Source organism: Botryllus schlosseri, chromosome 3, assembly GCF_051294905.1.
Source record: "Botryllus schlosseri isolate E-star chromosome 3, Bs_hap1, whole genome shotgun sequence".
In the NCBI taxonomy this organism is placed as follows: domain Eukaryota; kingdom Metazoa; phylum Chordata; class Ascidiacea; order Stolidobranchia; family Styelidae; genus Botryllus; species Botryllus schlosseri.
In genome coordinates, this window is record NC_137238.1 from 7,349,931 (window position 1) to 7,422,019 (window position 72,089).

Genomic DNA, 72,089 nt, shown 5'->3' on the forward strand with positions numbered 1-72,089 from the left:
TTGATCGAAAGCTACTACCGCACTGATTCCGAAAATATGAATCAAAATATGGTCAGGACCCGTACTTGGATGAAAAATCACCCTCAACATCTAAAATCTGCATTGTTCAGAACAATCGCATGACAGCAAAACGATGACCATAACAATGAACCATTGCGGCTATTCGATTGTTCGGACAATGCCGATAATTCTGACTTGGAGGGCGAATTCTTAGTGGTTCAGTGCCTGATCATATTTTCTTTTGCATTTTTGGTGTCAGTGTGACAGTAGCTTTCGAACAAGACCAGATTCAGTTAATTCTGCGCTCTGGAAAGACGACTTTTGGATTGCCAGAAAACCTACAGGAGCTGCCGTAAAATAGGTCTGAGTAAAGCTTCAGCGAAGCAGCAAAATCGGTCGTTGCCATTCCACGTTTACATTCTATACTCACACATTCAGAATTATACATTTGGCAATTACAACGATGCACCACCAACCCTTACCCTAGCCCTCTAAAATCTTCACTTCGCATTGAGCTTACACCCATCCAAAACCCTGCGCCATAGCACCACCAACACCCTTACCCGCATTTGCAATACCAAAACTACCCCCTTCTCACTGGTCAACCATACCGATCAATCCCAGACTCTCCCGAATCTACACTTCCTAACTACTGGAGTAATGACAACCCCAACTTTACCATCTTCCTCCTTCCGATTCCACGAATTTAGCAAAGAAAACCTTCAGAAAACTATACTCCACTCTATACATACCGACCTACTTCAATTCCTCTTACTACTTTCTGGCCTCGTTGGTCACCCACCAACATAATTTCTTCGAAACCATCGAGCCCTCGCATTTTCATTCCATTACAACCCTTATTAATAATCTGAATTCGGCTCGTGTAAAACTTGATACCATAAAAAAAATAAAAAATATAAGAATCCCGAACTAACCAGCACCATTACTAAAATTATCAACCTATATTATCTAGACATACATGACCTCCCCATCACCACACGACATAATTTGATTAATAAAAATTCTAAATTCTGCAGACGAATTTATTAAGCCTAAAACCGCATTTCACAACACATACAGTGAATTCCACTATGTCAGATATTTCAGGTTTAGGCCCATCCTTTATACCCACCCAACAATTTCGATCCCCCAGTAAATTCAAAAACGAAGTCCACCTAGCTTACTTTTAAAAACTAACCCCCATAGAGAACAGATTAGAAAACCCAAACCCATTCCTGAAATCCACTCCGCTTCCACTTGAAAAAAATCAATTCGGTCATATCAAAAGCACATTCGCTGTATACTACAAGTCATATTAGGGATGTCATACTGAATACCTTTGATAACTTAAAAAAATTGAGGGAATATAAAATTAAACCCACATTTTCCAAATATCAACGAAACCAGAGGTCTCAAACTCAAATATGCTCATAGGCTCATTTCCTACTTTTGATGACGCCGCGGGCCGCAGCATCAATAATACGGCTATTCAATGTATGATTTCCAAGTATAGGCCTTATTTAACGGGATCTTGCAGACAGGCATTCCACAAACACCGTGTAAATGTAATTCACTATTGTACTATTCACGCTTGATACGGAAAAAGGTAGATCAACATTTTCAAATATTTGAAATTTTTTTTTTTTGCCGGCATAATTTGTTAAAATAATGAGTTACAGACATCATAAAACTGTCGGGTTATAATATTGCAGCTATTGGACCTTTGACGCGCCACGATTTTATGTCGAATATTTTTAAACCCTACTGAAGATTGATCTGATATCAGAATAAATTGGCCAAGATAACATTCCACAGCATATAGGCCTAATTCCACAATGCATCTCGTACCGCCTGGTGTGGTTCTTCGTACTCTGATGGAGTCTACGGACCCTGGTTAAGAACCCCTGGAACAGAAATGTCCAATCGCCAAAGAATGCATTGGTGTTACAACTGTGGAGCGTACTATTACCTTACTCGCCACAGATAATAACATAGATAAAGAGAACAAAAACACCCAGCATGTAACCAACTATGCGTCACGGGGGGTCACAGAATGCCAATGGTTGCCAGACTGGCTGTATCAGATTAGATGGCTATCTATACCCTACGCAACGCAAGCTACGACCTTTTGATGTACCGTATTACTACTATTCCCCACGACAGTTTCATAGATTGTTGTGTCCATAGGATTACCAAGTCCCCGTTAAGAGTCGCAAGCCTTTCTCTGGTTTTAATGCTTGACCCAACCCGACTCAACTCGAGTCGTTTTTATTTATTCACCCAGGCAATCCAAAATAGAGAATAACTTGACGAAAGGTCGCACCAAACTAAATCACAATTTTCAGTCAGGAATCATCAACGGGTAATGTTTTATCATCATGAACTAGAAATGTGACGTAATAGCTGATCTTCTACCGCATGGTAGCTTTTAAAAGTAATGTGATAGTGAAGTTTGTTGAGATTTCAGTGATTTTTATAGTAGTTTCAGGGTGAACTTCAGGTTCTTGTATCTAAAAAAGATATATAGTACTTGAATATTTTGATGAATACTTGAAATTTCAAAATGCCGTCGCGGGCTGAACAAAATGATCTCGCGGGCCACATGCGGCCCGCGTGTTTGAGACCTCGGAACTGAACCATATTAGAGAGATAACCAAGCCGTGTTATTTTGGCATTTCAGGAGCCAGATGCCAAAAATAAAAATTTGAAAATGCCAAAAATAAGCAATTTTGGCATATGCCAAAAATAACACGGCCTGCCATAGTTTATAGTGTTATGTAAACGGGACCGCGATACAAGCGAGAAGAGCGTGTCTGAAGGACAGGTTTCTTAATCTGGGTCCAGCCCACTCATTAGTGGTGAAAGCATGGTGTCCTAAATGATGTGGGCACAGCGAGATTGAACGGCTGACTGCATTTGGTTTACGTCATATTTTCCATTTGTCCAAAGGTAATTTTACGACCATTTTTGAGCCGCTAGTGTCTTGTTGCATGATTGCGTCAATGTTCCTAAACAAGCTAACCTTCCCAGGACTCTTCCATGTGAGTTGGTAATATTAATGCCACCGAAAGTGACAAAAGTCCTCCAAAAATATCTCGATAGACTGAAGGAGATGGGATGGTCGGGCTACAGAATAGAATGTGTTGAGAGACAACAGAGGAAACTCCTGGAAAAGTATTGGGAAGAAAATTCTTTCCGCGATGAGATCGATGGCACCAGCGAAGTGATTTCTTTTCATGATGCTTGGAAGCCGGTTAAGCTCTCCGAAATTTTTGAAGCTCTGAAAACCTTTTTGGAGGACTGGCTGTATTCTTTCCCTGAACGGCTACTGTTGAAGCCGATATTTCCCAGATTCGACCTGAGTTTGGAAGCACTGATACAGTACAAAAAATATAAGTCTATTCAAGAGCTATAGCAATCAGGTGTTGAGCGTGTTTGTTACGCTTCTCTTTCTTTTTGCCTATTGGCACCGATTCCGAGATGATACTGCAAATTTTGTGGTTTCGTTTGATATTGATAACCTATGAGATCGCTAGATTTTTTTCTTCTATTGTTTGTTGACACTGATTATAAGTGGATGCTGCACATTTTGTGGTTTCTTTTGATAAACTGACCCGAATAAAGCGTTTCTATGACTAATTCGTGTCTGAAACTATCTTTTAAGGGGACGATGCCAAAATTGCCAAAAATAAAAATTGAAAAATGCCAAAAATAAGCCATTTTGGCATGCCAAAAATAACACGGCCTGGAGATAACTAATAGTAAAGACTCAATTATTAACATTTCAGATAAAAAATTAGGTTTCTGCATGAATTCGACTTTTACTCACCCATTAACCTTAATTTGGAAACTATATTGGATAGGGCCCTCTGTGAAAGATATACTATCACTTAAAAACATGGCGAAGCCCTAGAACCGATAAACATCGCTTCATTAGAACTTGGGACTAAAGAAAACTGCCACATCCCTTTATTCAACTTGCTTCCAAAACCTCCCAGATTAGGACCTTTCAACGCTAACCATGAACCAAAACTTGAAGGCAGATATCATTTCGGCTCATTCTTGGATCACAGTAGAAACCCGGTAAACTTTTAGGCCACCGCTCTCGGCAATACTATTTTCACCAGTGCACCTTTCAACATCCAAATTATTACCTTTGATTTTGAATGTTTATATCCCAACATAAGAAATGAGGACGTCGTGTATGACTTCAACCAACTAAAACACCCTCACCATCTCGGAACCAATCTTTAACCTTGCTGTCGATGTCTTTGTCTTCTGTCAAAAACACTTCTATTTCTCCCCTGCTGATAATCTGTTTATTCAAAAATATGGATTAGCTATGGGTAGTTACAACTCCGCCCAATCTGCAGACCTTACCCTCGCCATATTTGAAGAAGATATGATATCCCAAATCTCCACGACCTGTTCCATCCAATTTTCCGTATGTACCTAGACGACGGACTCATTATTTCCAAACTCCATCTATCACACCTCCCCTACTTCATCCATTATATATCCCAAATTTACCCCAGTCATTTTAAGATCCCCTTCAATTGCAACCACATCCACAAACCTTTCCTTGAACTCGCCCTTCGTTTCGACCATAGGACCCTCACCAAGGGATTGATCGGTTACAATACCTTCTTCGAACATCCCCTTTGATTCCAATCATCCCTCCCACACCTAAACCAGAATTATAGCCACTGAACTCACCCGTTACCACAGAACCAATGCGACCCTCACCCCCCACAGAACCAATGCGACCCTCACCCCCCCCCCTATCTCCAAAACACATTCACCGATTCAAAAAAAGACTTACTAGATTAGGACCTTGATCAGTATGAGCTACTGTAGTCAGTTTTCAATTTTATGGTGGCTCAGAAGCTCAAAAGTATGTTTTTATTAAATCTGCGATTGATAAACTTCAGATCCTTAAAACTGAAACTTCAGATCCTTAATACTACCCGTGCCGGTTCAACTGTGAAGTCGCTCATGTACCGTTGAAAGCGTCGCAAGCTCACCTAAACATTTTGTAATTTTAACTAAACGTGTGTCCAGAAGTAGAGGCAAACTATTCAAGTACTTCAAAAAAGTAGAAGTACTTCGTTACTGACCACCTCTGAGAGTAACACGTTTCTATTTGTGGTGGTCAACACCAATATCAGAGAGAAATATCTCGTCGCATCAACTAGTCGGGAATATACCATAGAACTGTCAATTCAATTCTGTACCAGCATGAAAACGAGGTAAACACTGTTTCTTGCTGTACATTTATTATGGCTTCCATGCGCCATGAACCAGAGATGAGATAACAGATGAATCGGTCAAGCACGAGTAAGGCAGTCATGCACAGTAGGGCTGTTCAAAAATAACTTTTTTTCCTGAATCTTGCTGGTTACTTGATTAAATCGTTAGGTTGCCTTAAAAAACGACGCATACCAAATTTGAATTCATTCCGACAAATATTCGCGGGTTACGTAGAGTTTAAAAATTTTGGATTTGCTCAAAAACGCAAATTTTTTTTTTTTCAAATTTTTCTGCCAACCCCATGAAATTGTTGGGCTGTCTTCAAAAACTATGCAAAACAAATTTGACTCAATTCCAAGCCGTAGAAGCGGAGTTATTTCAGTTTTTATTCGATAATTCTGGGATTATCCTTGATTGGTGGATAATCCAACAATTATCACCGAAAAACTGGAATAACTCCGCTTCTACGGCTTGGAATTGAGTCAAATTTGTTTTGCATAGTTTTTGAAGACAGCCCAACAATTTCATGGGGTTGGCAAAAAATTTGAGAAAATTTTTTTTTTGCGTTTTCGGGCAAATCCAAAATTTTCAAACTCTACGTAAACCGCGAATATTTGTCGGAATGAATTCAAATTTGGTGTGCGTCGTTTTTTAAGGCAACCTAACGATTTAATCAAGTAACAAGCAAGATTCAGGAAAAAAAGTTATTTTTGAACAGCCCTAATGCACAGTTGGGTAAGGCATGACGTCATACCTTGTTACTTTACAGGGAAGCATCGTCATAATACATACAATAACCCACGTAACATCCCCTTCTCAAAACATCACAAAATAATAGAAAACGAAGCGAACCGAATTAGGATATAAATTACAGCAACGAATCAAGTTGTAACATAGTCTTGCAAGTATGCTGGTCGAATAACTGTACGGCTTGGTCTGCTGCTACTGGAACCAGATAACGACCCATTAGTGCCGCTGTTCACTACTGCTGGTCTGGCAATCGAAATGTCGTCAAAGTCAAATGCAACATGCGGGCGAGTTACAGTAGTTCGAATAAACTTTCTGTTGCGTCGGTAGATCGTTCCATCTGTCGCCTTAACAATGTACGATCGATCATTCAGTTGCTTAATCACCACCGCTTCGAGCCACAAGCCATTTTCTGTCCTTTTGAATCGAACCTGTTGACCAGGACTCAACAGGGCGAGGTCTTTTGCACCACGATTGTAATACTTTGCCTGTTTTCTTTTCCGATCCATAAGCGATGGAATGACATCAGAAACAATTTTCGGCTCAAGCAGTTTAGTTGCTATTGGCAACAAGGTCTTGGTGCGTCTTCCAAATAGCCTCTGTGCTGGAGAGCCAGGAACAGTCTCGCCTGGAGTGTTCCTCCAATCCAACAGTACAATATTTATGTCTTTTTTGTCAGTTGTCGCTTTACGAAGTAACGATTTGAAGATTTTGACAGCTGATTCCGCCTTTCCATTCGATTGGCTGTGTCCTGGAGAGCTGGTCACATGTTCAAACTCGTATTCCTTTGCAAATGCCTCGAAGTCATGAGCAGCATAGCATGGACCATTGTCAGTAATCAATTTCTCGCAGATTCCATGACGTGCCATATGTGATTTTAAGCGGAGAATAACTGCTGACTCAGAATAGTGCCTTTTATGGACGACGGTATGACAATACGATCACCATTCAGAACGATTTGATCCTGAAATGTCAACTCCTCTTTAAAACAGTAGAAATTTCGAATTGATTGGGGTACCAGCTTGGCTTCATTCGGCCACCCATGTTTTATAAAAGAAATTAACGTGTTCATGACAGAATCAGAGATTGTTGCTTGGCTGACCATGCCGAGCGTGGAGCTTGATACCGGTATAGTATTCAACATTACGATATGTTTAATCTGTTGAAAGATATCAAACACATCAGCAGTTTCTGCGTCTTTGGGTGACTTCGGAATGTACGCACGACTCAACGTATCCACCACAAATAATTGTGATCCAGGCTTGTATATCACCTCGAAGTCATACTTTTGGAGCTGAAGTAACATGCGCTGTAACCGTTTTGGTGCATTAACCAGACTTTTCTTTGTGATGACTTCCAGAGGTTTGTGATCGCTTTCTACTGTTACAAAGCTGCCATAGACATATAACTCAAATTTTTCCATGGCAAAGAGAATAGCAAGCAATTCTTTTTCGATTTGCGCATAGTTGCACTCCGTTGTTGTCAACGCCCGTGAAACATAGGCAACAGGGTGAGAGTTTTGCAACACACAGCATCCTAGCCTCTTTGAACTGGCATCACATTGCAGTACCATAGGTGCGTTTTTGTCAAAATATTGTAAAACTGGCGCGTTGATCAAGGTTTGTTTTATTTTCTCAAAGCATGTCCCATGTAGGATTGGATCCCATATGAACGCGTTGTCTTTTTTAAGGAGTTCGCGGATGGGAGCGGTTATATCTGAAAGCTTCGGGGCAAAACGCTGCAGAAAATTTGTCATCGCTAAAATTCTCTGGACGCCCTGCTTATCTGTTGGAGGGGGCATTTTTATGATGCCTTCAATTTTGCTCGATGAGGGTTTTAGACCATCTTTTGAGATGGTATGGCCTAAGTAGGGCACTTCAGTCTGCAGATAGCGTAGTTTCGCTTTATTCAGTTTAATACCAGTTTGTTGACAGCGTTTCAACAGTTCAAAGAACTTTTTCTTATAGTCCATAGTCGCCTCTTCAACAGTATCGCCCACACCGTAAATCAAGATGTCATCCGCGACAGGCGTGATTCCTTCCAGGCCGTCCAGCGCTATCTTCAGTCTTCTCATGAAGTCCTCCGGTGCTGGGCTGATTCCGAAAGCCAGTCGGAGCCATCTGTAACGACCATATGGAGTACCGAATGTAGTTAGATAACTACTAGTATCATCAAGTTCTACATGCCAAAATCCATTTTTTACATCACACAGTGTAAACACTTTGGCATTGTGCATATATGGTAACACATCATCAACTGTCGGCATTGGATAGTTGTTGCGTTTTAGGGCTTTGTTCAGCGCCAGTGGATCCAGGCACAAGCGGATATCTCCAGATTGCTTTTTTACAGTGACCAGATTAGATATCCAGGGAGTATGGCAATCCACGGGAGCTATTATGTCAGCATCAACCAAACTATCAATTTTCTCCTTCACTTGTGCTTCAAGTGCCAGGGGTATTTTGCGAACAGGCATTTGTACAGGATTGATAGTGTCATCAATTTCCAGATGAAGTTTACCCTCTAGCTTTCCCGTACCATTGAAAACATCCGAAAATTGTTCACATATTTGATCAAACTCCAGTGTAGCAAAATTGGCGAATTCAGGATCCTTCGCTGTAAGAGCTTGTACTGAAGGTTCCTCGATCATTATGTTTTCAAAATTGCTCGTAATTAGTTTCATCCTTTGAGCATCGGCGGAACCAATGATGGAAGTGTTCGGCTTCTCAACCACTACAAATTCTAGCAAGTATTTTTCACCATTCTTTTTATTGATGATTTCCAACGTTGTTATTCCGAGAGGCCTTATCACTTCCTTATTATATACAACCAGTTTCATAGAAGTAGGTTTCAAGTTGAGCATTTTTGTGTCACCAGTTACATTCAAGTAATCTCGCCATGAAAGAACCTTTACGGTTGCGCCACAATCAATTTGGAATTTTACATACATGTTAACCAGGTATAACAGAGCAAATATTTTCTTAACATAGGATTCCTCCGTAGCACTCACATGTTCAAACGAAAGAACTTCGTCATCCTCTTCTTCATCCGACTCAATGCGATCAGCTGATATCACCATCACAGTTGCCTGACATGCCACGGCAAAATGGTCTTTTCCGTTACAGCGTGAACAAGTTTTGCCGTTAGCCGGGCAATATCGCCGACCAAAAACATGCACCTTTCTACAAAACTTGCAGAGTTTGGGGAGCTCTTCCGATTGAAGTGTACTACCATCACATCCTCGATTCATTTTAGAGTCCCTTTCAGCAGCTGGCCATTTCCTTTGCTTGTACTTATTTTGTATCGCATGAATTGCAACGTCATCTGACGTTAGAGTCATTTTTTTCATTTGCAGAGCAGTTGACTCAAACAATCTGCAGCTCGAAATACAGGAGTTCAATGTAAGTCCTGCCTCTTGTAGGAGTTTTCTTCTCAGCACAACATTGGATATACCACACACAATTTTGTCTCTGAGAAGCTCATCCTCCAAGGTTTTAAAATCACAGGTTTTTATCAGCCTTCGCAGCTGTTCGTAGTATGTGTTGAAAGATTCATTTGAAGCTTGACTGCGACTGAAAAAACAGTACCTCTCGTATATTAGGCTTACCATATTTCGGAAATGAAAAAAGAGGACACTTTTTCAGAAATTTCAGACAAGCAAAACTGGAGAAGAATTCTCAAAAACCGGTAAATATTTTCCACTTCATGATCGGTAAAAGGTCATCACTTCCGCTCAAAGCTCAAAATCACGTTTTTCACTCTCCACATTGCCAGGTGGTTGACTAAAAAAAAAAAGGTCATCACTACCGCTCAGAGCTCAAAATCACGTTTTTCACTCTCCACATTGCCAGGTGGTGCCAGGTGGTTGACTAAAAAAATAAAAAAAAAAGGTCATCACTACCGCTCAGAGCTCAAAATCACGTTTTTCACTCCATATTGCGGTCTTCTTTTCGCTCAAACCTGAAATCACCACTTTTCCCTCCGAAATACCAGCCGGAGCTTCACTTCTGCGCTAATTTGCGGCATATCACTCGCAATTTCCGACATTCGAGTCTGACAGTCGTCGAGTGAGGACGTCTTGACAGCGCACGAACAGGAGACGGAGGATTATTACCTTGATTACTGTCTTGTTACGGTTAGTACTGTACAAGACAGTCGTATAGTAAAATGGAGCAAGGTCAGGAAGTCATGGACCTGCGCAAACAGTCGCAAAAAAGGAAAGGCGATGATAGTATTGATAAGGATGATCCGACTAGCAAGATACGGGTTACGGAAAAAGTCAGGAATCCTTCTCAGGAGCAGCCAAAACACTTTGTTATCATATCGGGCAAAGAACGACAGATGAAGAACTACCTTCCTACGGCTGTCAACAGATCCCTGTTCAAGTTGATAGGAGCGTATAAGGAAATCAGAATATTCAGATCGGGAGATCTACTATTGGAATGCTACAACAGAAAACAAACAGACATCATGCTGAACTGTGATGATCTAGGAGAAGAAAACAAACGAATCCCTATCACAGTCAAGAAATTCCTTCCGGACCCCACAAAATCCAGAGCAGTTATATCGGGAGTACCATTGGAAATTCCAGAATATGAGATCAAGCCCATGCTCACTTCGTACAACACTATATTCATCAAGAGGTTGAAGCGCAGATATAACGGGAAATATATTGATTGTCAATCAGTTCTTATAGGTTTCAGTACCATTGAATATCCCGAAGTTCTACATATGGAGTATTTACGGTTTCACACCAAACAGTACACACCTGCCCCAAGACGGTGCTACAAATGCAATCATTACGGTCATCGAGCCAAACACTGCAGAGGATCAGCAGTTTGCTCCTATTGCGGCAGTAAGGAACACTCGCGAGACAAATGTGATAGCGACATGTACTGTGTAAATTGCAAAGGTACTCATAGTGCAGCATACGGCGGCTGCGCAGTATATAAAGAGGAAAAGTCCATTGAGAAGGTTCGTAATACGGAACATTTATCTTACTGGGAGGCTAAGACCCAGGTCCGAAAGAAGAAAACAGATCGAACGACCACACCCAAGGCTTGGAGCAACCCACCTGGAATTACCAGACAAAATGCCGCCGAAGACCGCATACAAGCAGCAAAAGATATGCAGATCGATTGGGCGCGGGTGTCCAACATACCCACAGCGAAAAATCCTGTTGCCAGCAGTCAGCGAGAAGATAATGACAATGAAATTATGATAATGCAGAGCCAAATTCTGATTGAACGCTTACAAACCCTGGCAGCTTCTACTGTATCATAGCTGAGGTTGTGCAAAAAGTACTCGCAGCCGCTCTTAACCGCGAAGAGGCTGACATACTTAAAATTATGTCTACTTGTTTAAGCACAGGTGACGTCGAACCAGAAAGTTTAATTTAAACGACTCTGGCCTAGTCATATTGCAATGGAACTGTGGATCTATCTACCGAAAGTTACCAGAACTGAAACGATATATTTCGTCGCTTTCGCAAAAGCCAGATATAATTATGATACAGGAAGCACACCTTATACATAAATATCAGCCAAAAATGGATGGGTATTTACTTGAACGAAGAGACAGAAATATCCATGGGGGAGGGTTGGCAACTTTTATTCGCGAGGGTTTGGAACCCAAAGAGATGCAATCTCAGCAAGATGCCTCATTAGAAACACAGATCTTTAAGATAGGTGATTTCAAGCTAATTAACGTCTACGCTCCGCCCAGCGACCACGAAATATCATTTTCATTCCTAAAAGAATGCAAAGCGAAAACACTGGTTTTCGGAGACTTTAATGCTCATCATGAAACCTGGTCACACTTCTCGAACGAGCGGGGCAAATCCATCGACAGTGCTCTTAGCGAAAATAATTTAGTACTTTTGCATACAACAAGTCCAACAAGATTGAACTTGGCAATCAACGCAAGGCGCAGATGGAGTCTGTTAGATCTTTCGTTCGCATCTTCAGATATCGCTCACAGATGTACCACCTCTGTAACCGAACATTTCATGGGGAGTGATCATTGCGTCATATTGACATATTTAGACTGCAATATTGAACAATCAGGCAACGTAAAAATTCCTAGATGGAATTTTGAGAGGGCGGATTGGGTCAAGTTTGCGGAAATTGCCGATGAACTCACAGCCATGAATACTGCCGATGAACTCACAGCCATGAATACAAGTAATCTAACATTAAATGAAAGCGCCGAGCTCATCACACGCTGCCTGCTCCAGGCAGGATTGCAATCCATACCTTCAACCTCTGCAGCCAGTAGTCATGGCAAAATACCTGTACCTTGGTGGAATGAAGATTGTGCGAAAGCGCAGAGATTACGACGTGCCGCTTATCTCAAAATGAAACGAACATTCTCCCCGCAACATGTTATAGCATTTAAACAGCGAAGAGCTGCATGCATGCCGAAGAACAATCATGAGTGCGAAGAAACAGAGCTGGCAGAACTACTGTGAAACCCTTGGCAAACAAACCAGTTTATCAAAAGTGTGGGGCATGGCAAAAGCATTTACTGGGCGGCGCCAATCAGTATTTATTCCCGCACTTACCACGGTCAACTTGTTGCATCAAGTGACACAGAAAAGGCAAATTTGTTAGCAGACATGTACAGTCAAGTTAGTAGTGATAATAACTACTCCAGCACTTTTTCAAACAGAAAAGCTTACTTCGAGAAAAATACATTTGACTCGCTGCCACTGGAGCTGGAAAACGATGATGCGATAAACTTCCCATTCACTTTGGACGAATTGAAGCGAGCGATATCAAAGAAAAAGCCCACTGCAACTGGGCAAGATAAGGTCAGTTATGAAATGCTAAAACACTTGAGCGCAACCGCATTGGAACAATTATTACGTTTATATAATGACTCCTGGAGCGAGGGGACGGTGCCTAAGGCCTGGCTCCATTCCATCATAATACCGATACTTAAATCCGGGAAAACGAAGTCATCGGCAGCATCTTACCGTCCCATTGCTTTAACCAGTCATCTGTCTAAGATAATGGAGACAATGATAGCAAATCGATTAAAATGGTATCTGCAACAGCATGATATATTGAGCCCCGTTCAGTCTGGATATCGGACAGGCCGATGCACACTTGACCATATTCTAGCACTACATGATGATATCTATAAAACGATTTACAATCAACGCTCCGCAGTTGCAATATTTGTGGACTTCGAACGTGCGTACGACACGGTCTGGCGCAAGGGCCTCCTGGCAAAAATTTTTGCCATAGGTCTACGGGGTAAAATCATTAGGTGGTTGTCGTCATTCCTATCGAAGAGAACCGCTCAAGTTCGTGTGGGAAATGATCTGTCACAGACATTCGATATCGAGACAGGCATTGTACAGGGCAGCGTAATCAGTCCAATATTGTTTTTGATCATGATTAACGACCTTCCTGAATGTCTTTCCACCAAGAACGCTCTGTTTGCTGACGATCTTGTGTTTTGGGAGTCTGGACTGAACATTACCGAGGTATCCGACTCCTTACAGAATGACTTGGATTGTCTTAAACAGTGGTGCGATCGATGGGGAATGAAAGTCAATACAACAAAAACGGTGTCAGTTGTCTTTAGCAACAAAAGGAAAATACCAAATCTCCAATTTAAATACAGTGGTCAGAACATAGCGACAGCAGAATCGGCAAAGTACCTCGGAATTACCTTCGACAAGAGGTTATCATATAAACTACATGTTGAATCTGTTTTACATAAATGCACTGCTCGAATTAACTTTCTGCGGATGATTTCAGGAACCTCTTGGGGAGCTGCAAAAGAAACTATGCTAACCCTGTATCGTACTCTTATTCGATCTATAATTGAATATGGAATTGAGGCATTTCATTTTGGTCACCGACGATATCTAGAAAAAGTCGAGCGTCTACAAAACAACGCGCTGCGGCTTTGTTGCGGAGGGATGAGGAGCACCCCAATTATTTCTATACTGTCTGCGTGTGGGGAAATGCCACTGGACCTACGACACAGGTATTTATGTATGAAATTCAGATCCAAGGTGAATGCTGATTTGCAGCACCCGTGGCGAGAGCAGCTTCTCCAATTATCGTGGGAGGAACAATGGCCGAAAAGAAAGCAATTCGTTTGCTTCAATCAAATTACATATCGACCGAATTGCGACGAAAGTGGAAATGGTCTGTTGCGGTTGAGTAAAATAACCCATCCACCTTGGACGTTGCGTCGAGCACGTATAGATTTAACATTGACGAGTCTGCAGTTTAAAGAATGTTCCTCTTTGTTACCGCTAATCAATGAACATATCTGTAGACGATTCCCGGGATACTTGCAGATTTTCACTGACGGATCAAAAACTACGACGGGTGCTGCGGCGGCGTTTTATGTATCGCGAACTATCAACGGTGCAACCACTATCATAAAGGAATCGAGTTCCTTCACTGCAGAATTGGTGGGAATAAGCTTAGCTCTACAATGGGCTGTGGAAAACAGCAATACGAATATACTGATACTCGTGGACTGCTTGAGCGCAATTCAAGCGATTGACAATGTGTATGGGCGATCCCATCACCTCGTCGCACCAATTTTACAGACGATCCATCGGATATCGGAGGCAGGATACGAGATCGCTATTGTTTGGATACCTGGTCATTATCGAATTCCCGGGAATGAAAAGGCAGATGAATTGGCCAGACGAGCGAGTCAAGCCAGTGTGCAAACGACTGAATTCAAACCTTCCGTACGAGACATTGCTGCTTCGCGTCGGAAGGCGTGCATCGAGCTATGGAATAACCGCTATTTACAATCGGATAAGTCACAGCAATATAAGGAATGTTTTCCCACCGTATACCACAGAGCAGACGTGAATGGCCTACCGAAAAGGTATCAAGCGATTACGTTCCGACTACAATCCGGACATTGTGGACTAAAAGCACATCTATTCAAATTGGGAATAGCAGATTCAGCCAATTGCTCAACGTGCCGCCAAGAAGAGAGTGTCACCCATTATTTATTCACGTGTCGAAATTATAGACACCAGAGAAGAGTTCTCGAGGACACGTGTCGGAGGAAGAATATCGCTCCCACCGTAACAAACTTTTTGACTGACACGCATATTTTTCCATACGTTGTGGAGTTCGTTCTCGCAACGAAGCCATATATTTGAGTGTATATTTTGTAATGCAATACCCACCCCTTGATGATAAATGACTTTTTGGATATGGCGAACAAAACCACTTGCGTTATAATCGCCAATCAAATAATAATCAACAACAACAACTCGCAATTTCCTCTAAATCTGACCTAAATTTTAAAAAGAGGACAAAATCTCAAAAAAGAGGACAAAAGGGCGTCCTCCGAGGACACTTTCAAAAAAGTCAAAAAAGAGGACAAATCCTCTTAAAAGCGGACGTATGGTAAGCCTATCGTATATAATGTTGATCTTCCCAACACAGCGCTCCTCCATTTTCTTCAATACGACTGGGTAACTCTTGGCGTCATCTTCTGATAAAGTAATGCCATCATAGACATCACAACCAGCTGGTCCAAGAGCCGCTTTGAGAGCCGCAATACGAATGGAATGTTCCTCGTTATTGAGTTTTGTAGCCACTTCATAATTCTCATAATGGCGCTTCCAGTTCTTCCAGTTGGTGGCCAAATCACCAGAGACAGTTAAAGGACCCGGATGGGGTATCACATATCTTAGATCCATAGAGTTAGATAAGATGATAAATCTTTATGTCGAGCTAATGACAGATTTAGAGCTCGCGAGTTCAGTTATCTTCTGACACCATGTTTCTTGCTGTACATTTATTATGGCTTCCATGTGCCATCAACCAGAGATGAGATAAGAGATGAAGCGGTCAAGCACGAGTAAGGCAGTCATGCACAGTTGGGTAAGGCATGACGTCATACCTTGCTACTTTACAGGGAATCATCATCATAATACATACAATAACCCACGTAACAACTACTTCCATCCTAAAGAAATGGTGCTGAGACTATCTAAACTTAGTCATTTATTATTGGTTCAAAACACTGGAAGAGTAGGATTTGACGTGATAAGTACGTAAAAATGCCGGCCAGGTCCCGCTTTAGTACGAAGACCGGAATATCTAAGGGATGAGAAGTATAGGAAACATCATGCTGATCTCACAAATATACTTTTGATACTCCGTGACTCGATTAAAGGAGACAACATCAAAAGAGTCCTCGCAGCCAGTTACAGTATCGGTGATAAATCCACAGATTTCGTCACTTGTACAGTTGGAGCTACGGCGGAAAAGAAGGTGTTGAGAATTAAGATTCAGTCGTTTCCCAAATAACGTCATCGTTATAGCTGGGATGTCATTTGTTGTAGATTTCATACTCCATGAGTCTTCTCGTCGACTGCGAATTGGGTACTATTACAAACGGCGAATGTGCCTGTCCACTGTCCAGCTGGAATCGGCGATGGCTCTTGCAAGCAGTTAGCCGGTTTCGCCCACATGTTGATCCACCTCTTGCACTTGGTGGATTGATATGTAAAAAAATCCATACATCAAAACCAAGTGAGGTTATGGAAGCATCAAAGGAAGCGTCGATTAATCTCGTCAAATTGTGGTGCAATATTCAATGCAAATAAATGAAGAAATATGGAGAGCTTTATGGAAAAGCTGTTGAATCCGATCGGTAACTGATTATTTGTTTGCAGAAGTGATGCCATATTAAATAATACGTTAATATAATTTCTATATAATGATATGCATGTCATTTGGAAATGCAAAAGATTTATATCGTATTTAACAGAATTCCACACCGAGCCATACTGTTGTATGGTGGGACCATGAAACATGCCGCCATTGAAGCTCTTGATAATATCACTCGCCGATCGGTGGAACTGTGGGGACTCTTCATGAACAAACAATACGATTTCTCGGGGGCAACGCCTGACGGCACCACTGACAACGGGACCGCGTTAGTGGAAGATGAATACCCGTGGTCGTGCAGAGAATGCGGAATAATGCCGCGAAAATTGCCATATCTGGTCCGATATGACCAAGGCGGCATGATGCTAAAATCCTACACTCCTTCATACATCTCCTGTCGAACCCCTATATATGCATCCCCAAATACTATTAACTTACATTATGTCCTGCTCACAAATACATGGACCACTGATTCTACTGACACGCTTTGGCCTCTCGATTCAATTAGTCATAATTACGTAGCACAGTGGTTATTTATACACGCCTAACCCTTTATGATAGTGAAAAATTTCATATCCCCCGTGTCATCATATCACAAATTGGAACTAAAATGCTGGATCTCATATTGTAACCAGAATGCTGGCAATCCCAAGGCCTAGTTTGATGGCATGGAAGATTATGATAGTTGATGACAAAATTCTCAAATACGAAATTCGAACTATAGACAGAGCAATAACCGTGAAATGGAAGTAAATCGCGCATAGCGCGAAACAAAATCAGTTGATATCAGCTTCTCGCCCCTCTTCAGCTGCTCTCACGCCCCCATGGGGGGCGCGCCACCAGTTTGAGAAGGCCTGTGGATATACGCAGTTCAGGCGGCTCACGTAGGTATCAACGCAGGTATCACTCTTCCGCATTGTTCTGGTGCTCAGGTATCAAGTCTGGACTCTGGAGTGTTTTCGGGGTGTGTTCAAGTTTGTAGAGTAATCAAGTTTCGTGCAGGTAAACCTCAACCTCGGACGGACTCTACCCCGCACCCATTGGTGTTGAAGCCGCGGTTTCTAACACTGCGCTATCTCTCTATTTCGCATGCTAGGCGCAATGCCATAGATAGTGCTTCGTTTGCGTCCACTGAGTTTAGTAAATATGGCAGACTGTTTAGAGTCAAGTGTACCTGTTTGATGCTGGTGTGATCAGACTAGATGACAATGCAAGCATAATTTCTGTACCACCATCACTGCCGTTGTTATGTATTTTGGTTGGTTGAAAATAAAGACTCTCTCTCTCTCTCGTGTTGAATTGAATATGTTATGCTTGGCTGGTCGAGTTTGAGGCACATGGCTGCGAGCATCTAAGACAAGTCTTTCTTTGGTCGAGGTCGCCTGCGGAGCATCTAAAGACGCTGCCATTATGTAAGTAACCTTGTTGATTACACGATGAGGCAATTACTATTGATTTTATGTCAAGTTGGCGTAACATAACGGGGGACATGATATATGGCATTGGGTGGGAGTAAAGAATATCTGTGAAATTCTTATGTCTCATAATTTACAGGTGATGAACCAATAAAACGACAGCGGGCGAGGTCGGGTGTGTTCAACGTGGTATGGTCGTAAGCCATACACGTGGGGCGAGATCGACTCTAGCGCGTAGAGGAGTAGCGTCTTATTGGGTAAGTCAGATTATAGAGTATGACTGGAGTGACGACTCGATTGTTATCCCATTGTTAGCCGGCAGAATGGTCACGGTCAGATGGATGCACCCAAAACAGGATAGCTCAGTGCTTGTTTCAATGGCGTTCAAGGCGATTCGTCGTGTATTTCTTGAAGTTGCGTCGGAATTAGTTAGACTGTTCAACATTTAGGTAGCGGTGGCGAGTCGTTATGACTGGTGAATAATACTGTGTAGCCTATGTTACATTTCTCACGAGATTGATGTGATATTGTGGCTTTGATCCTTGGTAGAGTTTGCTACGTATATGAATATAATGACAGAAGGTATGGGATATCTGGTTCGTGTGCATTGGCTATTGTGAGATGAATTCATGGAAAGAACGACTGAAGAATACTACAAAGTGAACAAGTGGAAAGATCTTGAACTATACCTATATGCAATTCACAATATCGTTGATTGAAAATATGTCCTATATTAACTGCAGAAACTCGAGTATGAATATAACAAATAATATTGCAACTGTCTTGTCGTCTTATATAATGCCTGTCCGATAACCGCAGAAACTTGAGTATGAGTAACAGGACCGTAACTGCCACACCTCAAACCCCCCAATTGGGGGGGGGCGAGCTCAAAGAGGGCTCAAAATTATTGAGTATTTTTCAAAAATTTATGCAACTTTTTCAAAAATTTTTCGCTCTGCGTGCGATTTCGAGTTGCCAACTTTCTTAGTTATTTGGTAGCCTACTCTTCCCCAAGACAAAATACGCAAGATCTATCGAAATGGACATATCGGCGAGACATTTAAAGTTTTAGAACATGTAACATGCGACTCCAAGAAGTGTACCAGAACGATCGGCAGCGAGAAAACCTGGGCCAAAAAGGGACTGCCCGCTTATGCTGACCGAAAACTTCGTTATATACCGTATGCAAAATGCGTATAGGTTCAATTGTCCATAGGCGCCTAAATGACTGGCGCCGAATGTTCCTGTCTTGGCAATCTGAACCTCAGAAGACAAATACCATTCCGCAGGGAAAAATTGTATACCAATTTGAAATCGTGTGCGTCGTTAATCTAGTACATTTGGGCGATTCTATATTTTTTGATATAACAGACAGGAGATCACAAAATGACATGAAACGAAGTCATACCAACGGGGCCGCCCGCCTGAATATGTTTAATTATTATTTACGGGCCCTACAGTTTCCAAGCCACCTCATTCAGCTCTACCGGTCAATCTGACAACGTGAACAGAGAGAACAAGAAATTGATAGCAATATATATGCAATTCCCAATATTATATTGACCGATTTTATCATGAATTATCGAATATTTTCGCGCCTCGCGCTGGCTCACTAAACTGTGGCCCTTATTTCGTGACAAAAGCAAACAACGTGATGGGGGGGGGGGGGTTTATCACCCTATGGGAGCCCAAGACCCAAGTTTTATTGGGGGCCCTGGCCAAGTGCTGTTTCGTTCCTGCGAACGGGTATACGCCCGAAGATGTTCAATTATTATTGAGGGGTCCTACCATTTCAAACACACCTCACTCATTACCATTAAATCTGATTACGTGCGCAGAGTGAGGATAAAAATTGATAACAATATATATTCAATTCCCGATCATATTGACCGATTAAATCAGTGGTTCTTAACCTTGCCCACAGCGCCCCCCAGGGGGCGCTGGCGACTTTGAAGGGGGGCGGAAGCGCTCAGGGGGCGATATGGGGGGCGCTGGGCTCAGGGGGGCGGTATGGGGGGCGCTGGAGGAAAATGGCTTCGCAGTAGATGATGTGGTGATAGAACTTATCCTTAATGAGTATTCAGGGCAAATTAACACCGAAAGCTTCGTTACATATAGCCTTCAAAATACATATAGGTTTGATTGTCCATGGGCGCCTAAATGACTGACACCGAATGTTCCTGTCTTGGCAATCTGAACCCCAGAAGCCGAATTCCATCTGGCAGGGAAAAATTATATGTCAGTGAGGAAATGCCAATCTGAAATTGGTGCGTCTTTTAGTTAAGTACGATTGGGCGACAGGGATATTCCTGTTGGGCGATATCCCCTCACAATGTTCGCTTCAAGTTTTGACGAGTCTGCGCACACTCAACAACTCACTGTGCTGACCTTTGGATAACAGTGCGTAACGACTAAAAAAAGGTAATAAATTCGGATTTGTTGTGCGCAACGTAGATTTCCTGTGCACAGAGACCGTGTCAGCACTGGGCACGTGCGCGGCTTAGAGGGAACATTGCACCTCACTCAGCTCTACCGGTAAATGTGTTTACATAAGCAGAGAGAGGATAAAAATTGATCTGAATATACAGGCAATTCCCGATGATATTGACCAATTTAATCATTAATTAGTGAAATTTTTCGCGCTTCGCGCGACTAAGCGAGCATGGCTGCCTCAGTAAATGGACACCCAATGTAGATACCTAATAGGCTATCAGCCAATAGGGGACAGCCTAATGGAGGTCTGGGAGTGAAGTTTCCCGGAAGTTTGGTTTATCACCCGATGGGGGCCCTGGACCAACGTTTTTTGTTAGGAGGGGGCTGACGAAGTGCTGTTACGGCCCTGGTAACGAATAATTGTACCTGCGGGCACGCCCGAATATGTTTAATTATTGATTACGTGCCCTATATTTTCCTATACAACAGCTCACTCATTGCTACTGGTAAATCTGATTACGTGGGCTGAGAGGATAAAAAGTTTATAGCGAGTTATATATGTAATTACCACCTTTCCATTCATGCATTATAGAAAATTTTGGTACCTAGGGCGACCAGGCCACACAAACTTTGCTGACCATCAAAATCACGATATGGGGCTCGTGGGGGCGAAGCCCTCAGAGGTTCAGCTTATCGCGCTATGGGTGCGCAAGGCAATCGTTTTTAGGGGGGTTGACGAAGTGCTATTACGGCCCTCCCTCTTACTCATTGTCTTTATTACATTCCTTACAATATGAAGTTGGGGGGCGCTGGAGCACGATAATTTTTGAAAGGGGGCGCTGGAAGAAAAAAGGTTAAGAACCACTGGATTAAATCATGAATTTTGAAATTTTTCGCGCTTGGCGTGTGTGGACGACCAAATCTGCCCCACTAAACGGACGGTGAACACAGATGATGAGTAGCGGTAAACATCCTATAGCTTCGTCCCCCAGAACTTCGGTTTATCACCCTATGGGGGGCCCATGACCAACGTTTTTTTGGGGTCTGACGAAGTGCTGTTACGGCCCTGATGACAAGAACAAGAGCCTTGTGTAATGTTAATGTTCTGCTTGAGCTCGACTCACAATAGCCAGAGCTTACTCCTTGAAAGTGTGCAAAATCGCACTTGAAGGGAACTCGTTGTCATTGCCAAGAACACAGGAAGACGTCTGCCGGTCGACATTAGTAGTAAGCCAATGCACCACGTCAAGGTTTCGACCAACGCATTGGTTTCCTTTTTTAGGTAGGGAACCTCAATGTGGATAGGCAGCATTTGCCACAGAGAGAAAAAACTACCATACTAAAAGAGCATATTGTTCATTTTTTTTTCAAGCCATCTCGCAAACTTTTGGAAAATTTGGAGGACTTTTTTTGCTTCTCATGCAATGCAAACTTTGCAAAATTGTGAGACAAGATGTTGTTCAAGTGTCTCATTGCCTTGTCCATGACATCCTCAACCTCATTTAGGTCTGAGCCAGATTGAAGTGACACAGTATGAATTAATTTGTTATAGAATGGATCACAGTGAATTGCGTCAAGTACCCTGAAAAAAATGATCTTTTTCAGGGGTTTTCCCATTTCTTTACTGTGGATAACATAAAAGCGGAGAACCATGCCATGAAACTGTTCAGACGGGCTCTTCAATCCACCGACTTTCTTCTGCATCACTTTAATGAGGTTTCCCGATGGCGCTGCAGATGTTAGGCATGTGGCAATTGCTTCGTTAGCTTGCTTAGAAATGGCTCCTAAAAGCACTCCACCAATATATTCAAGTATGTCTAAAAACATGTCAAAGTTTTTCCATGGAAAGGCATAGTATCAAAGGCTATTTACTTACCAGATTCCTTGCTGTTGACTCCTCCAATCTCTGTGATTGGACCCTGTTCTTTACCGCACACGAGAGAATCAAACATCTTCAAAAGTAATGCTGAAGCTGGCAATTGCGGCAAACCCAGCAACTTGTTAGCTTGGTGACAGATATTTGAATAATGTTGATAAAATCCGTCAACACCAAGTTTGCAATATTCAGAATGGAGTTGTTTCACCAATGGAACAGCTTTTGTCACGTCTAGTTCCTCGAATGATGGGGCGCATTCAAAGTATTTTTTGCTATTTACGCAAGCCCTCTTCAAAACAGCAATTACAGCATCCTCAGATATATCCCAATTACTGGTGGGAACTTTATGATTTTTGTAATGTTTTTTCAGAGCTTTCACAGTCGGAAAGGATGCTTCGCATTCCTCACAAATCACACCTTTCCAGTTATCGAGTCCTTCGAAACATTCTTCAATTTCCATTTCAGTTAGTGCCTCCCAGTCATCCCAAAGTGATGCAGCTGAATCAGTCATGATACCGATTTCTATCCGTGTCGAAATATGATCTAAATCTGGCCAAAAATATAACAGAGGCTACAAGGTATTATTCACTAGTCATAACGACTCGCCACCGCTGCCTAAATGTTGAACTGTCTAACTAATTCCGACGCAACTTCAAGAAATACACGAAGAATCGCCTTGAACGCCATTGAAACAAGCACTGAGCTATTCTGTTTTGGGTGCATCCATCTGACCGTGACCATTCTGCCGGCTAACAATGGGAGAACAATCGAGTCGTCACTCCAGTCATACTCTATAGTCAGATTTTTACGATTTGATATTTCCTAAACATAATTGTGGCTTCTTTGTTGTGTAGATACAGATATTTATGGCCAATGCTATTATGTAATTCTAATTAGAAACTAAGTTGAAAAACATTGTTGCTACACGTCGGTCAGTCAGTAACTAACAGTTGTTGCTATTATAATCACAGGAATTGGAGTGTCGAAGAGTATACGAGAGATGCTTGAAAGAATGCTGCCACGAAATGCCAGAATGACCGGTGAGAAGAAAACTAAGTCACTTACTGACCTCTATGGACTGGACACGCTGATACGTAATCTGAACAAAACATAACAAGATTCATTTTTTCATATGAAAATGATTGTTTAAATCAGTGCTCTTCAACCGGGGTTGTCGTACACCCCAGGGCCCAGGGTGTACCAGAATTTGCAAACGGTGTACCACTCGGATGGGGTGTACAGGGGTGTACCAGATCCGAATTACAATGAGCCGATGGCTAGCTATAACAAAGGCAGGTTTATGGGTCAGTACAGGTTGACGCACAGGTTAATGAGCAATATGGTACGATGTTATCTCAAATGTAATACTGTACACCGCTTGATTGTGATGTCATAGGCAAATATTTCTCCTATTCATTTAGCCGTCGGCAATAGACCAATGGTTCGTTCAGGGTGTTGGAAAGTATGCAGTAACAAACATTGTGTTCAGCTAGTCATTTGTCTTTTAGAGATTTTTGAGGAAACCACTGCGATAGCTCAGACTTCTTGAATCGGTACTTCCTACCCGACGTTAATAAATACCGCAATGCACATAAATGAAGTGACGTAGTCAGCCAGGGTCGAAACAGCTTCCATGTGGAAATCGAAACCCTTTTGTTTTAAAATGCCGATTTTATGTCCAATATTTCGCCATACATTTGCAATTTAGTATTTTTTTATTAGTGATGCAAATTAGCGACAATAGACTGTGTATAGTGGTATACGATCTGAGGTTTCTGACATATCTTGCAGCCCATGTGCTACTATCGACTGTGTGTGTGTGTGGTGTGAGGCAGGCCTGATACGCAGTAGGCTGGTGCGCCTGCTATCATCGCTGATCTGAATTACCGCTTCTGCAGCAGTAGCTTTACCTACTTTCTCCCCAATACTGTTACATTTAGGTTGATTATCGTTCGTAATGTCATGCTGTTTTGGGGCTGACACGAAATAAATTCCAATTTGCATGGCGCGCGGCCTAACTGGCTGCAAATAGACTCTGTGACCAAATACTATTTTATTCAAATCCAATTTTTTGACTCCGTTTCTACTGGTTGGAATTGAACCAAATTTGAAGAACATCAATTTTATAGACAACCTAATACTTTCATGGGGTGAACAGAAAAATTTCACATTTTTCGTTATTTATTTTTAAATAATAAATAGAAACTTTCTTCTCCCGTAGCCATGCGGCTACTGGTTGGAATTGAACCAAATTTGGTGTGTAGGTAACCTAACAATTTTATCAAGAAGCCAGTACGATTTGAGGAAAAAAGTCATTTTTGAGGACCCCTAATGAACAGGGGTGTACGAATTTTGAGCAAACGTTAAAAGGGTGTACCACGTCGAAAAAGGTTGAAGAGCACTGGTTTAAATGAACGGAAAAAGTAACCCCTGAACAAATCAATTCTATGCAAAAAATATAAACCTTAGAATAATATCAATTGAAAATTCCTATTTTCTTCCTCTTTCTGCAGCTGCGGCCGGGCTTTGATCCGGCATTCTTATTAGGACCCGTGACGCGTAGCTTCCCATCGGAGTATGTGACGAGTTGCTGGACAGCAATTCCATTTGTTGCGACTCCTGTCTGAGATGGGACCATTTCTTATGTGCGGGACTAAACGCTTGCACAAAGTAAATGGTTCTGCGATCGCTGCAAGAATTGATCGCTATTAATTGATTGACTACATTTCATTCATTTATATTATATTTGTGTTAGTTTATTCAATTTGTTGAAGTTAACTATTGCAACATCAAGAAATATATCTTTGTTCTCATTTCATCGACCCGCATGTTGTTGATTGCCCTCAATTAAAAGTATATACCGTAAATTTCAGACATATGCATATACACATACATATCATTTCAAGTATTGAATGGAGGTAACCACGGGGCACCAAAACATAGAGGCATAAGGGAAATTATTAGCAGTAAATTGAATATCAAGTGTCTTAAAATACGCTATCAATTTATCAGATCCTTATCAGATCAGCTCTGTCTCAACATTCTCGGCTGTAGCAAGACCTCAATTAAAAGCATACCGTACATTTCAGACATATGCATAAATACACATACATCTCATTTCAAGTATTGAATGGAGCTAACCATGAGGCACCAAAACATAGAGGCATAAGGGAAATTATTAGCAGTAAATTGAATATCAGGTGTCTTAAAATACGCTATCAATTTATCAGATCCTTACCAGACCACATCAGCTTTGTCTCAATATTCTCGGCTGTAGCAAGACCTCAATTAAAAGCATACATTTCAGACATATGCATAAATACACATACATATCATTCCCGAGTATTGAATTAAGCAAACCAGGAGGCATCAAAACTTAGAGGCATAAGGAAAATTACTAGCAGTAAATTGAATATCAAGTGTCTTAAAATGCGCTATCAATTTATCAGATCCTTACCACATCAGCTCTGTTTGAACGTTCTTGGCCGTAGCAACACGCATAGATCTTCACAGGTCCTCATACTTCGAATGTTTCAGCTCGACAGCGGCGCCCACGCTGACGCTGGCTTCTCCATTCACGACACGCTGCTCCTGCTGTACTCACGTCGACCGTCAACTGGCGTCCGACATATAAAAAACACGTTGTATGCAGCGAGCCATGACTATCCTCATACGTGACCCAATGCGTTTTTCTGACTACTAGAGATAGATAAATAAATTAATAAATGAATGTTATAATATGTGATTAAATATTCATTATTACATTCATTATTATTTCATCAAATTCTACTTTGCGTTCATGGGCGACGTTGTTATTTAGTAATACCAGCACGAAACATCTATCCCCATAGTTACGTCACAGAGTTCCGGACGAATAGCCTGGTCTATAGCTTTGGGCTATTCATCCGGTTCCGGACACCTAGGCACAAAATGATTGACGCATGTTGGTCGAACCTTTCGATATCGATATGTCCAGGCGCCGAATAGTCCATTCCTTGCAAACTGAGCCCAGCCATATACAGCAGGTCCGCAATATAGTGAAGTGACAAAATTATTGACCTATGACCTTCGAAAAATTTTCGCGCTTGGCGCGGCTAGTGGCCCGCGCAATATTTCGTCGATCAAATGTGGCCCTTTTGCTGAAAAGGTTGGCCGCCCCTCAGGCCCCTGCCTTAAACTGTGTAACAAAATTTTCTCCAATTTTCAAAAATATCTCAAATTATTGTCAGCAAATGTCCACAAACCACCAACCGTCGTCCCTGGCGCCTTCCCCCGGGTCAGAAAAGTTGATGAGGATGGAGGTGACGCTCAAACTATGCGAGGCGAAGAACCGATGGTTGGAGAGAGTAGGTCTGAACAGCGATATATATTCAATTCATGTATTCAGATTCACGACAGACTTGGCACATATCTGGTTGCCTAAATTAGGCTGATTGAAGCGAAATGCTGGTAACCGAATTCTAATATGATTCGGGATAAGGTACTATGTTTCAATCCAATTGTAATTTTCTAATTTCTGGGTTACGGCCAATGCTACATAGCGCGAAACTTCCCAAGCTACAAAACTGTGTACAACTGAACATAAATTATCCATTTTCATGCTTATTGTGTTGTAATTTTTAGCCACTCGTGCGAAGCAAGAAGCCTCAAAACAGGCCGAGTCGATCACTTCTCTTCAGGTAACGCTTTCGACTTTCGTGTCCATCTTGTGAATATTGTTGTCGAAAATTGCGGCAGTTCGCATCCAACTTGATAACAGCTATCAGAAGAAGTATTGTAAGTGACAATGTGGGTTATGTGACATATGCGTAATTGTGTCCAACCAATAAATTCCAAGTGACACAGCTTTAAGATGTCACAAAATATTTGAGTGCAAAATTTCAGTACTCAAAAAAATCATCTCACACGCTCAAATCATTGGAATTAATACTCGATTCAGATTCGAGTGCTCAAATCATTGCCCCCAGCCCGAAAATTCACTGAAATACGGAATGAAATGATGTGAACTTTCTAACGCCATGCAAATCTGTTTTCAATCGCAAACTATACTCAACCAGTTCTTGTTCGTATTCGTAGGTAGCTCTCCGCAGACTTGAAGAGGAAAGGCAGAGACGTGACGAGGATACAAAATGTGAAATATGTTTTGGTGACAAGACAGATGTAGTGCTTGTGCCCTGCGGACACATGTGCTGCTGCAGGAAGTGCACAGAAGCGATAAGATTTTGCCCTCTTTGCCGGGTCCGAATTGAGAAGGCTATAGAGGTGTATCAATAAAAATATCAGCAGCGCCAGTCGCAGTTGCAGATTACAGTTCAGGACTCGGCGTTTTCTCCAGGGAGTGAACTTGTGTGGTATTCATAAATGATGTAGGTTATACAGTACTAAACACAGTAAACAGTCTTTCACTTGGTACCGTAATTGGTAGCACAGCAAAAACTGGGTGCAAAAAGTACGATATACTCGCACCTGCTTAGTGCTTAACCACTAAGTGCTTACTCCACCATGGAGTAAGTGAGACCGAAAGAGGACGCATTGAAAGCCTCATATGCATAGACAGGCGCGATTCTCTAATTCTCTTATGGTTTTATGAGTATTTCTAGATTTAAATCTAAATATGGATTTTGAAAAGTGAGTAGCTCTAGTTCTAGCTCCAGTAATGAAAGTGAGTAGTCGGCGTTGATGCTGATTGTCTGCATGTTTGCTGGTTCGATGACGTCACAAAGGATAGGGTTACCATATATGACCTCTTTTTAGTCCAACCATGTAGGTCTATTATTTCTCGGGTCTCAAAATATTGTACCGTGACCTTAACGAAGGTCTTCTATCAGGTACAGAATTTCAATATACAATTTAATAGTATATTCAATATTCATATTGAAATTAACCCGAATATTTTTCGCTGACACTCATCGGGGGGCAGCACCGTAACTGCCGCACCCCAAACCCCCCAATTGGGGGGGGGGCGAGCTCTAAGGGGGCCCAAAATCATTTCGTGAATTAGCATAAATCAGAGAGTTTTTTTTTTAATTTGTGCAATTTTTTCAAAATTTTTTCGCGTTGCGCGCGAATTCAAGTAGCCGTTTATCTGTATTATTGAGTATTGGCCCATCACCGCGCCACGACACACCAAGACATACAATCAAGTTTTAGGCCATATAACATGCGACTCCAAGAAGTGTGCCAGAACGATCGGCAGCGAGAAAGGCTTGGCCGAAAAGATCTATATGCTCTTATGCAGCCAGAAGACTTCGTTATATAGGCTATACAAAATACATATAGGTTTAATTGTCCATATAGGCGCCTAAATTACTGGCGCCGAATGTTCCTGTCTTTGCAATCTGAACCTCACATGACAAATACCATCCTGCTGGGAAAAAAATTATGCCAGTGAAGAAATACCAATTTGAAATCGTTTGAGCGATTCCATATTTTTTGATATAGCAGACCGGAAGTCACGAAATAACATCATGTAACGAAGTCATATCAACGAGTCCGCCCGCTCGAAGATATTTAATCATTATTTACGGGCCCTCCCATTTTAAGACATTTCACTCAGCTCTACCGTTAAATCTAATTACGTGAGTAGATAGGTCAATAAATTGATAGCATAATATATATGCAATCGCCGATCTGATTGACCGATTTTATCATAAATTACCGAAAATTTCTGCGCTTCGCGCTGGCTCACAATACAGTACAGAACGCGAACAACGTGATGGAGGGGTCGTTTTATCATCCTATGGGAGCCCAGGACCCACGTTTTTGGAGGCCTGACGAGATGCTGTTTCGTTCATGCCAACGGGTATACGCCCGAAGATGTTTAATTAGAAAGTCGAGGCAAAAGATTTTACCTGTTAGGTGTATTTAATGACCTTCCCGCCAGGCTGTCGCTTCACACGAGGTGTATTTAATGACCTTCCCGCCAGGCTGTCGCTTCACACGCTGGAATAACTCATTCGGTATTACAGAAAATCTTTGTTCCAATAACTCGATCACCACATGACCCACTCACTAATCACATTTTTCTTCTAAATTTTCAAGACCTGTTCCATCAACTTCAATTTTGCTGCCAACCGGTAGCTCTTCCTATCTCGACTTCTTCAGCTTTCTCCTCAATATATCATTACGTGCCTTTGCCGTATTGAAAACTTTTTGGAGCTTTACAGGTGAATTTGGTTTACTGTATGGATGATCATGTTGAATTATTTCTTCAGCTGACGGAGTTCTTAGTGGTTTACATGATATAAGCCTCATTTGGACCCTCTTTTGTGTACGTACAGGCAGAACCCTGGGGATGTTGACAAATTATTATAAAGCAGACAATTTACATCATTGTGAGTAAATGCGGAACATGATTACCGTTTTCAAATAAGCAGGAAATTTCGTGAACTTTGTTGGCACACCATTTGCCATTAATTTACATTTGGATTGACTTTTGTCGATGTATTTCTCCAATGAATGATCGAAGCAGATCATTGAATATTTTAACGGCTTCCAACTTACCATTGTTTGCGTTGATACTTGTGCCTAAAAATTTTTAGTACCGGCAGCCACAACTTTGCTACCCGCGGCGTTACGCACGAGCACTATAATGACAATCCTAGGCATGTTTCGTAATGTGCTATGACCAGTGACAACAAACAAGCGTAGATGAGAGAATACGATATCTGCTACCTCCAATGTTCCTGTAACCCCCACATATCGACGTCATGGTGAATTGGACAAGGGACGATTGCCAGCTGCCCGCAGGCTGCGGTATACGCTGAACTCAGTCCATTGTTTATCATAACCCCTTATACCGGTTGTAGTATGACGACAAAATGAGGCTCCGTAGCAATTAAAACTCGTCAGCTTGTAGTGACTAGCTAAGGCTAAGATTGATTAAGATTAAGAAGATGGAGTGGAGTGAGTCGGACATGCAACTTGCTTTAAATCAAGCGGTAGACAAGGAAAAAGGCGTTAGTAAGTCGCCAGAAAATACAGGATCGCCGTGAGCGATGAGCACCCTGCGAAGCCGAATGGCGAAATGTTCCGAGTAGCCGTGGTGAAAGGCAGTGGCTATTCGTCCGGAACCGGACTTCACTGTTGCGGAAGGAAGGGCTCTACCTGGAACGCCCGATAGTCGAAGGAGTGAAAGGCCTCGTGCCCAAACCCCGGAGACCCCCCAACCTATCTGCCCCTAAGGACCGACCTGGTTCCGGTGTGCCCCACTCACTGCGAAAGGTCCGCAAGGAGTGGGTTCCTGGTTCCAATGGTGCGGGTCACTAGGGGCAGGTGGCTGTCCCCGCTGATCGTCCACTGACGCCTGATGATAACGTGCTCTAGCTAGATGTATCTGTATCTGTGACTGTGAGACTATTCAAAGACGAGAAAGCGAAGTTCAGCAAAGAGGAAGTACAGCAAGAATCCAGAAGTTAGCAGTGGCCGATGAGACTCCAGGGAGCTGTACCCCACCCAGGGGGTGGATCTCGGAATGATTCCCGTGCGGAACCTGTGACCGGTCGTTCAGTACGCCCCAAGGCAGAGGGCAACACCGCAAAAGGAGTCACTCGGTGGCGTTTGCGGCGGAAGCGATCGCGAAGATCGCGTCCAAAAGGCGGCAGTGGTGCCTGGAAGAGGATCGGGTTCTGGCGAAAGCCGAACTACAACTCAAATCGTCCGGTGGGAAGATTGACTACAAAATCTTCGAGAGGGCTCTCAATTTCGAACGGAGCATCGATGCCATCCGGTGTCATAGAAAGAACGCAAAGTACAGAGAACTTGTGCTGAGGCTAGAATCCGAGGCGGCCAATAGCTCGGTGGCAGGATGCCCTAGCTCAGCGGGGAAGGATGCGGCCAATGGACCTCTCCCCCAAGGGCCCCTTCGGCAAGGGCCCGCAAGTTCGGAATGGCGAGGTGCGGCTAATGGGCCGAGCCATCCTAGCCCCCTTGAGGAAGGGGCGACTGTGCGAGGGGTATTGGGAGCGGCAAATGGGCCTGATCACCCCGGGATATACAGTGCGACCGAGGGGCTAGTATATCCTGATCCCGAGGGTAGCGGAACACCAATATCCACGAGTACCGGGGCGGCAAATGGACCGGATACTCAAGACCCCGCGGCCGGGGCGACAATGGTCTCGTTTAGTCGGGCGACGGGAGACGGTGAATCCCGAAGCCAGTACTGGTCGGCCGAAGCTCGAGATATCTGGGACGAACATCTACGTGAGACCCTATCCCCGCTGGAGCCTTGGGATCCCTCGGAACCCTTGGACCCTGGAGAGGAAGGCTTTCTGGATCAGTTAATTGCTGAACATTCCCTGGGGGCGACCCTGGCGGAAGCACTGATGGCGCACGCGGGTGGCCTAGTGGACCGCCTCGGGATCAGCACGCCATCGAACTCCTGGACTGCTAGGAAACCCCCACGCGGGGGAGTCCGATCGGAGAGATCCCTACGGAGGGATAGGTACGCGGTGCTACAACGGTTGTACGCCAAGTCTAGGAAGTCGTACGCGAGCTTGATCCTGGGTGGTAGTTGGCGGAGTTCGGGGGCCCTTGGGCAACCGTCCCGGTCAGAGATGATCGCCTTCTGGCGCAGAATAATGAGTGTTGAGGCTGGCGCGGATGACAGACAGGCGACCCCGAAAGGGCCCGTCGACTGGGATCTGTTATCCGGGGTGTCAGCAGAGGAGGTGACCCATGCTTTGCGAACCTCTCGCCCTTTGGCAGCAGGCCCGGATGGGATGACACTCGGATGCGTCAAGAAGCTATCCGTTAACTACCTGGTTAAGCTATTCAACCTGTGGATCCTGAACCGTGCCCTGCCTTCGCCGCTCCGCTCAGCCCGAACCGTGTTGGTTCCAAAAGTCAATGACAATAACCCAAAGTCGCCTGGCGAGTACCGGCAGATTACGATTGGTCCGGGTGTTCCACAAGTTGTTGGCTAAACGTCTCAGCATGAGCTTTAAGCTTAATCCCATGCAGCGGGCCTTTCTTCCTACTTACGGTTGCGCGGAAAATGTGACGCTGCTTGATGCGATGATCACTCAGGCCAAGGCCAAGGGTTCCAAACTGTGTCTCGTCTTCCTCGACCTGAGAAAGGCGTTCGATTCCGTCAAGCACGACAGCATTCTAAGGGAGGTCAGACGGATGGGCGTTCCTGAGCCCCTCGTGGAGTACATAAGCAGCTGCTATGAGGGGGCAGCGACCGATCTGTACGGAGAGCGCGTTGTCGTCACGCGAGGTGTTCGGCAGGGCGACCCCCTATCGCCGGTGTTGTTCAACGCGGTGATCGACGAGGCCTTGTGTAGTCTGGAGCCTATTGGTCCGACCGTCGAGGGTCACTTGGTCAGTGCCTATTGGGGTTCGCTGATGATGTCGCGCTAGTGACCGAGACCGAGCTGGGTATGTGTGCGCAGTTGAAGCGATTCTTCGACGCCCTTACCCCGACCGGCCTGGAAGCGAATGCAGCTAAATGCAGGTCCCTGCTTATCCGTGCTGACGGAAAGCGTAGGCGGAGTTGTGTAGGTGTGGCGGCTGCGTTAGGGATTGCTGGAGCGCCGGTCCCATCGTTGGGTCCGGATGAGTCCTTCCGTTACCTGGGGCTGGAAGTGGGCGCGGGTGGCTGTCGGGCACCCCTGGGGGATACTCTCCGCCGGGGGCTGCGCGAGATATCCGAGGCCCCCTAAAGCCCCAACAGCTATACTTGTTGACGCGACCATCTGATTCTCAAGCTGATCTACGGTGGCTCCATAGGGAGGCTCACGCACGGGATGTTGGCGACGTATGACATCGAAGTACGCGGGTGTGTGAGGAAACTGCTCCATCTTCTGAAGGACACGACGGTGGCCTTCATTCATGCCGACGTTACGGATGGTGGTCTCGGAGTGCCCTCCTTGGCGTCTCGCTTGGTCCTTTTGCAGAGAGTGCGGCTTACCCGGATGAAGGACTCCAGCGAACCTTTGGTAAGTGCGCTTGGACATGGTCGGTTCGTGTCCAGGGTGCTTGCGAGGCTTGGTCAGCCTAAGGTTGAAGGCCTTGGAGTCGATGCCTTGGCCGACGAGAAGTCGGAGTAAGCCAAGGCGCTCTACCGATCAGTCGATGGTAGGGGCCTGGCGGAAGCGCGAGAAGTTCCCGCGGTCCACCGGTGGGTGACGGACGACGGTACGAAGTTGCTCAGCGGTCGCGGGTTCATCGAAGCGATCAAGATCCGTGGTAACTTGGTGAAATCCCGTGCGAGAGGCGCCAGGGGAATAAATAATGTGGACCCAGGGTGCCCTGCCCCCGGGTGTAGGTCTCGTGATTACCGTGAGACGCTATCTCATATCAGCCAGACCTGCCCCGAGAGCTATCACATTCGGATAAAGCGTCATAACGCGGTCCTGAAGATTTTGACCGAGACAGTCAAGAGGTCCGGGTTTCGGACGCTTACGGAACCCCGCATCCGCCTGCCCAGCGGACTGCATATCCCTGACCTCATCTGCTGAAAGAACGACGGGCGAGTAGCGTGGATAGTTGACGTCCAGGTCGTTTCGGACTTTGGCATCACTTCCCTGAGTGCAGCACACCAGAGAAAGGTTGCCAAGTACGACAAGCCGGGTATCCGTAACTGGACCCGGGGAAGGACTGGAAGACCCTCGGTGCGGGTGACCTCTGCAACGCTCTCGTGGCAGGGCTGCTGGTCGGCTGACTCCGTGTGTGACTTGAAGCGACTCGGGATTACGAACGGGACTACTCGTGTCAGCACTGCGCGCGCTCAGCGAGACCAACTGGATGGTCGTTAACCGGTTCCGTACGGGGAGATATCCCAGGTGAAGGCCCCCTTGGGTGCGAGCAGGTAAGCATTAGACGGAAGGCGAGTGAATCAGATGTTCTTCTCGGTACCGTGAGGTACCGGGCCTAACGCTGCTAGGGACGCATCGGCGCTGTGAGAGTGCTGTAGTATGACTGGTTAAAGCTGGTGGCAGGACTATGACTGGCCCCGGGCACGGGCCCAAGGGAGCCAGAACGCATCGGCGCTGTGAGAGTGCTGTAGTATGACTGGTTAAAGCTGGTGGCAGGATATGACTGGCCCCGGGCACGGGCCCAAGGGAGCCAGAACGACGGTGTTACGAGGTGGGTCATCGGCATCGCCGTGCAGGAGTCCATCAAAAGTCATTCATGCACAACCTGAAACTCAAACATTAAGACGAGCCGTCATGGTAGCCGCCTCTCTTGGAGGTGGGGCACCCTTCGACTCCACATTTCCTACTCGTACTACCTGAGCGAACTGCCCTAAGCCAGGGGAGGCCGATGAACTCGGAAAGTCAGATGTTAGGGCCAGCAGAGCCCCCCAATGGCGCGAGGCATCGGGAACCGCCGCCTCGGGAGGACCAAACGACTCTAGGTCCACCCTTGGAATCCTCATTTGATGTCACCTTTTACTGAGATTATCGACTTTGGCGAAATCACAAATTAGCGCGTTGCTTGCGAAACGTTGTGTTGCGTCTGGAATTACGAGAGTTTACGTGAGTTCAAAGCGCTCTTGCGTGAGCTGGACGCAAAATGTTTTGAAATACCAATTTTTACATTATGCGGTAATCGCATTCGAGAGAGCTCGTTACCGCTGGCGGAGATTCTGATTTACCGCATTTTTTGTAATGTCCCCCCTGCTCTAGTCGTCGTGGTCAGAAAAATACCGAGGCCGCATAGTGCCAATAGCCAACGAAATTGGCAAAGTCATTTTATTTTCAGACGAGAACATAGGTAAGGGAATTGAACAGTGAAGGCGGAATACATGAGGGAAAAAATGAATGAAGCGACGTGGATGAAAGAGTTGAGGATAAGGGAGGGTAAAATGATGCAGGAAGAAAGTAAATTGAGGAAGGAAGAGCTGAGATTGAGGATCAAATATTTGAAACTGAAAATCGAGAAATTGGAAAAATCGTAAAAAAAAATTTAATAAGAATTGTAATAAAAATTCTAGTTCTAAATATCATGTTGGTTCTTATCTTACCTAAATGATAGCGTCACACTCGACTCGTCTCATTCCATACGAGAGAGAACTCATGTCAGTCTTTGGCGACAACCCTGCAATGAGTACGCAGGTAGTGCCGATGCGGTGGTGAACGTACTAGAGTCGAAACGATACTGAGAAGATTGGCATGCCCCTGGCGCAAGGAGGGCTCGCAAAATCGGGTACAGTACCAAAGAAGAACCTCGGCGGAGAACATATGAATCGACCGTGGCTGCCGCAATGGGGTAGGTCGTACTTGGACTTCACGTTATGCTGTCTGCAACTCGATGCAGGCCTCTTCGAGCGGCCCCTAAACTCAAAACCCTGTGGTTCACCGATCTGTACTAATACCAATAATGAGGAAACGCGACGGTGTAGTATCTTGATAAAACAGAATCAGCGAAAACAAATTGTAAGAAATGGAGCAAAACTAGAAATTTGTATAGTAATGAGGGTCTAGTGTGATTTCCTGTCCACCGATAATGAGGAAGACAATGTTGAATTGGGAACACCATTGTCATACAGGCACTGCCATGTGCAAGTTAACTCGCTTCTATGAACTTATGCGTAATTACCACTCTGACTCTCCCCGCGGCCCCAGTCTACTTGCTTACTACGTTGACATTTTTAGTGACTGTGTGTTATTGTTTGCGTGCGTGGCCTGCGTGCGAGAGCGGCGCTTATGCCTAAATAAGTAGAAGCGAGAAAACTTGCATTATCGGCATTTACCGGACACCGGCTGGCGGGCCACATTATCAACTAAGACAGGAAACTGTCCCCGAACCGGACAAAATCCCCTCGGGAGCCGTATGTTGCCCGCCGCTGTCCTAAACTATGGCACAATTTTTGAAGGCGAAGCTCAAAATCTCGCGATGAAGCTCTGCCTTATTGCCCTCCCTGAAGCTGTATCTCCTGCAAGGCTCGTTAATAGTTTCTTGGAATTCCTCTTCCAGGATCTGATTGCGGGTGATCGCAGCATTGTGCAGACAAGCGATGGCGATGATTATGGTGAAGCTATGGTCCAACCTTGTGCGCAAAGGAATACTCAGCGCCAGAAATCTTCGTTTCAGCACTCCAAAGCAATGCTCAACGCGGGATCTCGTAGAGATGTGCTTCTTATTATATCGCTTTTCGTGCTTCTTATTATATCGCTTTTCTTGTATTGCTGTTGGATTCATTAACGGCGTCATTAAATATGAGAGACAGGCATAGCCGTTGTCACCGAGAAATATCCCGTCAATCGCGCCTTCCTCGAAATCACCCTTGATTGCAATGTTATTGAATATGCTCGAGTCGTGAGTGGAGCCGGGACACCTTGCAACTATGTTAAGATTTTGCGATCACTGTCACATATAACTTGTACGTTGATCGACATATATCCTTTCCTGTTCCGAAATATTTCGGCCTCGCTACCTCCTGGTGACATTATACGTATGAGAGTGCAATCGATTGCCCCCACTACTCCAGGATAACCAGCAATTTTTTAGAAGCCTTCCTTGATCTTTTGAGCGTCAGCATAATAATACTGGATGAAGGAAGGCTTCTGAGTGGCGATGGGGTAGGCTACTCTGTGAATGCTGCTGCGCCTTGCTGTGCTGCGTGACACACCTATCAAGTCTGCATCCGATTGCTGTATGTGACCTTTAACAAAAAAACGTAACACCATAAGGAATTGGAGCAGTGGGGGCAGGCATTGGGGTCGTACAGATAATGACTGTTCATGTTTGATAACCCAATGAACTGGGAATGACATGGCATTGGTGATGCGATTAACTGACCAGTGGTCGGTAACGGTTGGGTTATCGCCGCCTCAGAAACGAGCCTCTGCCCAGTACTGCTGACTGGTACAGATGCGGGCGTGTACAAGGTGGTGAAAGTCATTGATTGAGTAGTGAGCGAAGGTAAGGCTCACAGTAGTGTTAACGTCAATTAGAGTGTTCGGCTTATGTGATCCAAAAAATCGTTGGCAGAACGCTTCTTCATCGACGGCGTTCACTTTTACAGTTACGTTGAGAAGTTTTAGTCCTACTTCATATTCTTTTTCGATTCATCCGAGTTCTAATTCATATTCTTGTTTGATTCGTTCAATTTTTGCTTCGGATTCAGCTCGTCTTGCGTCCTGTCTGAGTTTGATTCTTTAGAGTACCAGCTTAGCATCACGGACTTTTGCTGATCTCTTTGAAGGTGCTGCAGGATGAATACTTGGTGATTTTGTGAGAGTTTGAGGCTTAATGTAGTCAAGGAAGGGTGAATTTGCCTTATTTTCTTGGTAGGCTTGGTAAGCGCGACGTGCATGACGCTGACCGCGCGCCCCAGTTAACAACAGTAAATGTATTTGTTGGATGCTGTCACGAAGGTAGGTAGAGGTCTTCAGCTTCTTCATACAATCGGTCCAACTCGTCGGTGATTTGAACGCAAACTTTGTTGAATTCATCTTTACATTTGGCGACGTGTAGTAGCGATGCATATTGTATGGCACGTGAGAAAGCGCGCTCGGCTCTCTGGTAAGCGGTGCTGGAATTTCGAAGGATATGCTGCTTGCTCAAAACCTGTCGACCGGCGGCTTGCAGTGTTCGATACATATCGATGTCAGCTCTCGTATTTTTAAACTTATGTCCTTGTTTTTGATACAATCAGTCCTTCACACAGACTGATACAACTCGACGGCGGGTTGGACTGGAGCAATCGTTGCGAGTAGTGACTGACTGAGTATAATTAACAGGCTAATAAGTCCGGACACAATAAGTTTCCCTTTGTGTGTAGTGCAGAATGTCGATCAAACAACCCAGGCTATATCATACCGTTAAAAATACGGTGGCATATACTCTGAATGAGAAATGACATCAATACTAGGTAAAACTATCAGCGCTGCAAATCCCTGTTCACACTGCGAAGACTACTGAACGACTGAGCATGTGCCAAAAAGGCCCGTGGTCTCATGCTACGAGGCAATCATGCGTGACGATATCACAGATACAGGCGGAAAAACCACCGTGACAATCATTCTTTCAGTCTAGAACAGTCACTTTGTTAGTCACCAATCAAATAGTTGTATGTATATGCCAGAGCATAAGTGAAAGTTTAAGTTGCCGTTCAGTGTTCACTCTAGTTGAGAAGACGTATTCAGCGAAAGAAATGCCATTTATTATCTTATCTACTTACGAACGAACAGATTTGTGTATATGTAACCTCTAATGCATCATTCTTTCAGTCTAGAACAGTTGTGTGTGCACTCGAAATATGCAATGATTTCCAAAAAGAATATTGTTTAGGTTTTATACTATGTTAAACTGAAATTAAAATCTTCTGGTGAAACCCTCGATACAACATGTGAGTGCCCAGCTGGACGTGGTGATCGTGGAACATGCAATCATATCGCCTGCGTTCTGTTCACACAATGGTTGTATTATTTCTGTTATCGTCATTTTGTTGCCAAAAATGCACCAGATCTGAACTGAATGATTGTTCAAATATACCGATACGTTTTCTATGTTCTTCAATATTTCATCACTGATCCCTGACAAATAAATATTTAAACCAGTTTATTTTGTTATTCAATGATATATAATGAACAGATAGGAAGGTGTCGGAACGACTTGGGATTAGCTTTTGTAATTAGACACCCATAGAGGCCTAGGTGAGGTTAAGAAGAGGCGATGCAGAATCATTTGGGCAGTGATATGTTGGACGCACAACCTGGATCTCTTCTGGCCATGGATATGATACGAAGAATCTGATATTGTAGTTTCTACAAATAGCATCACAATGTCTAAGCATATTGGTCGACAATGCTATTGCGAAAATTGCATATTATGAAACACGCAACAATGAGCTTTAGGAATCCTTGACATATCAAGCTCATTTTTAAGAATCTTGAACGTATTGGCGAGGCCAATAATACGTTCAATATGAATACGTTTTGATGCCACTCGCCTGTCCTGAATGACTTCTTTCGGATCAAGTTGACTCCTCGATTTTATGAGGTGAGGTGTATTGATCAGCCATTATGCTATCTCCAGGACGAAGCATATCAGGGTTTGATAACAATTCAGACATCTCCATCATCTGACGGTCCGTTGTTCTGCCTCCGTACGTATCAGATACATAGGATACAAGTCCGGATGGTGAGCACCCAATTATAGTCTTTACTGTATTACGATTTTTGTATGAAGAAAATGTTGCACTTTGCGCCAAAAGATGAGTTGGTTTTTGTATAGGAATTTCAGTTGCATCCAGGATAACTCTAGGAAACTTGTTAACTTGTAGGAAACTTTTTCTTGAAGTCAGGTGGCATTGTTTGCTTCACTGTCTGACAGCTAGGCCAAACTTCCAAGTCTTTCAGTTGGTAATACAAAAAATCCAGCCATGTTTTAAATATCCTTCCCGTAGTCTGTTTGGATATTCCAAGCAGACGCAGAGCATTAGCTTGCCTCAGCTTCATCAATGTTAAACACAGATATGTTCTTCCGGATTCAGTGTCCGACAGCTGCATTTCAACTCATAGGCGGATGGGCCAAGAGTGTCAAAAAAGAATTTGAAGTGGCTGTAACTATCAAAAGAAGTATAATATTTATTCACGTCACTGTTCGAATGATACATCTGGAGCGGATTTAGTGTTGGCTGCGTATTTCTCTGAGCTATGTATTGTTCAGGAATGGCAGAATTGCTAGATCCAGAGCTCTTTTCCGTATTGTTATGAGTTACCGGTACTGCAGATTCAACAGCCTCATCGCGTTGTATATCGAGCACATCTAGGAAAACAGTACCGGTGGCATATGCTTTTTTTGCAACTGGTTTAGGTGCCGACGGCTCTTTGTAATATTTTATTAGCTGTCTTCTGCAAGGTCTTGCTTTCTTGAAGTCAAAGAGAGATGGGACTGCATCTTTTTCAAGCATCATCAGATTCCCTGTAATTAAAACAGATAATTATGATATATAGTAAAAGCTCCGGTCAAGAAATGTAAATTACATATATTTGACTGGAATTCAAAACGCTTATGTAGCAAACTGATCGAAGGTAATTTGTGATAATCCTGTTTGGTGAAATGAGACTTACAAACAACTGCCGCAGGACGAGGGGTCCAAAGCTTTTGTTTATTAACAGGATCCATCCTGCTAATAGCAATAATCCATTTTTCACGAACTGATGAATCTTTTGGGATTAAATGACCACCACGTTTCACACAATGAGGAACACAACAACCCGGCATAATATGAATTTCGAAATCTATAACGTACGGTTAAAGCTGCTATATCGAATGTTTTGGTCGACTTACCTTTGTCGTCCCATGGTGTTCGAAACCAAGTGGAAATCCCCCATTGGAGCAGTGTAGGCAGGCATTGGGATAGGACAGATGATCACTGTTCATGTTTGATAACCCTGAAAATATCGATAGCGGAATCTTTGGAAAAGCGATAGCGCTTGTAAAACTTCTTGTCGTATAAATTTCTAGGGGATTGTGAACATCTTTCAAATGATTTCGTGGAGTATGGTGGTGGTGGTTTCGCTTTTCAAGTATTTCCAGAATTTCAATTGGATCTTCATATTTGTTGTAGTTCATTTTGTAGAATACAGCTGTAAACTATTACTTGTTGAAAGTTTGAATAACAGGTTATCGTTAGAAAGTTAGATTGCAGGAGCTTTGATAACCTAGGGCAGGGGTCACCAACCCGCGGGCTGCATGCGGCCCCCCAAGTCATATTCTGCGGCCTGCTACCCGATTTGAGATTTCGGAAGAAAGCTAAGAAATCCAATTTGAAATGCTGAAATTGACTAGTTTCAGCATGTTGTTGTTGTTGTTTCAAAATAAGCTATTCTCTTGTGCCCAACATCACTATTCGTCACTATAGCTAAAACGGCTGTGGTGATTGAAATAACATTCCATCGAGGGAAATCAGCTGGTATGAATGGGCATACTGTCTTGACTTGCAATGGCCCCAAACACTGCCATGACCGAGACGCTTGAAAAACGTCTTAGGGCAGTGGTTCCCAAACTGGGCAGCGCGCGCCCCTTGTTGGAGCGCGAAAGCATCCGAAGGAGATGCGGAGATGCACTCAACTGAAACATTTTCACGCTCCGCACGATTTACGGGTAATTCATAGTTATTGCTCTGTATATAGTCCGGAATTCAGCTTATAGAATTCTCTTATCAACAGTCATAACCTTCCATGCCATCGAACTAGCCGTTGGGATTGCTAGCATTCTGATTGCATTTTGTGATATGACGATCCTTCAGTATCATGAAGTTGGGCGTGTCTCAAAAAGTTTGAGGAAGGGCTTCCCCACAAGACCAATCTTTACGTGAAGATGGTGTTTCAGCTAGTCACGTCTCTCGTTAATCCAAATATCGATTCCTTAGTCGCTGAAAATCATTTCCAGGTATCGTGCACTGGTGCACAGTTCAAAATAAAATAAAATTGATGATAATGATTTTTTGTTGTATTTGTATTCCTTTAATAAAAAATTATTTCTTTTGCGGTCAATATGCCCATCACCTATGTTAGGTAGCTTACCGTTGAACTCACGTAGAGTTTTAGAACGTTGTTGCCTATTTTCCATCGATATCGAATTCATGCAGCCCGCGACCTCTACGAGATTTGAAAAGTGGCTCGCGACCCGGTTTGAGTTGGCCCTCCCCTGACCTAGGGTTCACAGATAATCTGGATAGTCCATTCGTTCAGTTTAATTTCACTAATATAGCTGCAATATGACGTACTGGAAGTTTCAATGCCATAGAAAGCCGGCTCTTTGACAGCCAGGGTCCTCGGATTGGTACATGTACCAGGAGCTTCGTTGAGAGTTGCACTACTTCGTTCGCAGTCAGCTGCTAGCGAAAAGTAGCTATACGTATGTGATGCATAGTAGCGGACCAAAACAACAGCCAAGACTGCCCAAGCACAGCGATATTGCTACTTTGTTATATCTGTGTGTAGTTCACCATAAGCTGTGTTGGCGATTTTCGGACGACAGCCTCCTGTTGTCATGAAGAAATAAATCACGCATATTAAAGCCTTTTCACATGCATCAGTTTGATATCCCGACACATTTGAGCGCTTCGAGCGAGTTCCAGTTGATCAGTTCAAAGAATGTAGAAGGACAAGAAGTGCGAGGTCATTGTGTCGTCATTTCATTGTTAAGTATTGCGTCCGCCATTTTGGTCTCAAAAGCTGCAGCGATCTGCCTTCGTTTGCCTACAGACGCGCTCGCCGGTTGTATTTAAATTTATTTTTTGGATAATTTCACCCGTTATTTATAAAATCCGACTATGAGTGATTAATTTATACTCCAATTAATCATTACTAAGATACTGGAACGAGCCTCAACCCGAGAATATATTAAAAAAAATTAAGAAAAATGTTCGTGGTATCAGAGGATTTACTCAGATATCTACACTATCGAATGTTTACATTCGATATAGAAACACTGTTGGAGCTCAAAAACTACCCATGCTCTCCAAATGAAAACCTGATTTTCAGTGCTGACATAATTATGTATCACCGGCCCATCTGCATCCAGAGGCCTGCCCTTCTCTTTTCAAAGCCTGAATCTGATCCTTGCTGAAAAAAAACCTTCCTATCCTCCTCCATCTCTTCCTTGTTATCCGAGCTTACATGCAAGTACCAAAACGATCATAAATTGTACAATTCCGCTATTAATCACATTTGGGTATCTTGTATGGTTTTCATTGTGTATTTGTATCGTCAAAATGCTACAATTAATTGCACAAGGATTTCGCAATACCAGCGATTTCAATTCAACACCGCAATTTCTACATCTTTCTCCCTGAATTCCGTGGCACACAAGACCTAAACAGATGATAAGGGTGACTCTAAACTTTTAATAATAATAATAATATCGCGCAATTTCTTCATCTTTCTCCTGACACCGGCCTTGTAGCTGCAAATTGTAAGATGGGTGACTTTATATCGTAGTGGGTGGTCTATGCTGTTACCGTATCTATGCGGAAAGTTCCTATCGGCAACATTGAATCTCACTAGCTCCATCTCCTGCTCCAACAGGATACAATTCAAACAAGAAGCCTTTAGGTTGAGATTCTAAATATATCGCCATATGTAGGCCTACAATTCGGTGCAGCCCTGAAAGGCATTTGCTGTGGTAGTCCGGGTGATCTGAAATGAAAACGACCAGCAGACAACGAAAATACTTAAATTCACCTTGGTTTCTATGTCCAATATCCCAGTTGCGAGCGTAATTCCATAAATATCACTGCCAATATGACCGAAAACTACAGCCGCACGCATAGGCTCAGGCTGTTTTGTGGTCTTTTGAGACCAAAATGGATGCTGCTGCGTAACAGTGGCGTGATGCAACAATGACCTCGCACTTCTTGTCCTTCTACATTCTTTGGATCAATTAACTCTGACCGATTCGAGAGAATACGTCATGACCTGAGGTTTTGTCGGACGTTTTTATCGAGCGGTTGTCGCTCGACTCTGGAGCAGGAGATTCGTGATTTGTCGGGTGAGGTTGGTAATATCGCTCAATGGGAAATGTTAGCTGCTAGATTATGTATCAATTGACGGGCGAATTTCAAAGAATTTGACGCGATGTATGTTTACTTATTGTAGTTCAGTGGCTACTTCATATAGAGTTATTGCTTTATTACAGTTATTGTGCACGTTACGTTGTGGAATGTCGGAATCTGGGAAAATTCATACCCCCAAAACAGTAAGGTACTTCTGATGTATTTACACAGTTCTCTATCATATCCGCATGTTTCTAGAAAACATGGAACAGTGCGGCTATCCGAGCCTTGCTAGGGTTGATTAACGAACGTGGTCTCTTGGCCCAACTAGATGCCCGTCGGCAAAGAAATCGGTCGATTTTCGAAGATTTGGCCACAAGTCTAGCTGAGGCAGGACATGTATTTACATGGTTAAGTACATATCTCTTCTGAGTTTGTCTAGAGATAAACAGTTTTATTTAGAATACAGGGAAGAGGTCAAGAACTAGTGGAAGTACCTGAAGAAGCAGTATTACAAAGTGAAGAAACAGCTAATGACATCAGGAATGGGGGCAGAAGGGCGACATTGACTACCCTTTTCACAACTAGATGAGCTGCTTCGAACTAGGCCGAGAACTGCGGTATTTTGATTTTTTATTAAATTAGATATTTGCGAGGTGGCTCATGCGTAACCCATAACAGGCACTAGTTACTGAAGGTCTCTAGTAGTTCCCAAGGCTGACTGTGGAAGCGGACGAGGCCAGTCTTACAGACTCTGAAAGCACAGGTATAGTGTTTAGTATCAATCCAGAATGTGTTGACACCCACAGTACTGCGTAGCACGGTTTTTGTTAGGTTGCAACGTGTGAGTGCTTATAAGTAGGGCTGGGCAAAATCGAGTACCTGAGTGATTCGATTCTTAATCACGTAGTATGCTTCGAGTCGAGTCGAGTAATCGAGTATCACCCATTATTACGTCATAACAGAATGTTATATGCCTAAGTTCAAATATTTACCGTTTTTGCCACTATAAAGAATATACTCCCTGTTAACCGTCACATAGATGATACTTTGATATTTTTCGACCATACCGATTTCATTCCACTTTGTGACAATGTTGTGGGATAATCATGACTTCGGAATTGTGCTACGTCCTGTAATCTTCGTAGCTTGTACTATATCTTTGGTATGCTACGATACCGCCAATCAAGGTTTCAAGGCTTCAACAGTGAAAATTAGTATCGAAACGGCAATTCTCATTGATAAATTAACTTTCAGTGGCAAGAAGCGTACAATTTCAGTACTCGAAAAAATCGTATTTTACTACTCGACTCGAATCATTAAAATTAATACTCGATTCAGATTCGAGTACTCGAATCATTGTGCCCAGCCCTACTTATAAGCTGTTTTCAAAAATATGGTTTGTTATATCATGTGATAATCTCTGTTCAATCTGCTCGGCAGCTGCTGCTGGCCAAAGCGGAGACCCTGACGACAGCATCACCGCAAGTGACAATGAAGGTAGGCCTGTCAGTTTCATTTATAGTCATTCATGTTATTTTATCAGCATCCTTGTAGGAGTTATTAAGATCAGAAGTATGACTTGATTGAGAATAAATTAGAAGGTAAATTATAAGATCAGTACTGTCATAGTGTGTCAAGTATCAAGGAGGACTGAGAAAAAGTTATCGTAGTTGTATCCTCTCGTTGCGGGGATAGGCTATAGGAAAGTGTCCCACTTTCATTTATTATCATATTGGCAATAACACGTCAACTCAAAACTTGAGTCTGGATCAAAGACTGCAGCGTTATTGATATGTGATGTAAAATACCAAGGAGTCAGATAATTGAGTCGATCTGGGAGATGTTGTTTCTGGGAGATGCTGAAATGAATTAATTATCAATGATAAGCGAGTTACTTTTTCGAAGTGTGTGTCAAAGCAGAGCTGTGGAAGTTCACTGACTACAGAAATCAAATAATAAATCAATTGACTGATTTTTAAATTCTCTCACTACCAATATTCTCTCCCACATTCATGTAAATCTACTTACTATATACAATACACCTTATGTATGTAGTATGGTTCACAGAAATTAAGAAACCGTACAGAATACGCATTCGTCCGCATCATGGGATGTAAATTATTGATATGGAAATGCGATGCTAATCCTTCGTTTACTTGAACACTCCATTTTCAAATGTATGATGGCATGGCACCCTATCCCATATTGTAAAGCCCATGGCACCCTATCCCGTATTGTAAAAAGCCCATAGCTTAGTCAAAGAGCAATACGGAGAAGTTGTAGCGGATTGTATACGTTATTAAAATATGGCGGATTGTAAAACGTAAATATGCCAGTGAAGGAAAATAGAAAAATTACTACACTTTCTTTTATACTTTAACCAGTGTTGGGATCAAGTCACTACCTCCGAGTCACGAATTATTGCACATTTTGACTCGAGTCAAGTCACGATTCAGGTAAAATTGAATTTTAGAAGTATGAGTGATGATGGAAAAGTCATTACATTTTGCCTACTTGGCTGAAGACAAATCAGTATATCGGACAATCAATATATATATGCAAAAAATGTATCGCTCACACGCAAGTAGAACTGGAAGTACGTATGTAGCTACATGCTACTGTCTGTTATTAATTTAGTACAGGGGTGTCAAACATCCGGGCCGCGAAGTAGTTCTGAGTAGATTGAAAAATTCTGATGTTTTACAGTACATTTGTAACAAATGTTGAGAGTTTTTGCAGGAAATACTTCCATGTTTATAAGCGCCTCTTATAACCATCCGACGACGGTGCTGTGGTTTCAGTCTAGTTACCACTAGTAACAACTCAGTGAATTTCACAACCAAGTGAATTTCACAACCAATTTCAAGAAGGTAAAAAGTGCACACGAAGTTCGGAGTTTTATACAAATATGGACCCAAAAGTAGTTATTCACAAAAGCGAAAACGATAAAGCGGAAGCGTTATATGCAGTTTACATGAAAATATATCATACTTCAAATATCTATGGTCACACTGCTGTGCCACTTTCGACCAATAGATCCCCAGACATGAGAGAAGCCGCCCCGCGGTTTAATAATAATAAACCAAATTCCAACGTCCGCGTTTCCAATTAAATATCTTGTCTTCCTCAGTACGCATATATGCAGGGCTAGCGCCAGATTACGGCGAAATCAAAGGGAGCATAGAATATGCCAACTTATATCGTCGTTGACGCCACTGTTTCAGCGGTTCGTAACTGTATTCAACCGGACAATCATCGTATTTTGCCAATTCCATTGTTCCCGAATAAAGGGTGTTGCGACTTGCTACTTTGAAACCTTATGATCCGTGTATTATCTCTATATGCTTTTTGAGGTATTTAAGTTAAAAACAAGAGCACGAGGTGCCAATTTGAGATCACTTGATTGGTCTGGCCCGCGAGCGATTTGAAGGCTTGAATCCGGCCCGCGACGCAATTTGAGTTCGAAACCCCTGATTTAGTATCAGCAAAATGGCCGATCAAATACGAAGCCTCGAGAAGTTAAAACAAATTGCAATGCTCAGTGAATGACTGGTTGCCCTCACAAGTGATATTATAGTAGCGTGAACAATCCGAACATACATCAGATAGGGTCATTTAATTGTTACTGATGACTTGAACTCGTAAATTCGGTCACAAGTCAATTGTAGGGCTGGGCACAATGATTCGAGTACTCGAATCTGAATCGAGTATTAATTTTAATGATTCGAGTCGAGTAGTAAAATACTGTTTTTCGAGTACTGAAATTATACGCTCCTCAGCACTAAAAGTTAACTTATCAACGAGAATTATAGTTTTGATACTCTCTTCCACTGTGGAAGCCTTGAAACCTTGATTAGCCGTATCGTAGCATACAAAACATGGTACAAAGCAACGAATGTTACTGGAAATCTGAAGTCATTCTCAACCCACAACATGGTCAGTTGGTCACAAAGTACAATGAGATCGGTATGGTCGAAAAACATTCAAGTATTTTTAATGAAATGGATAAAAGGCATTATATTCTTTGTGGTGGCATAAAAGGTACATATTTGAAATTTGATATATTACCTTCTGTTATGACGTCATAATGTGTGATACTCGAATACTCGACTCGACTCGGAGCATAATACGCGATTCAGAATCGAATCACTCAGGTACTCGATATTGCCCAGCCCTAGTCAATTGACATTTCCGAAGTGCCAAGTCATATCTGCAAAGTTCTGCATCCTAACGCTGACTGAAAAACTCAAAGTATGATACCGCCGGGACTTTAAAAAGAAATGCAAATACTACTTCTAAAAAGCGTTCTTTTAACCAGAAAGTTTCAACGGTGATCTGATAAAACAGATCTAACCCTCAACATAGTAAGAGTCCACTTCTCCAGAATAGGAAACGCTTAAGGCTGTGCTAGACGATGATATGATTGATAGATGCGAAACCGTATAGTTTCAAACGTTATGATGGGCCATATTTACTGTGATAAAATATATCACATGGGCGACAATGCGGTGTGAACGGAACCACACAACCCGCTACTGAAATTATGTTCACCGAATCAATCCTCAAGAAGAGGAAATTCACCGAAGCTTCACAGGTCAGATCACAAGTGCGGCCGTAAGCTTCTTCTAAGCGGAAGATTTGTGGCAATGTGTTCAGTAAGCGCACGCCGGACTTCCGATGCAATAGGTGGCTGCGACGAGGGTGACGTCAAATCATGAGCCTGGACCAGATTCGGCATCATTTGAGATGAAATGTAATTGGCATTAGACCACCCACTAATAGGGGTGTGGGATCGCTCGCAAATATTGTGCGGAACACAGCATGTAGCGATGATTTGAGGAGCCAGGTCTATTCTTGCATCCAGTTTCTTCCCAATCATGCGCCAGCGTTTTTTCAATTTCCCGAAGGCATTTTAAACTACTATGCGGACACTGCTCCGATAGGCATTGAAAGATTCTTAAGCAGGGGCCAAATTTCTCCCAGTGTAAGGTTTCTGAAGCCATGGGAATAGCGGATAAGCAGGATCTCCAAGAATCAGCAATGGCACCTCCACATTGTTTATTTGCACTGGAGCCTGACAAAAACAGCACGTCATGTGAAACAGATCAAGATGACAACAAAGCATGATAAATTGATACGTACCCTAGGTAACACATTCATGCTTTCGTAAAGTAGAGAGTTTGTGAAAATGAAAGCGTCATGACAACTTCCAGGCATGGTGACGTTAATATCCCAGAAACTGTAACAATTACATGTCAATCTGAAATCTCTGAACGGTCGAATTTTCAATGAATATGCCATTAATTATCATCAACTACTGCTTGCAACACAATAGACTCTCCTCCTTTTCTATTTTGATAATCACGCTTGCCTTTTACTGGAGCAGTCACTTCTATATGGCTTCCATCAATGCATCCGAAAACCTAGAAAATAGAAAATGTTTTCCCAAAAATGTGGGGATGGAATTATCAATAAGACATCATAGGTTCACGTTCGTATTGACATTGAACCTTTCAAAAAGGTTCGCGTTCACATGAACCAGACATTTCAGGGGTTCACACCATCCTTAATACGCAGTTATAATGGCGAGAATATAGAATATTTTTCGTGGGATATTTGAAACGCACAATATGTAGGTACCTGAGGAAAACCATATTTGACTTCAATTCTTCGCGCTATGTCCTTGGCCTCCTCATCGGATGGCGGGTGTATGAAGTCCGGTAATTTGAGGCATATGGTAGTGCAGAACCTAAAATTGATATTGCAAATCATAATTTTCTAGCAATATGGTAGGCCTACTCATAAGTGTTTCACAACCTAACATAGGCAGTGGCACCTCAACATATCAAATCTAAATACAGTGATGAAGGAACTTGCACAATGCTAGACCTAGATGATAGGAGTAGTATATAGTTTGGGCGGAATCCCCTCATTCGCGATTTATAAAGAACAAACAAACATTATCAAGATAATAAACAGTGTAAGAATTAGCTCATTCTCATTTTTGCAGCAATACTTTTATGACCTTGTGTGCGGCAATCAGAAAAGGGGGATTGACTGAGAGAAAACGAACAAAGAATCTGGATTGACCTTTGTACTCAGACTGGAGTACTTCTACTTGTACTTTTCCACTTCTGATTCTACCTCGCCTCTGGTACACGAGACTTGTGTATTATTTTTTATATTTTCCCTCGAACAACAATGGATTGACATTTAATTTCAATGGTATGCACGCCGACGAATCGGTATAGTTCTCCTGTCTTGACTTGTCGTTCCGCGATGGGTTGATTAATCCAATTGCGTGTAAACACGATGGGATTTGGAAATATTTGTCCGTCAAACATGACGTCAGTATAGTATCTGTTCCTCCGGATCCGTATGTGAGACCCCGGCTCGTGTTTTAGGTGGATTGTCAACGCGTTCGGCCAGACGAAACGATGTAAGGTGACGATTCTGGTCTGTGTCATACTTTCGTATAGTTGACCTCTTTTTTGCTCCCTGTATAGTAGCGAGTATGATCTTTATGACGCCAACGACTCCCGAGCGCTCGTAAAAGAGTAGAACGTATGCTGTACAAGGTTTATTGAACATACACAATCTGAAAATACAAGTCACGAGCGTTCACAAAGTAGATTTTTCTTTGTTTACAAAATCAAAAACGAGGCGATCATTCACACGTTTATCAGAACCAAAAGCATCTAAATAATCGAGGGTACCTACACCTTGACCCTTTCTAATTAGGAAAGCGATACAATGTTCGCCGCACACAAACGAACGTAAAGACTGTAATTGCACACCAGTGAAGGTATAATCGTCCGCGCCCAATAACCTGTAGATCTCCTTCTTCAGAGGCGGAATCCCGAAAGAGTAGTGAAAGTGCGTGCCATCTTGATCGGCGAAGATACAGATCCAATGCGACCCGCCCTTCGCGTTAGGGTCGTAATTGATAACGACTGCGTACGGCTTAAGTAGCTTTGCTGGCAATAAATCGATAGCGAAAGTCCCGGCAAATAAATCTCGCGTGTCGCGATGATTGAATAAAATATGATTAATTTGGTCGGTGTTCATACGGACACTACTTCGCGCTTCTCTGAGATCTCCAAAAGTTGTTGGTATTCTTTGAGACACAGTAGAGTCGCTCCTTCCGGCAACCCCGCGGTCAGGGTCATGTGAAGCTTCACGGACCCGGTCTTCTCGAGTTGAAAGCAGCCTTGATGCGTACGGTCTGGGGTCAAATCGAACGCAAACAGAGTGTATCCCGCCTTATAATTCTCAGAGTCGATAAAAAGATCTTCCTGAGCATCCCACTTCCCGGTGGATTGGTAGACGCTGAAAAACCCCTCGAGGTTTGTGTTTTTATCAAAATCGAATCTGAAATTACGCCCGTACAAAAGCTTCCCGTTCACGTTGATAGCCAGATTTCCGACGTGATAGTGACAGAAATTAAAGGGGTTTCGAGTCTTACTACCGTTATAGGCAGCTGTCGGGACCAGACCAATCACGATACGTCGAGGCATGACCCCAGAAATCAACGTTTTCTCAATGGAGGTATCACCCGCTCCAAGAGTGATTACTCATTTCGAGCTTTATAATAGGGTATTTCGCCGTGTGCGTACGAAGCATCGTTTTGTGTGCCAAACTGACAGAGTCTGAAACTTGAATTTGCTTGACGTGCAATTCCACTTTTTTCAATACGATTTTGGAGTCGACAGACCCGAGGAGACAGAAATCGTCATCGTTACGGATTAATCGCAACGACAGGTCCACGTTATCCAGTAAATATCTGTCCTGGTCGAATAAACCGAGCGGTATCTTACCGATGACCTCGAGCGTTGCACTGTCAGCGGTCAGGGCTTTTCGTGCCGTGAAGCCGGCGTTGTCCGCGGTGAAAGCATCCTGCTGTTTCATCGTATCTGGGATCCAGCCGATACATTTCAGATAGGTTTCCCCGGCCGCGCGAGAGCTATTTAGTAGATGGAAAATGAAGCTTTTGTAGGCGTGATTATTGTCCGATGTGGTGATCAGCTTCGAGCCCAGATACGGATCGATCTGCTTGAATAAGGCGTCGAATATATCCGATACGACAGCGACGTTGTCTCCCCCGATCGTGGTGCAATCTTTTTTGGTGACTTGTAGTTGTATTTTCATAAACGAGCTGGACAAGTCCAAGTAGTGATCGCTACCTTTCACATTAATCTCAATGACATCGCCCAATTTATCCGGTGTAGCGATGAACGTGCTGGTGTCGGCGACCGCCGTTTGCGTCGGGGGTACCGTGAAAATATCTAATCCGCTGTTGAGGCACTCGGCCGAATTTTCGTGCATCAATTTAGCCATCGAATATATCTCTACGTCTACGTTTCTTGTTTGACGTAGTACCTCCCCGCGCGCCCTTTTTAAGCTTTTTCGTGGCTTTTCGTCTACGACCCCCGATCGCGGTATCGAGAAGCTGTAGACCTCCTTCTTTACTCCGTGATATAGCGGATTGCTTGAACGAGCGCCCGGCCACCAAATCTTTAGCGATATTCGACCCGGTACGGAGGATTTGTTTGCCCAGTATCTTGGAGCCTTTTGACACTAGAGGTAAGACCGCCCGGCCTATGGTTCGAAAAATCGACGCGAGCCCGCTACCGCTTTGTCTGGACCCCCGGTAAAACCCGTAATTCCCAGCTCCGGTCTGATAGTGGTGCAATACGGCTTCTCGGTCACAACAATAGTGCACTTTCATAACGACACCCTGAGATGTATCGTGAGGTCCAAACCCGAAATGTCCAATATTTCACCATACTCGTCCCTTATATAGATGTAGAAATACTCGAAACGGTCGAGTCTGACTTTGGCGTAGTATCGATTTTGAAATATATGGTTTTGTCGCTCTCCCTCGTGTAGCGCAACGACTCTTAGCAACGGGACCAAAGCGTCACCCACCGGCGTCGACTCGATGTCATTGCAGTAGATAAAAGCGTAGAGGCTTTCGCACGACTCACGAACAAAGTTTATCTCCATAAGAGCAATCTCAAGACCTTTACAATCCATTCCGTGGGGTAGGGTAAATACGGGCCCGTCACCGGTCAGTGTTTGGAACGTCATCTCGTAAGTGAAGGGTCAATTCAATGTCACCACATTTAAGTTCTTTTCCAAGAGAATCTCTTATGCTGATGCGTACGCTACGGAAGCTGTTGGCATCGGCGGGTAGGTAAAACGGTTTCCTGAATGATACGTGCTGTCGCTTCATTTCCGGTACCGTAACGGGGATGATTCGTAGCAGTCTGGACATATAATCACCTACCGGGAGATGGCGCACGCAATCGCAATATATAAATAAATACTGAGATTTTACTATCGACGGGGTATACCATGCATGGAATTCAATGTGCTCAACCTCGCGTAATGAGATCGGAACCTCTCCCTCATCCGCGATGATGTCGTCAATATCGTATCTCTGATGCTCGTGTATGAGACGGTAGTTACCGACATTCGCGTAAGGCCCGAGCGTAGATGTGAGCAGAGAAGAATGCGGTGGGAACCCCTCGCATACCAATCGATTCTGGCTGGGCGTAAAGTACCAGTGATAGCCGTTCACGAGTTCCTCGCTAATTCTTTGCATTAATTGGTCGACATTATCAAAATCTCCGGTGGGTAACTCATACACTTCGGTGACGTCTTTGACAATCGTATTCCAGAAGCTCAAGGCCGTGGTGGGTTCTGTGATCACAATTCTTTCTTGAAAGTCATGGTTGAAGCTAATTTCTCGGAGAGCGATCTGTTTACCCTCCGATTCGATTTCAATCGGTAATTCAACCGTGAAATCGGGTCCGCTTCCGAATATCGTGATATAGCTCATAACGCTTTGACGGCTCCTCGACGGATCAGTAAAGTCACTGTAACGGGAGCTGTTTTAAACGCGACAGGGTTATTGTTCTTGTCACGAAGATATACTCGTATATTTCGAATATTACTCTTGGCCAGGGAAAAAAAGTAAGGTTTATCATATACACAGTGCTGTATTTTTCCTTCTTGCGCGGTCACCGGAACGCTTCGAAGGAGAGGTACTAACTCGCTGCCGAATACACGAGGTCTGATCAGATCGGTGTATATATAGATGGTGTCTACATCTTTCACGATGGTTTTCGGTCTGATTAAGAACTCTATCGGTTTTTGTTTCTTCAAAACATGATGTTCCACTGTAAAATAACGCGGAAACGTGTCTTCGATGCTAGTGAGACGCGGACCCGCACCACTGATTTTTTTGACCCGTATCAAGGGCTCGTCGGCCTGTGGAAATCGACTGTTGAGATACCTAAAGCTCAACCCGAACACGCCACCGGTATATTGCTTGATTGTAATTTCTTTCTCGTATCGCAAGCGAAACTGTTCCAACATATCCGGGACACTGCGATACTTGCCGGGCGGTATGTAATACACGTGACGATGCCCGCTGTCAGAAAATTCGATACCCGCACGCTTGTGGTCTACCGTGAACGTGGGCTGGAAGCTAACCGGGAACATGATCTCCGCAAGCGATGCCTCATATCTTTCTGTATCATATTTTAACTCGGAGAATAGTTGGGTTACAAAATCGTTCGCGGTGTTACCCTTAAAAACGCTCATTGAAGAATTACTCGGTAAAACCAGAAGAGTCATCCTCGTCGGCGATTTGGAGAGACAGTACCCTAGTTAGCGAGGATAGATCCGTCTGGGTTTCGGTGAATAAGTTATAGGCTACACAGCTACCCCCACGATAAAAAGCAGCATCGCGAGCTGTAGAACCACCAAAGGTATCCGTAGCGTACCCCGCTGCGATAAATCCATGATTACCACGGTCGAGTCACCGTCTCTGTTTTATACAAAACTGTCAACGTAAGAGTCCATCGATTTCGGATAACCCTCCCAGCGCACTAGATATCTCCGCTTGCGCCCCCTACCGACCACTTTCTGTATCGATTCTACGCGATATACATCGTCTTTTTTATCGATGGCTTGTAATTCACTTTCGTAGAACGTTCCACTAATTACGTCCCCGTTATAATCTCGGATGGTGTACGTAGCGGGGCTCCCCCATTTCCGTGTGTGTACGTAAAATATCTCGCGAGTCCAAGACCCCGCAGTCCCTTTCGCAAACGTGGCACGTCGGGTGGTTATTCTCACTGGTTGATCGACGGGTAGCTTGGGTGACACCGGAGGTCCGGTTCCGTTGTATAGTCTATCGAACACCAGAGACGCGTTGCTATTGGTAACCTCCGACGGTCGCATTAAAATCGCGGTGTGATACGTTTGGTTATAGCTCTCTGCGATATCATCCAAAACGTCGATGTAGCGATGTGTGCGGTTCTTGACAAAGTAGCGATTCAATACATTGCGGGTTGTACGAATAAGCCGTTCTACGATGCTAGCCTTAGTATCGCTGTTGGTAAAAAAGTGCTTGACGTGGTTGTCTCTAAAAAACCTCTGTATAACCGACCCGGTAAATTCTTTCCCGGCATCGGTCTGAACGACGTGTGGCCTCTTATGAGCGAATACCTGGTTGAAGCCCTCGATCATATCTATCGGACGCTTTCGTTTCGTGGCGTGTAAAAACATATATTTCGAAAAACAACAAATTGACACCAACACATAACGGTAGCCGTCATTGCTACTAGAAATATTAGACAAGTCCATGAGGTCACTCTGGATCTGAATAAATGGCCCGCCGACGATCGTCTTCTGTCGTTGAAATTTGCCTGTATACGGATAGAATAGGGCAGTGGTTCTCAACCTTTTTGACCTCGCGGCACACTTTGAGAACGAGAAATAGTTCGCGGCACACTAGCACAGTGGTTCTGAACTCTTGGCTTACGGCACAGGCAAACTACCAGAATGCGCATAGCAGCAACCATAGTCTTACAGAGGTGGTCACTGACTAAGTACTACTACCTTTTCGGAGCACTCAAGTAGGCTTTTCTCTGCTTGAGTTTTCTTTTATCTCAGCGGATATCTCACAAATACGTATGCGAATGGTATCATTAGACATATGAATCGTTTACAATTCTTCCCAAACATTTCTTTACAATTTTATTGCAGGCTGGAAGAATAACTTTCTCCGCTTCCGTGCGAGGTTTGAATTATCCGCTTACCACATAACTTGTCTGCTGAGATCTCGTTTAAACTCCAGGCTAAGCTTAATTTCGTGAGATTGGCTTGACAATAAAGTCTGCCCAAACGCATTGTCGATGTAATTAACCGTCGCATCGAAGAGTCCAGTCGCGACCGCCACTAACCGATACAGAGGCGTAGATGTGTATTATGTCAAATTCATTTCCACGCAGATCGTGTGATGGCTCCTGTGGGGATAGTATACCTCAATAGTGTTGCTGGCAGCCACCCGCAGTTGAATTGCAGTTCCGACAAACCGGAATACTAAACCTCCGCGGCGGAGAAATTTGTAACTGATATAATTTTATTAACTTTATTCTCAATTCCCGAATTTGTCGCCTGCAACATAACTTTTTTCCCTGAGCCTACATTTTACCTCCAGTGATAGCACGCTACCTAACAATCGCAATGTGAATGGCTATGTTGGTAATTCTAATTTGTAAACGTGAATATCACATCCAAATGAGTTCATTTCTCGATGGTGAGAATGCTTCCTAGGTGTTGGAGGTTTATGTAGGCTGCTACTCGTCCTTCGTTACGCAAAAGCAGTGTCTCACAAAAAGTGGGTGGCCGTGCTTGGCATCTCAGGAATCAAAATAAGTAATATCGGTATGGCGTAAAATGATCATCGATTACCAAGACATGGCAAGAATACGACTACAAATAGAAACAGAAAAAGGTCATCAACCTGCGTCATATCCCTGTTCTGCATCCGGTTCTGGTGGGGGTGATAAGGATAAGGTGAACACCTTCAGCCACACCTCAATATCAAATTACAATTGCCCGAGTTTAGTTATCACCGCTCTAAATGCTACTATGCGTAGGCAAACTAGCGTATCACCCCCATTGACGGTGGAGGCCCCAGTCTGATTCATGGCAGTGCAGTAGCAAGTTACGAAGAATCGCAGATTTATTAGATTCTCCGCCCCTATACGTTGCTGTGCTCAGAGCGTCTTTACAATATGAAGCCCAGAGAAAGACCCAATCCATGACCTAATGGGGATGTCAGATTGAGATACGGTCGCCTCGACATCCTTATATGTGTTCACTGCATCGTATTGTGCATCGTGTGTCTTGATCGGGTAAATTCAATAGAAAAACCTACAATGACACACTCCAAATTTGGATTTTTCTTATACTTCGACATAGTTTACCACATTTGCTCGCGGCACACCTGAGCAGTCCAATTGGCACACTAGTGTGCCGCGGCACACCGGTTGAGAACCACTGGAATAGGGTGTAGCTATCCTCTTGTTTCAAATCCTTCTTGTCGGGGTGTAAGTATTTACCGCGATAGCTCGCCGGGGCTTTGATATCAAAATATTTATCCTTATTCGTCATCGTCGTAGGCCGTCCACGACCCGTAGAGCTGGGGCGGCTTCCTGTTAGCTCGCCGGCTACGTTTGATGATCTCTTGCAGTGGCGGTGATCTTTTAGCTATCTTGCTTGTGGTGGGGGTACTTGGAGACGACGGGGCTTTCGGTGTTACTTTCGAGGTGACCGGCTTCACTTCGTGTAGTAATTCGCGGAGAGTGGCTATCTGATCGTTCGTGAACCCGTTGGAGGTGTTGGTCATCTTCATCTGAAGAGGCTTGTCGATCTGACCCCGTTGACTTTTATACTTTGAGATGGCAGAGTTATACAAGGACAATTTCTTGTCAGCCGAAACGTCCATAGTCAAAATCGCGCTGATCGATCGGTCCATCTCGGAGTTCAAATCAGTCGCGTTAGAGGGGGCTAGAGGGTTAGGCGATATAACCACTTTTTTGAAATTCATTTTTTACCAAAAACAGATTTCAACAACGACGCCGCCAATGGCAGGATTGACAAGATACCGCTAATAAAACCACCTCGTTGGGTGTTGGCGTGTAATACACGTCTCTTGGTCTTCAAGCTCAACTTTTTACTTGTCAGCTTTCGAATTTTGTCTTTATGCGGGTGTAAATTTTGTATATGGCGTTTTGACAGTCGCAGATTGCCGTTCAAAACATTCACACAGACTTCACAAAATGCTTTCACCAAACCAGAAGAGCTCCCCAATAATATATCTTTCCGTACCGCGGGCGACGCCTTGGACAGAAATTTCAAAGTCTCGCCGTGCTTCTTAATATAACAGTGACGTTTCGGCAGCGATTTGGTCCGAGCCATTATGAATATAGTGTCAAAGTACCGGCACTTTCGCTATTTATAGTGGCATGTACAACACGAGTTCATCCCCAGGAAACACCCCTGTTTTAACACGACTAGAATCGGGTGTGGCTTGCGTCAAATCTATAAATAGGTATCCGTGAGCGTTCTTTGTCGCGTCAGCATACGCGTCAACTAGAAACTTTGAGTTACCCGGAAACATTTGCTTGCCAAGCACCCTAATCTGAGATCGATCTCTAGGATTACGCATGATAATCAAATACTGGGTGCTGAGACTGAGGTCCCTCGATCTTTTGGACTGGAAATATAGATTTTGTACAGCGAATATTGTGGTCACCGATCCGTGATTCGCGTAGACTGTAAAGAAGGGGGAGCTATGATTTTTTCGAATGTGCACTTTCCGTATTCTCTGCTTTTTATACCTGTTTTTGCATTATGCTCTCATGTTGACTCGAATTATTCTATGCATCTTGAACCTTTCACAATAGTGCTCGTTTTCTCGTGTTGTTTACAGACGATAGCATTAACGCGGCAGGTCAATAGCTTACAGCAGGTGGGGGAAAAGCGTATTGTGTTTCATGATTGTATAATACAATGAGTTTTTTCTTTTCAGATTTTATCAGCGCACCTACGACTTAGGGTTTTAGCCGAGTCACAAGTCAATCTCAATTTTATAGTCTTGACTCGATTCAGGTCGAGTCATTTTCAATTCACCACCGAGTCAAGTCCAAGTCATTGTGTTGACCGCTTAGTTTCCAGTTAAAGCCTTGTTAACCCACTTTTTATACCGCTGTTTGGTGATATTGAATGGTTCTCATTCATAATATAGCCTACTAATTTCTGGTTGCATTTTCGAATACAGGTACCAATAGACGAATTCCCAATAATGTGGTCACTTTACTATACTTCGAAATTGCAATGAAATGTTGGTCTCGACCGTCTCGAGTCATATGACTTGACTCGAGTCAAGTCATTTCCGAATTTTTCGAAAATGACTCGAGTCAAGTCAAGTCATCAGAAAATCGTGACACGAGTCGAGTCATGACGCGAGTCATTACAACCCTGCTACGACTACATGCAATAAGTCTCGACATTTCGACTATGTCCAGTCCACTTTTTGAAACTACTCACCCCAGTAGCCTACTTTTTCAAACTTCACTTTCTACTTATACTTGAAAGGTAGTTTGATGTCTTGTCAATCGCTATTGATACTTAAGTACTAACTACGACTACTCTGACCATCTTTGTTTGGAAGTGACCACCTACAATAACTAGGGCTGGCCACAATGATTTGAGTACTTGAATCTGAATTGAGTATCAATTCCAATGATTCGAGTCGAGTAAGAGAAAGTAAGTTTCGAGTACAATATAGAATCGAAATTCTAATTCTCAGTAAAGTATTATATATTTTCAGTATTCGAAACTATATAATACTTTACCGAGAATTGGAATTTCGATTCTATATATCACTGTGAGGCCTTGAAACCGTGTGTGATGACCTTTATTTCACAGAGTAACCAAGGCTTTTATTGACTGAAAACGAGCACTATACGCAACACAGCTAGGCCAGTAACTATAACGTACCAAGAAATGACAAATTAGGAGCGAGACAATAAATAGAGGAAAAGACAGGTAATCAAGTAATAATTGATTTAACTAAATGTAAAGGACGAGACAATTGCGCACAAGAATTCACCACACCGTGATTGGTCGAATCGCAGAATACGAAACACGTAGGACATAGCTACGCACGTTCGTGTAAATGACACATGTGTTGTCACATAGTACAATGAGCTAGGTATGATCGAAAATTCACCAAACAATCTTCGATGTGATGTAGAACTGGAAATTTTGTCTTTGAAGTTGCATACAACTTGTCATCATTCATACTGTTGTGACGTCATAATGAGATAATCGAATCGAAGCTAAATACTCGATTCAGCATCGAATCACCGGGTACTCGATTTTGCCTAGCCCTAATAACAACTCGCTAAAAGTATGTAATACCTCCAATAAATATAGTTTTTGAAACTTCTTATATACAACTTGTGTAGACCTACTTTTCAGAACTTTCCTGTTTCTTTTAAGTGATTTTTACAAGCCTTGTGAATCGCTAATTATACTGGAGTAGATGTTAACAGCGTTGCTACTACTTCTACTCAAGTGCAAACAATGATTACTTTGATCACCCACCAACTATTGAGTAGCAGCGGTCTGTGGACATACGGGCATGCGACACATGAGCATGCGAGTTAAATTACGGGTTAGGGTTAGTTTTGGGGTTATGAAGTCACATACTGAAGTGACGCATGCTAAAGTGTTCCATGCTTAACTGTCGTTTTCCATTGTGTCGCATGCTCATATGTCGGGCAATCGTATGCAACACATCGAACAAATCTACTTTTCAAAAGTAATTACTAGAGCATATTTCAGAACTTCATTCTCGACTTCCATTTCAAATAGATTTGACACACCTTGTAACTTGTTACATCTATGTATCTATAATAAATTCACGACATTACTTCAACTTCAGTACAAAAGATGATTACTGTGACCACCTCTGGCTTCCATATAGTGAGTTCAACGTTTTTACCTTCGATTGCTTTCTGAGTTTTTCCCGAGCATGGCGCAGCACCAATTTTGTAGAGTAAAATCAACGCTTGTTCTAGGTGGCAGTAGTTCTAGAAGGCATTCTTTGTACAGCCTGCTTGACGTTGTTGCCATCAATTGAAGACATTGTCGATCTAGAAATTTTACATGATTAGAGTAGGTTTAGTGAAGGCATTTGTCAAGAACTCAAGGCAGGTATCCATAACATCCTGTTAAAAAACAAAAACAATGGTGTACAAGCTTGGCAAATGAGTACTCGAATCTAAATCGAGTATTAATTCAATTACCAGTGAACTCGGGCCATGGTGAATTCGGCCCATTGAACTCTGCTTCCCCTCGGTGAACTCGGCCTAAACCTAAGCCCCTCCAACCCTAATCTTGGGATACACCGAATTCACCATGTGCGATCTGATCCTTGACGTTCTGCACTCTTCTTCAACATTATACAGCTCCGTACGCCTAATAGAACATTTTATACATCCGACATACGATACCGTCCCCCCAAAGGGAATAACATTCACACGACATATCCACCACCACCAATTCGTCAATCGCCATTGCCTTCAATTAATAATACAATTCACGACATTTATAATAATTTGTATTGACAAAGTCATCATGGGCCCAGTTCACCGAAGGCCGAGTTCACTGGTCACCATTAATTCTATTGATTTAAGCGAAGTAGATGACTTTTTCAAGTAGACCTTCTGAAATTATACGCTCTTTGCCAGCAAGAGTACAGTTATCAATAAACTTATAATTTTGATACCATTTTCCAATGTGGAAGTAGCATACAAAATACGTAGTACAAAGCTAGTCACTTTAGTGGAAATGACATATCTGTGAAGTCATGATTAACCCAATGATGCATAGTCACAAAGTGCAATGAAATAGGTATCGGTCGAAAATACACCAAATTATCTGTAATTTAGTCTGATGTAAAACTTACATGGCATCATTGTATGTTCTTAGTGAAGACATAAAAGATACGTTTTCAACCTTCCATAATACTCATACTGTTATGAGTATAACATGATGAGTGATTATCGAATACTTGACACTTAACACCAGATTCAGAATCAATTACTCTTCACTCAGGTGCTCGATTTTGCCAAGCCCCACTAATCAGAACAGAAGTGACGCGGCCAAGCTGAGATATTTATAGAAATCATGCATACCAGATCAGCGTCACTGTGAATTATGGCACACTTGGATTCAACGAAACATCGATATAATATCAAAATATCATGCAGCAATTTTGAGCACCACTGGCAAAATCCTGATCGGGAACCACCGTCACAGAGTCTATTTGCGCATCATTTATGACACTTTTTTCGGGCTAATAAATCGCTGATTAATGAACATGAACAATCATAAATCATCACTCCAACTTACATGATTCAACTTCTTAATCCATGGAAAATGCACGACTGCGATGCGTTGCTCCAAAGTTGAAAAGTACTATATAACATTGCCTGTTCCATATTTAGACTCCTGCTAAAAATGAAGCAATGTTGTATACGCAGACCCAGGTATGCCGCTGCCTCATCCGCATGAAGAATCCATTGATAATAAGGGTCAATAGTGTGCTTTCTTATTCAAGACAACATGACTATCAGCAAAGCAATCAGTCTTCCCTAGGGCCCATCTACTTTGTGAATGTCGCTGTAATGTAGGCAATGTTTATATATTTTGTGAATGTTGGCACAATGTCTCCGTGCAATATAGGCCTACTTATTGGAAGGTAATCGGCGAAATATCTAAAGATCAATGTCAACTCATGGTCCAAGAAGAAGTGAAAATTCAAATGGAATAATTATCTACTTTCACCAATTTTAAACTTTCATAATATATGACGAGGAACGTGCAAGATATCCAATGAGCTAAATGCGACTATAATTTTTGCGACTACTATTTCTTACCAGGGATTTCAAGATATCGTATAGTTAAGTTATATGTATATAAATTATAAGTTATCGTTATATTGCAAGTTATAAGTAAGCATTTTAAGTATGTTGCACGGCGACATTGCCGACATTGCGACAACCCGTCTTCCCCATGAACATGTTAAAATCCATGTAGTTTATAATTGGTTTAGCGTTGGGGTATCATTAAATTAAGCTGAGGTTAAAGTTGGGTTAACTATAATGATTGTTCCTAGAATACCCTAACATTAAACTAATAATAAAGCCATACATTTTGACATGTTCACCGAAAGCCTCGACTAGTATCAATGGTTTTAATGTTGTTGTGGACACAACACAAAATTACGACAAATACGAGAATATACATATGCCAGTCAATGGGATGCTAATATTCATTAGCGTAGGCGCAACTATAGTTTTCAGCCACAAATTCAGCAATCTCACATTCCGTAAAGGAACATCCTATAATACACTTTCAAATTATGTAGCTATATAAACCTAACCACTGGCTATAATACATCCATCAATGCTGCATGGTTTGCTGCATGGATCTTGCAGTCTTTGGAAATTCATGTCAAACTTTTCATAGTATATACCGTACACATCAAACAGTAAGTTGGATATTACAACAACATGAAACCCACTGTGCTGCAAATCGAACTTCAATGATTACATATAATTAAATATTATCATGATCATGCTCATCGCTAGTATTACAAGTACTGCATAAGTTTACGATTAGCAGCGGGTCGATTAGTTTCGTTCGTACATGATAAACCGCGGCGCAGACGTGCCACTAGAATCATAGTGAAATTCATTACGGTTATCGCAGTTAATGATGACCGAGGCTGTTGCTGTTCAATAAATATAGCACTCAAATACCAAGCTTCCGTGATCTCTGCCTTTCCAGTACTCATGACAGCGACAACATCAATAATAATCAATAGCAGGCACAATCCATCCACGCCGTTAAGTATCCTATTCTAAACTAAACCATTCCTGTGATAAATCCGTCACTCCGCCATTACTACAAAACCTGTTCTTTCAAATTCAAATCGATTCACGCGCGAATGCTCGCCAGACAGAAGAACGGGTCTTTTGGTTTTATGGTTGAATGAATTTCAAGCAACAGGCGTGCTCGGCTCGACACTCGAGACTCGACAGATATCGGAATGCCTCATATGCATTATCGCTGGCCTCTTGCGCAGTGCGGCCTTAATTATCGATAATAGCCGGGCAGACTGAGTATAGTTCCGTGATTGGAATAGTCATCACCATACCGTTATTACGGTTGTCAAGTTTTCATGTCGGAAGATTTCACATGCATTGGGTATACGGTATATTTGAAATAACATATTTTGCCTTGATGTGGACATTACGATCCAGTAATGTCACAATAAAATAGTTGTATGTCTCTACATCGTACATAATATGTGCGGCCGCGATCATCGATAGCCGGGCTTCTGAAGTTCCGCGCGATAGAAAGTCATCGCCATATCATCAATCAACATTCTCGTATTCACTCCGATAGATTACAAATGGTGAAATGTATCATGACATTCATGAGTGTATTCAGAAAACTATTTTGCATTGATTGCACAATGCACACTTGAATTCATAGAAACGATTTCCAAGTAGGGACATTCTGACGAACTCCTGTGTAGGTGGCAGTGATGAGCGGAGTCTGCTTTTCGAGACTCCGAGTCCCTCCGACAACTTTGGTCACTGAGGCAAAGTCCCTCCGACTCCGGGGATCTCAATCCCAGACTCCGAGATAACCCGAAGAATCTTGTCCAGTCTCCGAAACATATTCAGACCATTGTCGAAGAATCCCAATCGATGTATTCAATAGCCTGTCTGATATTCATACCAGTTTTTTAGTATCCGTGAATTGCCGAACAGTCGCAACATTACTTCTGAGAGTCAAGTTCCCTCCAACAAAATGGACAGTCAAGTTAATAGAACTGCGACCCTTCAGATCAGTCCACATATCTGTGGTGATGCCAGCCAGCCAATAAAACTTGATAGCAACTCTTAGTTCCTCTGACAGCTTCTGCTTCAAAGATAAAGCCTCCTCATCCAACTTACGTTTCACCGTAAATCTGAATGGCAAAACACGTCTTCTGCACAACACCACGGCAAACCTGCACTTCTTCGGTATTCTCCACCCTGCGTTCAGTGTTCCCCATGATCACCTTCTCCTTTGATTTCTTGCTTACTTTTCTGTTGGAAGAAACGAACTTTCTTCAACTGCGATCAATTCTTCTTACACGCTTCGATATGTCTTCGAAGATGCGACGTACCACTTGTAAACTTGTGATGCTTGAGCTGAACATTGCAATTTTGACATCTCGCAAACCCAGTATACTTGCCGTTATTATCATCCAGCATCAGAGTGAAATCCTTCCAAACGTCACTCTTTTTCTGCGTCTTTGTGAGTAACCCACTTGACGTCGACGGTGCTTCAGCCATTATATTAAAACGACGAAGGAAGACCAGTCAGTTCGAACTAACTACCACTAACACCACTGAAATCGACGATCACATCACAGGTTTCAGTAAATTAAGTTCCGCATCGCCATGAAACAGTTGATGGAACTGCACTGCACTAAACATACATGATGCATCACTGACGCACCGATCGACGCTCCTTGGAGTTGACTAAATGACTAGTGACTACCAATTTTGAAGCTGATACATGATATCTGGAATTTGGAGTCTGAGACAGACCAGCAGCAGAAACTTGATTGCGGTGCTGATTTTTCTTATCACATCAAAGTCATTTCTCAATCAAACCAAACATTACATGACGAAAATTCAGAAGAGTTCTGGATGACTGACTACGTCAATCACTATTGAAGGAAGTGTAGTTGAGTTGATGCGAGCAGAGCAGAGCAGACGGCTGTACCGTAGTTATTTAGTGTGGTTGTTCAGAAATGCAATCATTAAGTCATGTAACATATTGCATAAGTTGTTATTGTTTCCATCCAGATACTTGCTTGTCGTATGTATATTTCTCACAGATATTATAATATTGATGTAACACTTATTATCCATATCTCTCACTGCAAATTGCAAGTACGGTACGATGAAAGTTGCGAAAAGTTATCACAAAAGTGGTATCGGATATTATCTTGTTTCAACTGATACCAACGTTGGGAACACATTTTCACAAAATGGACCTATTACTATGTTGAATGTCATCTCATCAGGATGATGGGGTATATTCCGTTATGATCATGAACTTGCTGGAAGAATCAGGGTAGCTAAAGGCTGTACCATAAGGAAGCCCCGCTGTATGTTGCTGATTGTAAATGTTTCGCACAATTACTGGGGTGGCATGTTAATTAGCCACAAAACAAATACGCAAGGAGGAATGTAATGTGACTATCTAGAAGACTGCAATGACAGCAACGTGGATTGCAATGACAGCAACGTGGAAGATCTTATCTCATAATATGGTGACATTCAGCAGTGGATTCAAAGACTGCATCTCAAGGCAGGGAGCGAATGATGCACTGCGAATGGTGTTGGATGGCTTCAAGTTTGTGAACTACAGACACTGCTCAATGGAAATGTCTTGCTAGATCACTAGGTTACTCTCCAGTCCCCAATTGCAGTGCAGATGGCTGATTTTTATGCACTTGGCAATCATTTTTGCATGTTACCCGTCATATTACAACTTTACAAGGTGTCAACTGTCTGTGTTTTGGTTTGTAATCAATAGTGTCTTCTGCTCAAAGATATCGGGGGCACCGGGCAAAACTTACAATACTCCGTAAAACTCCGGAAAAATATTTGTTGTAAACTCCGACTCCACTCCGGGTATCACAAAATTGGCAAAACTCCGCTCCGACTCCACTCCGACTCCGCTCCGGTGCTCATCACTGGTAGGTGGCATCCAGGCATCATACCATTGTGACATCCACTGGAATGGTCATAGGTGACTGGCACAGGAGCATTCTAAAATTCACTTCCTCTGGTAGTCACCTGGAGTTACATAAATTGACGTCCAATGTTGGGCATACTGAGCAAGTCCTCCGTAACTGAGGGTGGGAGGTGGGACGAGTGGGAACAATTGTGGACATACCAGTAACTCCACGGGATATCGGGTGTTTGCTGGGTAGTGTTCGGCGATGGGTCAATCGAAAATTGCACATATTTCTGATGCAGTCAATCATTCATTGATGGTCACTGCTCAGTAAAACAAGTTGATTGACAGCGTGCTCATAAGATTATAAATTTGAATCTGATAGGTTTCACAAATGCCACTCCAAACTGCTTTCCAGAAATGGTAGATATTGTGTAGATGTTAGGCCTGCTTTTCGTACTTGTGCTCGTGCATTCGGGAATGCAGCAGTACTTTCCGCCTCTGCTTTCACAACCTTCCGAAGTAGAGCTCATAGTCGGCAACCATTAGTGCACATTACCGTATGTTGCCGCACCAACGTCCGACCATAACCGTAAATAAGTGCACAGATGTAAAAATAACAGGCAGGTTTCACTCGTTTGAATAATTCACACTCTGAATCCAATACTAGAATCACCTTCGGCAGCTCAACACTGAAATCATAGCAATTTACAGCGCTAACCTGCTAGTTGCTATGCTGAAATTACCGAATGTTTATATTCGATACTGAAAGTGTCCACCTAGCACCAGGTGTCGCTGTAAACCACAACATCGATACTATTCAGATGAAACTCTCCATGCCAGCTACGCTGTAAATTGCTATGGTGTAAATACAGGCGTAAAGCGATCGCCTGTCCAGCTGCAAAACCTGTGGCGAAACATGAAACGGAAAGCGAAAAAACAATTTGCTCAACAGCGACGTCATCAATTAGGGACTGGTGGTGGTGCCCCCGCTCCTCCATTAGATGACACGACGCAACAAATAATTAGGAAGTATCTGTGCCTACTGCACGAATTCATTTCACGTGAAACAAATGATGACAACTTTAAGCCATAAGAAGTATAAATATTACTGAATAAACTACCATTCACTTTACAGGTATGATACCGGCTCAAATTGAACCTACGGAAAATGTTTTTGACTCCGATGGGATTCTCGACAGCAAATCCCATAAGCCGTTGTCCACCAATGGTTAATATTGTCGTAGGTTTGTTGTTGGCCTACTGATTCCTTAGTATGCTCATTGCTCATATATCATTGGGATTAATCGTCGATACACCATTGCTTTACAGTGCCAGACGAAAAGCTTTGAGTCTTTAGGTCAGACTGACCTAACAAAGATTATGTTATACCTTTCAGAAAATGTTGTCGGGTTGCGATGGATGAGCATCATGTATTAGCATGTTTTTCATTAGTTTGATGTGAGAATGATATGCCGTTTAAATCTTCAAAACCGAAGAAACCGAAGAAAGAGTTATATGTTAGCAACGGACATTTATATTCAAATATGTTTGTAGTTTGACATATCAACAGAAACGCCAGGTACATTGCATAGTCTGGATAATATTCCAAGCGAAAACTATGCATTATCCAAGCGAAAACTCTGCGATAGATCATCGTAGCTCTGGTAAGATTAGTCCCTGTCACAAATTATATTCAGCTATAGACCCAGTGACGGTTTTGTATTCTTGCAGTGAACACTGGTATGGCGCGCTATGGGGCGCTACCTGAGTATGAACTATACGCCGCGTTCCCTCTAAGGGTCCGCAACAGAGAGTCGGCGAATACGTTGGCCAGCACTTTATTGTACAACATAAACTCGAACAGACTAAGGATAAAACATCGGGTATAATAACAGCGTCGGTCGATCGTCAGATAAAAACCGGGAGTCGTCAGGTTGAAAAGCCGCAGTCGTCAGGTAGAAAGGCCGCAGTCGTCAGGTAGAAAGGCCGCAGCGCTGGCCAGGTAAAAAGTCGGCAGCAGTCGTCTGGTATAAAAGCCGGCGTGCATCCAACGAAGGTCTTCTTTAAATAGTCGGAATGCAGACACCGTCGCGCACAATGATCAGCAATGATTGTTAACACTAGAACTACCGGAACTTCGAACTACCTAGAACGACCATGTGGCTTTTTTTGACGCATGTTGAATCTTCTTCGATTAAATGCATTTACTGGAGCTAAAAATCAGCACAAATCTCAACAAACGGCATCAGAAACCATTGTTTATTGCGCTCACAGCTACTTGCAATATTTTTCATACACCTTAGGTCAACACTTATAAAACAAATCGCCGTTTTTTGGTGTAACATATAAGTGTTGCTCTGGTGTGCATTTGGTATTTGAGCACGTTCTTTAAAAATTTAGAGTAGGTTCCAGATCCGCTTTAGCCACATCATCATTGTTGGTTATTGCTGACATATCATAAAGCTTATCAGATAAGATTTGCATAATTCAATTTTGCAACTAATCCTCGATTTGCATATTTTTAGAGTATCGGCATTTTGGCAAGTAGACGATCATTCACATTCTAAGAAAACATGCACGGACCATCGTCGACTTGTTGGTACCCTCATAAAATACTGTCTTGCAACCTGACCAATAATATCCCCCTGGTTTTGTTTCGTTATAACATTTAACCGTCACTGGTTTTCTTGTTTGTGTTGTTTCTGAACGAAACATTTACCTCAGGTTGCAGTGAACTCAATATATATGTGTACAAATTCGATCTCTACACTGGCATCTCGCCGTTACGCTTATCAACAAGATGATAGCTTTGAAAAGTGTGGCTACATGGAGCTTCCTGTGTTCCTTCTGGTCCTGGGTAGCTTCAAGCAACTTTTGACAATAGTGTCAACCGGGACTTCGTTTGCTTCTCCAAGCGTGTACAGCCACATTCACGCAACATTGTTTCGAGATGGATTACATCAGACTCTTCACATTACTATGCTTGGCAAATGTATAGATTATGGAAGAGGTGTCCTGTCCTATCCTTGCCTAAATATGAGACGCCCTTGTACAGATACTTGGTAGCAGCAGCGTCCACCATCTGACATTTTACCCCAATTATTTGCTGGCATTTCGACCATGTAATGAACGAAAACAATATTATCTTTATCGAGTCCACACCTTTTTTTACTCCTTATGTCAATGGAAAGCTCATAACTTCCATAAACCCGTTCTTCGAGAGGGCCTGACTAAACATAATGCACCCATGCCCTCAGTCCTCATATGCATTCAATTCACTAGATTCAGCTCACCCCCCCCCCCCCCCCCCCCCGAAGATCCATCTCGTAGACCGGAGCAAAGGCCCTTTGCCCTTGTACAACCCTAGTATATTAGTATGGACAATACAGATGTCGGCTTGGTCTAATGGTACATCGGGGCCTACGATATTCACGGCCTTATCTGGTACATTATGCTTGCAAGAGCTAACAGGCCGATGCTCACAAAACAGAAATTCGCGATTTCGCATCACGCTACCAGACGCATCGCCTCAGATAAGCTGTATGTATTCGTACAACAGGTCAAATCAGTACCTTACCGTCAGAAAGTGACAAGAGACAACCTCGTAGATGCAGTTATCCACCGATTGCAGTAGTAGGCTAAGTAGTGAGAAAACAGCGACATGCTCATGTAAACCATTTTATTGCATTTTAAAATCAATTGAAGCACGTGAAGAATAATTGGTACACATGTCATATTAGAAACTGCTTGCAATAACCAACTTGTATCAAAAACTAACTTGCAGCATACAAGCTACGGCCATAAGTACCGGTAATGAGAATGAAATGCATCACCGAAGAATGCAAGCTACGTCTTTCATTCATTCATTCATTCATTGGTTTATTAGCAATTTTATCAGTTCAATACACCACAAAAATGCGATACAATGAAAAGACAGGAAGATGTCGAAGCGACAAGGAGTAGTCTATGGAATCTGACACCCACCTTGGCCTAGGCGATGTAAAGAGGAGGCATGCACCCTGAATGAAAGTAAAGAAGATAGTATAGAAAAAGAATGCGACAAGAAATCGGGCGGCATATCATGGGAAGCGAGATCGATAGGTCGGTCGTGGTCCGGTAATCTTGAGGATGGACTGTATTTATTTAGTAGTAATTGCTTGTATTTCGACTTGAATGTGGACATGCTCGTTGACTGTCGGATGGCCGGCGGGATACGTTCCACACATCAGGTCCGGCATATTTGATAGAGCGATGATCTTTTCGGTCGATCATATGATATTTGCTCAACTGTCGTTGTTTTAAAGTCCGTTTTTGAAGCATTTTTCTCACAGAGGCATTAACTAGCTTCTGCTTGTTATTGTAATATATATTCACAATGATTTTGTTGCCAATTTCAAAGCTTGATCTCGATGATCATAACATGCAAAGTGCAAAGTCCCCCCCCCTCCCCCCAAATAAAAAACGATGCAAAACTTATTCACTGCGACTAGGGTGAGGGCAGATGATTTTATCAGAACAATCTAGGATAAAAAAATTGGATGAAACAAACACGGCAAGTGGTTCTGCGGGAGTAACCAGTCCCCCACGATCGAGTAAGTCGGAATATCATGAACTTGCTTACAATTTACCCAGCAACTACGCACGACACCGTCTCACTGTAAGGAGATGGAAATGATTCGGTAATTTCAATAGCCACTTCTTCAATGACTTTTTTGAAATGGTAAAAATGACTTGAGCTTGACGTCAATTTTTAGGATGGAACAGAGCAGTATTATCTGTTCAGGATTAGTAACTCTGTTGAACCAACCAGAACCCCCCCCCCCCCCCCACACACACACACATCTGCCTATACCGTGGGAATTGTCAACCAAGCATTAATCAGGTTCAAGAATGAAGCCATATCTTCCGTGAGAGGCAAGTAACTTTAGCAAGCTGCTATAGTCGACTCATAGAATGGAGCAAGAGCTAAGTTGACATTCTGCTTGTTATTGTTTGGATATAACGAGGCATATATCACTTTTGACGCTTTCCGCAAATTCGAATCATTATCATGAGATTCCCTGATTTTGTGAAGATCGCTCCATGCAATAAATCCGCCGGGTGATGATACACCTGAAGAATCAACGGCGAATGAGAATGGAGGAAAGACAAATTTCTTGGCTCGAAAAGTTCTTCCAGTAAATTGTGCTCGGATTTGTCTCATACATTTTCGAGATATTTCGGGAAGTTGAATAATGCACCACGCCACACCTAGTCATCATTGAATTCCATACCGTAGAAAATTACATATTGATTACCCTCTTCTGTATATGGTAGGCTATATAGCTTTCTGGAGTGTGGGACTTGGTCAAATCTTATAAACTGCTCATTTTATCAGACAGCTCAAAATCTTTCAACTGATCATTCTGAAATATCTTTCTCTTCAGTGGTTTTCTGCAAGGGGTCAAAGTCGGGATCAATGAAGGCCGTTGCAGCTCATGCTCCGATCGGATGGTAGGAACTGGTTTTCTATCCAAAATCAGTTTTTTTTTTAACGAAAGCCACAGTCT

At 43.0% G+C, this 72,089-nt stretch overlaps 3 protein-coding genes across 3 annotated transcripts; all 3 read right to left on the minus strand.

Moving 5' to 3' along the window:
- Positions 1-6,131: 6,131 nt before the first annotated feature.
- LOC145435602 (uncharacterized) lies at positions 6,132-6,866 on the minus strand. Its single transcript, XM_080312886.1, has one exon. It carries the CDS (start codon positions 6,864-6,866, stop codon positions 6,132-6,134), a length of 735 nt encoding a protein of 244 aa, XP_080169012.1.
- Positions 6,867-21,784: 14,918 nt separating this feature from the next.
- On the minus strand, positions 21,785-22,607 carry LOC145435700 (uncharacterized). Its single transcript, XM_080312993.1, has 2 exons — positions 22,392-22,607; positions 21,785-22,332 (listed from the first exon to the last, which is right to left on the minus strand). The coding sequence occupies exons 1-2, from the start codon at positions 22,465-22,467 to the stop codon at positions 21,872-21,874; spliced, it is 537 nt and encodes a 178-aa protein (XP_080169119.1). The 5' UTR covers positions 22,468-22,607; the 3' UTR covers positions 21,785-21,871.
- A 26,445-nt stretch (positions 22,608-49,052) lies between these two features.
- On the minus strand, positions 49,053-51,394 carry LOC145435701 (uncharacterized protein F54H12.2-like). The gene is made up of 2 exons (XM_080312994.1): positions 49,492-51,394; positions 49,053-49,274 (listed from the first exon to the last, which is right to left on the minus strand). The coding sequence occupies exon 1, from the start codon at positions 51,366-51,368 to the stop codon at positions 50,916-50,918; it is 453 nt and encodes a 150-aa protein (XP_080169120.1). The 5' UTR covers positions 51,369-51,394; the 3' UTR covers positions 49,053-49,274; positions 49,492-50,915.
- Positions 51,395-72,089: the final 20,695 nt, after the last annotated feature.

What these genes read in the sequence shown, in the direction of transcription:
- LOC145435701 (XM_080312994.1), bottom strand. Translation starts at nt 51,368, where the DNA reads ATGCCTCGACGTATCGTGATTGGTCTGGTCCCGACAGCTGCCTATAAC.
- LOC145435700 (XM_080312993.1), bottom strand. Translation starts at nt 22,467, where the DNA reads ATGTTTGATTCTCTCGTGTGCGGTAAAGAACAGGGTCCAATCACAGAG. An exon ending in AGTCAACAGCAAGGAATCTG is followed by an intron (nt 22,333 to 22,391) that starts GTAAGTAAATAG and finishes ACATGTTTTTAG; the next exon opens with ACATACTTGAATATATTGGT.
- LOC145435602 (XM_080312886.1), bottom strand. Translation starts at nt 6,866, where the DNA reads ATGGCACGTCATGGAATCTGCGAGAAATTGATTACTGACAATGGTCCA.